The 60,332-nt window shown below is 43.5% G+C and overlaps 2 protein-coding genes across 2 annotated transcripts; both read right to left on the reverse strand.

The window, feature by feature from the left end:
* Positions 1 to 5,306: 5,306 nt before the first annotated feature.
* On the reverse strand, positions 5,307 to 27,959 carry LOC144511833 (acidic mammalian chitinase-like). Its single transcript, XM_078242196.1, has 12 exons — positions 27,935 to 27,959; positions 22,964 to 22,993; positions 22,676 to 22,877; positions 20,732 to 20,788; positions 20,136 to 20,286; positions 19,154 to 19,278; positions 14,847 to 14,973; positions 14,557 to 14,739; positions 12,603 to 12,719; positions 11,004 to 11,142; positions 6,230 to 6,572; positions 5,307 to 5,406 (listed from the first exon to the last, which is right to left on the reverse strand). The coding sequence occupies exons 1-11, from the start codon at positions 27,957 to 27,959 to the stop codon at positions 6,244 to 6,246; spliced, it is 1,485 nt and encodes a 494-aa protein (XP_078098322.1). The 3' UTR covers positions 5,307 to 5,406; positions 6,230 to 6,243.
* Positions 27,960 to 34,712: 6,753 nt separating this feature from the next.
* Positions 34,713 to 58,610, reverse strand: LOC144479244 (acidic mammalian chitinase-like). Its single transcript, XM_078197913.1, has 12 exons — positions 58,586 to 58,610; positions 54,610 to 54,639; positions 54,322 to 54,523; positions 51,591 to 51,647; positions 50,671 to 50,821; positions 48,886 to 49,010; positions 46,905 to 47,031; positions 46,252 to 46,434; positions 40,002 to 40,118; positions 37,447 to 37,585; positions 35,131 to 35,185; positions 34,713 to 34,890 (listed from the first exon to the last, which is right to left on the reverse strand). The coding sequence occupies exons 1-12, from the start codon at positions 58,608 to 58,610 to the stop codon at positions 34,713 to 34,715; spliced, it is 1,389 nt and encodes a 462-aa protein (XP_078054039.1).
* Positions 58,611 to 60,332: the final 1,722 nt, after the last annotated feature.

Genomic DNA, 60,332 nt, shown 5'->3' on the forward strand with positions numbered 1-60,332 from the left:
CCACTACCCACACACATCACTGCCCCCCTTATCCACCCCCCCACTACCCAGACCGATCACCACCCCTGCCCCCCTCCCCCCCACTGGTCGCCCGCAGACTGGCAGCGGACCCCCCTGCCCCCCCCACCATAGATCCATCTGCCCCCCCCCCTCCCCTCCCCTCCCACGAGATACACCCTTGCTCTTGCTTTTCGCTCCAAGGCCGCTATATCCACTTTCTGAGGCTCGGGAGCAATCTGACATGGGCGCACTTTTTCCAATTTATTTCTAACTGCGCATGCGCAGTTCAGAACTTCCATCGTTTCGGCCGTGCTAAGCCCTGCCCACAGCGCGAATGGGACTGGAGATGGCTGAGAGCGTATGGGGGCGCCTGAAGGCAGATTTCTAAATCGGATCTGCATTACGCCCAGATTCGGCACTTAGAGTGAAAATGCTAAAATCAGGCCCCCTATCCCCGTAACCTCACGTATTTACCCTGCTAATCCTTCCTGACACTTAGGGACAAATTAGCATGGCCAATCAACTTAACCCGCACACCTTTGGACTGTGGCTGAAAACTGGAGCATCCGGAGGAAAGCCACGCAGACACGGGGAGAATGTGCAAACTCCACACAGACAGTCATCCCCAAGGCCAGAATTGAACCCGGATCCCTGGAAATGATCAAACTGAAACCTGTAAATTTCTTAAGGGGTTTAATCAGATGCTGAGAAAGCGCTTCCACTGGCTGGGAAATATAGAACAAAGGGTCATGTTCTCAGAATAAACAGTCGGCTATTTAGGACAGAGATGAGAAGAAAATTCTTCACTAAAAGGGCAATGAATCTTTGGAATTTTCTATCCCATAGTCCTGTGGATATTGAGCCACTGAGTATATTCAAGATTAAGATTGAGAGATTTTTGAGTAAGTAAGGTAATTAAGGAAATGGAGGTGGGCTGGGAAAGTGGAGCTGTGGTCGGAGATCACCCATAATCTTGTGCGACAGTGTCATAGGCTCGAAGGGATGAAGGGCCTCCTCTTGTTCCTATTTCTTATAGGATATAAGCGCCCACCTATATATAGGATATATAGGTGGGTGGCATGGTAGCACAGTGCTGCTGCTTCACAGTGCCAGGGACCTGGGTTCGATTCCCGGCTTGGGTCACTGTCTGTCTGGTGTTTGCACGTTCTCTCCGTGTCTGCGTGGGTTTCCTCCGGGTGCTCCAGTTTCCTCCCACATTCTGAAGGACGTGCAGGTTAGGTGCATTGACCCGAACAGGCGCCGGACTGTGGTGACTAGGGGAATTTCACAGTAACTTCATTGCAATGTTAATGTAAGCCTTACTTGTGACTAATAAATAAACTTTAAACTTTATATGTCTTATGTCATGTAAATACAACACAGATAATGGCAATTTCCAGCTCCCAAATATGCCAAGATTTAAAATGACAAATGATGGTTTAAATTATGTTGGCAGAAGGTGTGAGTAAATCAATGCAAAAATCAAAGTTTTCAACCTGGTTTTCATATTCCTTCCAACGCCCGAACCCAATCTTACACAGCGGCCTATGTGCTAGAATACATACTTTCTTCTGCAACCTCTTGTCTCTGTTTTGTCCCTTCCCCTGCTCCATCTACAATGGCAGGGACTTCAACTGTCATGGCCCAACACTCTTGAGCGATGCCCCCAAAACTTTCTTCATCCTGTCTTCCAGCATTGCATCCCCAAATCCTTCCTCGTCCATCATGGCATCAATCATCTCCTCAACTTTTCTCACATAGTTGCTCATTGTCAGCACAGAATCATGGAATTGTTATGCCGCAGAGGAAGGCCATTTGGCCCATCATGTCTGCACCAGCTCTCCAAACGAGCATCATAATTTAGTACCAATCCATGCCTTTTCCCTGTACCCATGCACATTTTTCTATTAAGTTATCGTCTAATGCTTCAACTGAAATTGCCTCCACCATACTTCCACACATAGGAAAACCCCCACCACATGCTCAAGGGGAACCCCCCCCCAATGGACCTCCCCAAAGGGGCCCACTTCACTGCTCCCTGCTATTGCCTGCTGGCACCCCCCCCCCCCCCCCCCCACTGGCACTGCCCTTGGCACGTCCCCAACACCCTGACATTGCTCCCTCGTACTGCCTGCTGGCAGTGCCCACTGGCACTCCCCTTGGGACTTCCCCCGGCACTTCCCCAACATCCTGACACTGCTCCCTGGTACTGCCCCAGCACCCGAGCACTTAGCAACCTTTCTTTTATTCTTTCATGGGATGTGGGCATCACTGACTGGGCCTGCATTTATTGCCCATCCCTGGGAGCATTTAAGAATCAACCACATTGCTGTGTGTTGAAGTCACATGTAGGCTAGACCAGATAAGGATGGCAGATTTCCTTCCTTAAAAGACACTAATGAGCCAGATGGGTTTTTATGACAATCGACAATGGTTTCATGGTCATCACTAGACTTGTAATTCCAGATTTTTATTCAAATCAAATTTCACCATCTGCCATGGCAGGATTTGAACCTCGGACTCCAGAACATTACCCTAGGTCACTGGATTGCTAGTCCAGCAACAATATCCCAGTGACAGTACCACTAGAGTAAAGTTTATTTACTCGAGTCATAAGTAGGCTTACATTAACACTGCAATGAGGTAACTGTGAAAATCCCCTAGTCGCCACACTCCGGTGCCTGTTCGGGTACACTAAGGGGTAATTTACCATTGCCAATGCACCTAACCAGCTTGTCTTTTGGACTGTGGGAGGAAACCAGAGGACCTGGAGGAAATCCACACAGACACAGGGAGAACAGGCAAACTCCGCACAGACAGTGACCCAAGCCAGGAATCGAACCCAGGTCCCTGGTGCTGTGAGGCAGCAGTACTAACCACTGTCCCACTGTGCACTACACCACTGTCTCCCCTAATCCTGACACCCTTACGCCCACCCCCGGGGTCAGTACCGAGAGTAATGCCAAGATTCTGGCTGGATGTGTCCCTCTCCACAGGAAGCTATTCTTACCTGTGTACCCCTTTGGCTGGTTTCTATTTTGTACAAACAGTTGTAACGGCACATTGGCGACGGGGGAATAGTTCCAAATGTGGAGGAATGATACAGCGAGGAAGACCACTGATTGTATTTAAATGTACGTCACCGGTGGAGGTTGGGAAGAATTGGGAAAATTAGAGTCTCTCCTGAGAGACTCTCAATTTCCAAATTTTGTGATAAAAAACTAAAAATTAATAATCCGTGGAGGGAACAGAGTCTGACAAGGAAATGAAAGCCTTCATCAAAAGAATAAAATCCAAATCATTAAAATATTAACTTATATTTTCTGTTACAGAATGTCGGCCATCAAGCACAACATCACCACCCACAAGTTATCCCCCCACTTCAACCACACAAGGCAGCATCACGACTATTATCGCTATAATCCAAGGATTTTGCCAAGGCAAAGCTGATGGGTTATATGCTGATCCAGCTGATATTAGTAAATACTTCCAGTGTCACAGTGGACAAACCCACCATAGGATATGTCCTGAAAGTTTGGTCTTTGATGAAAATTGTAGTTGTTGCAATTGGCCTGAAGGAAGGTAATAAATACTCGCCACACGCACAGCCTCAAAATGTGAATGGACAATGAAAGCGTGCAAAATGAAAATGAATTTGCTAATCTGCTGGTTTGCCATTGTGTTTGCCAGATTTCAGTGTGATAATGTAAGATTGTGTTTTAGGTAACCGCAGCTGTATTTTTACATTATTGAATTGATTGTTGTGATAAATTACTTGTTTGTGAACAAACTGGTTATAGGAGCAATAAATAAATTAGCAGAGAATCACATAAATGAAAATTGATTGACTACTTCTGAATGGAAGCAGGGGCAACGGTGTCAATAAAGCACCCAGCATAAATTGAGTGATTTTAGCATCAGCCCAGAGGTACAGTAAACAATAACACTGTTTGATTTGTTAAAGCTGTCTTATTTTCCCTGGATTTCTTTGTTCTCTCTGTAACATTTATTTCTTTCAATGCCAAAACAAAATAAATTGAAAGCTAAAGCTTAAAAAAACTTGGATTGGGACACTTCTGGCTATTTTATTTTGGATATTTACTTCCCTCTGTCTCATCTTTATTTGCACTCGCACAGAGACATCCAGGTGTGGAGTGATCAATGCACAAGTACACGAAGGTTGGACTGATATCCCACCCACACAAGAGAAAGCAGCATCCAAATAATGTTGAAGCCCAATAACACTCAAGTAGCTCAACATGATCCAGGACAAAGCAGTGCCCAGTCACTATCTTAAATATTCCCTTCCTCCATTGACAGTTTCAAGTTTCTAGGTGTCCAGATCACCAACAACCTGTCCTGGTCTCGCCACGCTGATGCTGTAGCTAAGAAAGCCCAACAGTGCCTCCACTTTCTCAGGGGGCTAAGAAAATTCGACATGTCAGCTACGATTCTCACTAATTTTTACAGATGCACATTAGGAAGCATCCTTTCCAGATGTATCACAGCTTGGTATGATTCCTGCTCTGTCCAAGCCCGCAAGAAACTACAAAGGGTTGTGAACGTAGCCCAGTCCATCACTCAAACCAGCCTCCCACCTATTGACTCCATCTACACTTCCCGCTGCCTTAGAAAAGCAGCCAGCATTATCAAGGATCCCAGGCACCCCGGGTATACTCTCTTCCACCTTCTACCATTGGGAAAAAGATACAAAAGTTTGAAAACATGCACCAACTAACTCAGGAAGAGCTTCTTTCCTGCTGCCATTAGACTTTGAATGGACCTACCATATATGAAGCTGATCTTTTTCTTCACCCTAGCTGTGACAGTAGCTGCACTCCCTTCCTTCTCCCCTTTGTACTCCATGAATGGTATGTTTTGTCTGTCTAGCGTACAAGAAACAATATTTTTCACCGTATCCCAATACATGTGACAGTAATAAATCAAATCAAATCCACCATTGGTGCAGAGAGGCAGCCACATGTACTATCTGTAAGATGCACTATAGCAACTTGTGAGGCTTCCTTCAACAGCATCTTCCAAACCCGTGACCTACAAGCACAAAGGACAAAGGCAACAGATGCATGGGGACACCATCACCGCCATCTTCCTCTAATTCACACTGCTTCTGCCTTGAACTGTTAAGTTGGTGATGAATTCATGCTGGTGAAATCCTTTCAACCGATATTGTTGCATTTCATCCATTAAAAACAAAACACGAATAGACTATTTTCTTAATGATTCAATGATTTTATTTTGTTGTTTAAACTGCAATTTACATCTTCAATTGAGATAAATTAGATGTAGTACATTAATGGTCTTCATCCCACAAAGTAGTGTCACTTCAGTAATTAAACTGAAGACCAGTTACAGCTTCACTGGTGCCCAACGAAGATTAATGGCAAGCTGTAAAAATAAAGAGTATTTTAGTGTTCTCTTCTTAAACAGATTCTCATGTTTTGCCCACCATGGGAATCGGAGCGGGTGAGACAAAAAATTTGGCGGACTGTTCAAAGGTCCGTTGAGTTTGGGCGGGAATTTCCGGTCTTCAGGCATGCAAGGCCAGAGAATCCCACTCATATCACTTCAATTGCATTAAAAAACAATTCCTATATTAGGTCTAATTTTTAATTATAATTCTTTTCTTGTTTCCTTGCCTTTCTTCTGCCCCAACAGCACATCTTCACCCAACAGAACTGACCAGGACCACACACACACACACACAGAATTCCCCAATTCCACAACAAGGTTCTAGAACATATATGGAAAAGTAGTTTGGGCTAAAATAAAACCCAGCAACCTTGTTTTATGAAAATGTCATTGCAGATGTTTGTGATGTCAGAGCATTGCCGTGGGGACTGCAGTAGTTCAAGACGGTGGCTAATTGAGGGTAATTTAGGATGGGTAATAAAAGATGGTCATGACAGGGATTCACACATCCCATGAACCAATGTGAATCGCCCCAAAGCAAGAACACACCATCCATTTCAACCCTATCGACACTCGAAAAATGAACCTACATTCATTTGACACACACATTGTCAGGATTTGTTGGAATTCTATACCCAGTGAACTGCATTTTGTTAACTTTACCCACATATTTCAATCTCCTGATGCATTTCATTAGGGCTTCTAATAAAACCTAGATTGTCATTTCACAAAACCTTAACATTATGGTTTCTGCAGAATGCCTTCTTTCAATTATTATTGAAGTTCTAAGCAAGTATACCTTCTGATTTCTCATTATGCCCAGTTGCAACAGCTGCAGGCGGAGTCAAAGACTAATCCAGGAGCGCAACTCTCCTTGTAGGTCCTTCCATTGACACATTGATAAAACTTGTTCTTGTCTTTTGGATCAGCGTAGGTACCATTAGTTTTGCCAACGCAGAACGCATGTCCACTGCTACTGCCACCACCGCCACCACTGCTACTTCCACCACCACCACCACTGCTACTGCCACCACCACCACCACTGCTACTGCCACCACCACCACCACTGTTACCGCCACCACCACTAGGGGCTTGAGTAGGAGGAACAGCTGGCCGCAGTGTTGTTTTAGATGGAACACAAGCTGGAAGGAAATAAAATTCACAAATTCATTTCTTCCTTCCAAATTAGCAGCAAGCGCAGATAAACATTGCAAAGTCAAGGGCTGTTGCTGCTTCAAAAATCATCCGCTGGAACTAAATTTCTAACAATATCAGGAATGAAATTCAGTTCACTAAAGGCGACTGGCAAATTCTTATGACATATCCAATTGTGTCTGGAGTTTATTTGACGAAGAACATATTTTGACATGTGATTTCATTACAGTTATATTTTAAGTCAAGTTACACAAAATTTGTGGCAGATGTTATTGAACCCCATCTGAAAAGTATCTTGCTAAATTTGTATCACAATACGCTTTCCTTTTAAATCACAGAATAATACAAAGCCTCCCATATATAAACCAGCCTCCTATCCATTGACCCTGTCTACACTTCCCGTTGCCTCAGCAAAGCAGCCAGCATAATTAAGGACCCCACGCAGCTTGGACATTCTCTCTTCCACCTTCTTCCGTTGGGAAAAAAATACAAAAGTCTGAGGTCACAAAACAACCGACTCAAGAACATCATCTTCTCTGCAGCCATCAGACTTTTGAATGGACCTATCTTGCATTAAGTTGATCTTTCTCTACACCCTAGCTATGACTGTAACACTATATTCTGCACTCTCTCATTTCCTTCTCTATGAATGGTATGCTTTGTCCCTATAGCGCACAAGGAACAATACTTTTCACTGTATACTAATACATTTGAAAATAATAAATCAAATCAAATCAAAAACATCTCTTCGATTTATTTAATTAATTTTTTGAAAAGCTCACATTTCCATGCAAATAATGCTGGCTTATCACAGTTGCTGTGTTGCATTTGCGAAGGATACAATTTTCTTTTCATGAAGACCTAGAGATCTCAGAGAGAGGTCACATAATCCAGATTTTGGGTGAAAAAATATTGGATTTTGAATAGTTAATGAGAGATTGTGGCAGGGCCAACAGCTATACCCCATCTCTCTTTCTTCTGAAGAAGCTCTCATCAAAGCTGAGTTGTTTGTGATTTGAAAACCCCACCAGAGGACATTATTGCAGCAAACCAGGAGTATTAGAAGGAGAAGTCTAAATCAAAACCACAGTCTTTAAGGAAAAAATATGAAGAACCAGCAGCTACTGTGGACCAGGACCCTTCACCTACAAACCAGCATCTGGTCACCCCATGATTTTTATTTTCTCTGGCTATACTTTTGCTTGGACAAGCTTTTAATATGTAATAATCTTGCTTTTTGCCTGAGTGTTGGGTGGGGCAGACTTGTTGGATTATGTGTGTTGGGTAACAGTGGACTGATTGAGGAATGATTGTTGAGACATTAGCATGTCAAAACAATAATTGGTATATTAGATTTAACCGAACTACATGCAGATATACCTATCTAGGTGCTACTCCCTTGAAACTAGATACATTCTCACTCTCAATTCTTGGTCATGTGCCTCTTGCTTCATCATTATTAGTGCGAGGAGATGGGTGACTACGCAGCGCGAGACGGAGATTGAGTAAGTAGCAAATTAGAATCACACGGTAAATTCTATTTACCTGAAAATTCATTTTCAGGCTTAACTGGAGAGTAAGGGGCAATTATACCAAAAGAATTCTAAGTCCAGAAAGAGCATGGAAACGGGAGAGTTTGAAATCTGTTTTTTCGGTAAGGACACCAGCCAAATCTTATGCACTCTGAGCAATAAAAAGACCCTCAATCTGATTTCTTCCAGTAGGGAGAGTGGGCCGGCTAATAGCAGCACAGAGCACCATTGCGCATGCGCAGATTCTGTGCTGAGAGCCGTAGAGACCTGTCACTGCCTCTGCTGCTATCAGCCGGCTTCTGTGGCCCAGCACCCGCACCTCACATGCTACTGTGGAGCTCAGCGGCCGTCCGTGACCCCCCCCCCACCCAGAACACTTGCCAACCCCTCCCCCCATTGATCACTGTGCAGAGCAGCAGCGGTCCCCCTCTCCCACTCCCAACTGATCGCTGTGCAGAGTACGCAGCGGCCCCCCTCCCTCACCCCACTGATTGCTGTGCAGCGTGGCAGTGTTTCCCCCTCCCCCCACCAATCACTGTGCAGGGTGCTGAGCAGTTCTTCCTCCCTTCCTCCCCCACCATTCACTGTGCAGAGAGTGCCGTGGTCACCCCTCCACCTCCAATAACTTTGCGGAGTGCTCAGTGGTCCTCCCATCCCTCTGGGAAATGATCACTATGCAGAGTGCACAGTGCCCCCCCCCCCTCCCACCAACCTGCCCACCCTGATCTGGTCCTGCCTCAGTAGGCCCTTCGCCCCCTGGCCTCATCCCCTTGGCACTGCCCAGTGCCTGTTGGGCGCTGCCAAGTTGTCTAGCTGCCAGTGCCAGAGTGACTGGTGGGATGTGCCAGGGTATTGAGCTGGCAGTGCCAAACTGGCACTCCCCAAGAGACAACCCACCCCCCTTGCCCCTGACCTCCCAGGGGGGCTTTTTACGGCATTTTCCCACCACAAAATCTGCATAAAGTGGCGGTAAAATTCCACCCTCTGGGTGAGATTTTGCATTCTTGTTCACCCCGGAACCAGAAACTCTTGCCCAAGGACAACAGACCTTTCGGTGGTCTGTCAAATTATCCATCCCACCCGCGATGATTTCCACGGTGGGCGGGACTGTAAGATTTACGCGTTTGCCTCAGAAGGCAGTGGAGGTGGGGATCATTGAATATTTTTAAGGTGGAGGTACATACATACTTATTAGGTTCTCAAGGAGTGTAGGACTAGAGGTGCAAACAGTTCAGATATGAACTTATCAAATGGTGGAGCAGACTTGAGGGGTTGAATGGACTAATTCTGCTTCTATTTCATATGTTCACATGATGTAATATGGACAGTACTATTTATTCGGATCCACATATTAAACCTAATACTCCAGCATACCTTTGTATTTGTGAGCATTTGGACTTAAAATTCATAGGATCGCTACAGTGCAGAAGGAGGCCATTCAACCCATCAAGTCTGTACGGACACTCTGAATGAGCATCTTACCCAGGCCCACCCTGCCACCCCATTCCTGTAATCCCGTGCATTTACAATGGCTAATCCACCTAACTACATATCTTTGACAAAAAAGGGACAATTTAGCATGGCCAATCCACCTAATCTGCACATCTTTGGACTGTGGGAGGAAACCGGAGCACCCGGAGGAAACCCACGCAGACACCGGGTGAAGATGCAAGCTCCACACAGACTGTCACCCAGGGTCGGAATCAAACCCATATCCTTGGTACTGTGAGGCAGCAGTGCTAACCACTGTGCCACAGTGCTGCCCATGAACATATTTGTTCATTGTAAACCTTTTCAAAGTGAGAGGGGGAAAGTTTAAAGGAGATATGCAGGGGGAGGTTTTTGATGCAGAAAGTAGTGGTAGCCTGGAATGTGCTGCTGCCAGAAGAGGTGATGGAAGTAACAACATTTAAGAGGTATCTGGATGGGTATATGAATAGGGAGGGAATAGAGGGATATGGACCGTGTAAGGGCAGATGGGTTTTTTTTTCAGTTTAGTTCAGGCATCATGATTGGCACGGACTTGGACGGCCAAAGGGCCTCTTCCTGTGCTGTACTTTTCTTTGCTTTTATTAATAATTTCTTCACCTTTACCCAAGTGGGTTTCAGCAATAACTCTTGTTAACTTAAATCCGGTTGGCTTACTTCTTGCACCAAGTTATACACAATTAAATATATATTAAATGGGCAATAGTACCTCCTTTAAAATTCTAACTGTTATAACCAACACAGGCGTGAGACAAAGAGAGGAATCAGCTCACCCCTGCAACTGTATCGTAACAGCATATAAACATGTTTCAGTATCTTACTGTGCGCCTCATTCTGTTTTAGGAATTTAATGCATGTAGATGCTTGGCAATATTCTCCTTGTCAGATTTCTCTGACTAAAGAGAGAAAAAGCTCCAAAAATGCTGCAACTGAAAAACGTTTAGATGCAACAAATAATTGCTCTGTTATATTATATAATTGCTCTGATTCTATATTATTAGTTGCTGCCCATGTTGAATCATAGAATCATAGAATCCTTACAGTACAGAAGGAGACCATTCGGCCCATCGAGTCAGTACCGACTGCAATCCCACCCAAGCCCTATTCCCATAACCCTACACATTTACCATTTACCCTGCTAATCCCCTGACACTCAGATCAATTTAGCATGGCCAATCCACCAAACCTGCACATCTTTGGACTGTGGGAGGAAACGGAGCACACGGAGGAAACCCACGTAGACACAGGAGAATGTGCAAACTCCGCACATACAGTGACCCAAGTCGGGAATTGGGCCCTTGGCGCTGTGAGGTAGTAGTGCTAACCACTGTGCCGCCCATTTGATTTATTGGCACAATCAAATAATCAAATCCAAATATAAAGAACTCTGGTATTTACCTGTAGAAATTCCAAGCCCAGTGTGCAGCGCATTAATGAGAGGATAAGGCCCTTGGTTGCAGAAAGTACCAGAGAAATCATCCATAGCGAGATCCCACACCATGGCTCCTCCAAAGTTGTTCTTTTTCAGCCATTCAGCCTGAAAGACATTGTTCACAACTTTAATTCACAAATTCTTGTTTGCAAGTAACTTTTACCTAAATATAACTTAGGCTCCCTGGGGTCAGTGTTGGGACCCTTGCTTTTTCCCATATACATTAATGACCTAGACCTTGATGTACTGGGCACAATACCAATGTTTGTGGATGATGCAAAACTTGAAAGCATTGTGTTCTGTAAGGAGATAGTGTAGGTCTTCAAAAGGCCATTGGCAAATTGAGGGAATGGGCAGAGAGGTGGCAAGTAAGGTTCAAAGCAGAGAAATGTGAAGTAATTCATTCTAATAGGAAGACATTGAGAGTTAATTTAACTAAAGGATACATCTTTAATAGGGGTAGAGGAGAGATGGATGGGGTGCAAATGTGCATAAGTCATTGAAATGTGGCAGGATTAAGAATAAGTGGGTACAGATGAAAGTAAAAGAAGCAAAAGTGATTGTTCATGCAGCGAGTAGTTAGGCTCTGGAATGCACTGTCTGCGATTATGGTGGAGGCAGGTTCATTCGGAACACTCGAAAGACTGTTATCCCAAAAGGATGAATTTACAGGATTACAGCAAGAAGGTGGAGGAATGACACTAAGTGAATTAATTGTTTATTCAGAAAGCCGGTGCAGGTACAATGGGCTGAATGGCGTCCTTCTGCACCGTGAAAATTCTGTGATTGGGTGAAAATTTACCACGTAACGGAATATCAAAAGTGACTTCTAAAATTGTAGAAATGCCCAAATGTCCTCTGCTACTTTTGCATGAATACTGTCTCAGTTGACATTTTTCACAGACCAACAGACATGGAAATACTTAAAGAATATTCTAATGACTTAAAAATAGATATTCCGAATACTATTGCGATTGTTGTGTATCCATCTGTGACATTTCAGAAAATGGAGGGAATTTTACTGCCCCGCCCGCCACAGGAATCGGAGCAGGCGAGGGACAGACAATGGGAATGTCTATTGACCTCGGATGGGATTTTACAGTTTCGGGATGAGCAAGGCCATAAAATCCTGCCCAATGTCTCTCCTTCTGTCATTGACTCTATGTTGGCTACAAAGAGGTGAGTTGACAGAAATGTGAGCTTCTTCCGACACTCATACGTAAGAGGTTAAATCAGAAATGAAAATGGTGATTGTAACACATCAAACAAGATACCGGATTTTACTGGAAATTCCCACCCGAGGTAAATGGAGATTTCCGTTGTCGAACCCTCGTCCACCTCGACCGATTCTGTGGCGGTCGAGGTGGAAGAGTCCTGGCCGATATCTCATCCACAATGCATTCTCCAACAATCGTATATGTTATTGTGTAATGTTCTAGTTATTCAACTGATTGATATGACATTACGCTTCAAATGCTTAGTGTGACAACCCAATTGGATATCACCACAAATATCGCACCAAAGCATCAAAGAAAGGGTTTAGGACATTGGTTTATCAAAGATACCTTGTCTGTAAAGCTTTTCATGTTGTCATATCCAACCCATGTGTGGGCATTGTAAGCATATGGAACCACCTGTGGAGCATCCCATCCTGAACCGCCAGTTTTCAAAAAGTCGCAGATCTGTGAGAAGAGTGAGACATTTAGCTTTCAAATCATCACGGGTCACAACTGATCAGTGGTTCGCAACACTTTCAATATACACTGACAACTTTTCTCACCACTTTTTTTTTAAATGTGCTATTGAGCTACCAGTTTCACTCCATTGCATTTGCTAGTGAAATAGTTTAAAGTTTATTTATTAGTGTCACAAACAGGCTTACATTAACACTGCAATGAAGTTACTGTTAAAATCCCCTAGTCGCCACTTTCTGGCGCCTGCTCAGGTACACTGAGGGAAAATTTTAGCAAGGCCAATGCACCTAACCAGAACGTCTTTCAGGCTCTGGGAGGAAACCGGAGCACCCGGAGGAAACCCACACAGACATGGGGAGAATGTGCAGACTGCACAGACAGGGACCCAGCTCGTGAATCGAACCTGGGTCCCAGGCGGCAGCAGTGCTAATCACTCTGCCACCATGCCACCTGTTTCATATTTATGTTCAGGAATAGCAAATACTGACTAATATTATCCTTTATTAAATGATATTCAATGATTCCTCGTGCTGCATGTTTCCATTCTGAGACACTAGATGGGCCAAAGTGGCATTTGGACTTCACTCAGGAACATGCTAATGAAATTAATTTGAGTATTAACGTCAACACCAGCTTCCTTACTCTTTGTGCGAATCAGGCATAGGCTGGTACATGCACTGCTAAGGAGTGACTCTAATCTTTGTACAAACTGCCTGGAATTTTCTGTAAGGAGGATTGGAGGATGTAAAATGTTATGTTCTCCATTTTGCGCATTTTAAAACAACATTCAAACATGTTACTTAATCTGCCTGAGGACATTCTTATGTTTGAGGTAACCTCTTACAGTAAAGATTTAGGGAGTGATCTTACTGGCTCATCATGCCAGTTGATGGGCAGGGAGAGCTAATCAGATCATGTGAGAGATAAAAAATCGGGTTTGCGCCCAGTTTCTCGGCTCTCGCGATCTTACCGGCCCCGGATTTCAAGCATGATCAGCTTTGCACCAGGGATCACGTATGGTCCCCATCAACGGGGACTTGACATGGTAACCTTGTCAGTTGAACCAGAGGCCATGGAAGCCCCATGTGGTTGGGGATGGGGGGGCAGTTCCCCTTGGGCAGTGCCAGTCTGGCACCCTGGCACTGCCAACCAGGCACCAGGCAGTGCCAAGAAGTGAGGCCATGATAGGGGCAGGGCCTGAAGGGAGGGGCGGGACCAGAGTGCGGTCAGGATCTTGGGACAGTGGACATATGGGAGAATAGTGCACTCTGCAATTTTCAATTGGCCGGGGTGGCAACCGACCGGACCGGGGGGTTGGGGGGATGGTGGTGATTGACTGGCCTGTGGGTTTTGGGGGAATGATCGACCAGGCCGGGAGGCGGGGTGGTTTGAGGGGATGTTCGCCAGGGGGTGAGGGAGATATCGGGGTGATATCCAGAGGTTTGGTGAAGGGGCGATCAATCAGGGAGGCGAGCGATCGTGGGGGTTGGCATGACATACAGGGGGACATGACTGACAGATCTCTCTGTATTTGCACCATCTATTGTGAGCAGCCAGCTTGCGGACAGGTTTCGGCCCTGCCCCCTCCCCCTGTTGGCGGGAATCAGACCTTGCATCATTTTATTTGGAGGCGTAAGATTTCATTTGTGGCCTAGCTGAAAAAACAGATCTGAAACTCTCCCGCTTTTACGCTTGCTCGGCACCCAGAATATTTTTGGTAAGATTGCTCCCTCAGTTTTTTGGAAAGTAGAATTCAGTACTTGGTTGGTTAGCATTTACAAAGATAAGATCTTATGGAATAAGGAAGCTGCGTCAGTATCAATACCTCATAATAGGACAAGATTCCAGCCTGTTTGGTGTACTTCCCAGCTGTTCCAGCACCTCCTGCTGATGCTCCAACTCCATGGGCGGATGAGGTCAGTTTAAAGGTATGGCCATATGTAGCGAATCCAACATTCAGTTTCTCTGTGGGGGCTCCCTGTGTTCTCCAGTATTTCATTACATAATCCTACAGAATAAAAACCATGAAAGTATCTGTTGGAAACTCTCAGTTTGTAGACCGATATGCATTGGAAGTAATTACATTGATTGGATTCAATTTTCATGAACACTTACCACATTAAAGTAAAGATTGGTGTAGCCTCTGTTATTTGGGAGAGGATAAAGAGGACTATTTTCTCCCGTGTTGATATTCCAGGGTCCAAAGAAATCGTATGTCATCACATTGAAAAAGTCCAAGATTCTGGGTGAAAAGAGATCTGAGTTACACTGATACATTGTTCACTAAAATAAATGGTAATTATTTAATTTATGAATCAAATGACAATTTAAACTATCGATAATAAACAAAGGTCTTGCATTTATATTCAACCCTTCATGGCTCAGGATATCGCAAATCAGTTCACAGATGATGAATGTTATTTTCAACTCACAGGGCCCGATTTTACCAAAACCTCGCGCCCGTTTTCGGGGGCGAACTCGCGGTAAAGTTGGATGTCGGCCCTATACCGCATCGGACCACAAGACGGTCAAGTGGGATTTGGCGGTAGAGTTGGGCGCGCGGTTCATTAAGTCGATTTAAATGCATGCAAATGCATTTAAATCGTCTGACCCAGCTCCTCCTCTGGGAGGGGGCGGGGGGGTGGGGGGGAGGAGGAGAGGGGGTGTGACGAATCATCCTCTGGGGGGGGGGCAGTGGGAGGGGGTGTGACCGATCACTCCCGGGGGGGGGGGGGGGGGGGAGAGGGGCTGTGACCGATCATCCCCTGGGTGAGGTGGGGGGGGGGGGTTGGGAGGAGAAGGGGTGTGACGTATCATCCTCTGAGGGGGGGGGGGGGGGGGGGGGGTCCGCTGCCACTCTGCGGCCGATCCCTCCTCCCCACCGGAGGAACAAATCCCTCCTCTCCGGAGTGGCCGCATACTTCAAACACCACGACTGTCATTGTTCACCTTAGCGGAACCCCCTGCCCCCTCCCTCCCCACCGATCAGCCGCAGAGTGGCAGCGGAACCCCCTGCCCCTCCCTCCCCACCGATCGGCTGCAGAGTGGCACCGTCCACTCCCCCCAGAGGATGATACATCACACCCTCTCTCCTCCCCCCCCCCCCACCCCGGGGATGATCGGTCACAACCCCTTCCCTCCTACCCCCCCCCAGAGGATGATACGTCTCACCCCCTCTCCTCCCACCATCTCCACCCCTCCTCCCACCCCCCCCCCCCCCGCCCCCCCCCGCCCCAGATGGTCTGTGTCAGAAAGCCACTCTCTCTGTTTTGTTCTTTTGCGCCCGGACGCGCTGCTTCAGATTTTTTTCGAACTGCGCATGCGCAGTTCAGAGCTCCGATTGTTCCGGCAGCGCTAAGCACCACCCACAGCGCGAATCGGACTGGAGCCGGCAAAACGCGTATAGGCGCACTGGAAAGAGGATTCCAGGCTCGGATCTATTTGACGCCCAGATTCGGCACTTAGACTCAAAATGTCACATGGGGATACATGACCAATGAGAGTGATTTGATGCTATTGGCTGTGGAATAAATGTTAGCCTGAACACAAGGCAAACCCATCCTTGAATAAAGCCATGGGCCTCTTAAATCTATTTAAGAGATCAGATTGAACTTTCGTTTAACATCGCATTGTGATAATACTGTGCTATTTTGATGTTTTTTATATTTCTGTAGATGGCTGTGAGAGGCAGTGTTTTCTTACAAGAGTCAATTTGCCTGCAGCAGATACTAAGAATGCAGGATGATAACTGATTTTAACTGGCAATGTGTTACTTGGTGGAGTTAATGGACCTTTTGCTTATTTGGACTCTCCTGGGATTTTAGACTAGGTGTGCAGAGTCCTGTGAGTCTTTGATTTGGTTGATTGACAGGGACAGAATCATGTGATTAATGGGAGGAGCTTAGCTTGCAGGAAAGACCATTTTCATTTTTTCACTTTAAAGTACAAGCAGCTGCTGCCTGGATCTGCTAGAAGAAACACATGTCTCTCTGTCTTTCTCTCTCTCTCCAGAGGCTTTTTGAAAGCTCCAGGACTGTTAACCTAAGTCACAAGCAACCATGTCTGTGTTTTGCTAACTAAATATAAAGAGGGATTAAGTCTATAAGGGAAATTTTGCTTGATTGGAACCCATAGTGATAAACTAGCAGATAAGAATTTTATCTTGTCATGTTTAAGTATTGTTCAATTGTTAAAAGTTAAGCTAATTCATTTGTTATAGTTAAACTGTGTTATTATATAAAATTTGTTTTGACAAAAAACTCCCTATTTTGTCAGCAGAATATCCTATCCTCACATTAATGCCAAAATAGAAGAATTATTGGAGTCTGGTGCGGCTTCATAATATACCTTGGAGTTTCTGGTCTGGTACTTTAACAACATCCATTATGTATTGGAGCATCAGCTAAGACACTCCAATTGAGTTGTGGCTTGAATCCACAATAGTCTGACCCGAAACCAAGAGTGCAACCACTGATCCAGAGCTAAGACTTTCGTGTCTTTCTAGAGTATACTTCTCAGCTGTTTGGCTAAGATCAAGCAGAGGACCAGGCCTGAGATAAGGCTTAATGAGTGTTCTTTAAAGCTTGGATCAAGCATAGATCTCTTGTAGGGACAATGAATTGGATTCAGTTGGAATTTGAATTGGTTTTCGGAGCAAACAAGCAGATGGATTTAGGACTTGCCCTGTACATTCTGCACATTGGCTTTGTAACTTTGAGAAAGGAATACTTAAAAAAAAATGAAAACATTTGAGGCTTTTGTAAAACCTATCCCCCTGGTTTATGTTGGACAGCCAGGAGCCTGCCCAAGCCAATGTTCAAGCAAGCTTTAAAGCACATGGCAAGTGATCATCTGATACAAACAATAGCTTCATTTATATTCCAAAATAGGCTCATTCACCCATTGTCGAACCCAAAAGGAATCATTCTGGATCAATGGCTGGAACCATTAACAATCAAATTCAATGACAAGTCTCTACTGCACTGTCCTCATTGCTTGAATTCTTTAGATTGCAGCGCTGATATGGAGCACAATGCAGCAGAATTACATCACAACCCAACTGAGGAGAAGAAGCTGTATATTCAGTGATCTAATGGAGTAAATAAAGTCAAAGAGTAAAAGGCCTCATGATGATTGAAGAGTGGGGACTTTATTGGGTGGGCATGAATTTTTAATCTGAAATATCCTTTTTACAAAAAGAATAAAGTAAAATGTTCTTCTTGTTTCCAGAACCACATTCATCTCTCAATCAAAATCAGCAAAAAAGATTTCATGATATCTGGTCATGAATATCTGGATTTGGAGTGAGTTTGCTGCATTTTCAGACAATGCAGCCATATCTACAGTATTCATCCAAAATACTTCACTGAATATGAATATATTTAGGGTACACTGAAGCTGTGAAAGGTGAAAAATTGTTCAACTTCTTTCTTCTATTATTTACTATTCATTTGTACAACTTTCTGAACATTACCCAAGCAATGAAGATAGCATAATTGGGATCACAGAATCATAGAATCATACAGTGCAGAGGAAGACCATTTGGTTCATCGAGTCTGCACCAACCACAATCCCACCCAGACCCTATCCCCATGTATTTACCTTAGCTAGTCCTCCTACCACTAAAGGCAATTTTGCATGGCCAATCCACCTAACCCACACATCTTTGGAGAGTGGGAGGAAACCGGAGCACCCAGAGGAAACCCACGCAGACACAGGGAGAACGTGCAAACTCCACACAGACAGTGACCCGAGGCTAGAATTGAACCCAGGTCCCTGACACTGTGAGGCAGCAGTGCTAACCAGGATGCTGCCCCAGCCAATGGCCAAACTATCAAACCCAAAACACCACAAGAAGCTAAGCTTGTATTCGAGTACGTAAATTCAACCTCTCTCTCTCTCTCTTCAATTCTCCTGAACTCAGTCTCTCCCTTCTTCACTCTGCCACCCTCTATCCCTCTCTCCTCTCTCCCAACATTCACCCTCCTCTCAGACATCTTGCTTTAAGAACTGGCACAGCTAGATAAGTTTTCTTTTTTGGACGGTTTTCTATTTTTTAAAATCAAAATACAGCTCTACAGACCCTGCCTGACAAACCAATCAGTATTGATGTCTAACTTTGACACTGAACACTGCTAGACAGTTAACTGTGTAGAGATTAAAAGCAGAGCCCAATTCTATCCTCACATGATGACCGGATGCATTCAGTGTGAGCTTGGGCCACAGGACAGAATGGAAATACCAACAACTTCTAACATTGCCTCAATTGCATACAGCCAACTCAACACCAACTGGCGGTTGAAGGGAGGACTTTCCAGGTCTGGATGTCTGAGTTGCTAACTGGGCAAACTTTCTGAACTAGCACGGAAAAACAAAGCAATGCTCTGCATAGAGAATCTTGTGCAACTAAACATGTTACTTACTTTCCAATCTGAGGAACCTCATATCTGTAATTAACGTAACCCGGTGATGCAGAAACTGCAGCTGAGATCAGCAGTCTGGATTTTCCAGAGCTTTTCGCCTCAGCTTGGAAAGCTGCCAACATTTCCTAGAAGTTAAAAATGAAAACAGTTTCTCTTCATAACAGATTGTCATCAAATGGAGGGTTTCAAACACAGACTAAAGAATTGCCCAACTTCATAATATATATTGGCGGCATGGTGGCACAGTGGTTCGCACTGCAGCCTCACAGAGCCAGGGACCCGGGTTCAATTCCAGCCAGGTCACTGTCTGTGGGGAGTTTGTGCTTTCTCCCCGTGTCTGTGTGGATTTCCTCCGGGTGCTCCGGTTTCCTCCCACTCTCCGAAGATGTGCAGGTTAGGTTGACTGGCCATACTAAATTGTCCCTTAGTGTCAGGGGGACTAACAGGGTAAATACATGGGGTTACAAGTATAGGAGCTGAGTGAGATTGGTGTTGATGCAGGATCAATGGGTTGAATGGCCTCCTTCTGCACTGTAGGGATTCTATGATTCCATGTGTCCATGACCAAGCGTCTTACAATAATTTATCTAAACTAAGGGTAGTCAGAGGTATGAACAAGTTTAAATGGAGCCTAGATCAATAGCTGAAATTGCACAGTAGCCAGGACAGTGCTGAGTAAGTATGCCATTAAATTATTTTGCTGTGTCATTTCATGTTTCCAATTTCATGTGGCACAAATTCTGTGAAACTGTCTTTTAAAACTGTTTCTCTATGTTTGTTAGATTGCAGTTCAGTCAATGAATTGCAAAACAGGCTATTGGCCTGTGCCTGTTCTGCTGTTCTGTGTCCTTGGCGAGGACCTTGATAAAAAATTTAAATTTATAAACAGATGAAAGATGTCATAATTCCTAAGTAATAATTAGATACTTTAATTACTAAGATCTAAGAGACTAAGCATCCTGTTGAAAAAAATTGCTCCTACCTGTGCCAACAGAGTGAAGAGATGTTTGTTTACTCCCATGGGATATTCCCAGTCAATATCCAAACCATCAAACCCGTAACCACGCAGGAAGCTAATCACAGAGTTGATGAAAGTTTGGCGGTTTTCTGCTGTGGAAACCATAACTGAGAACCTAGAGGAGAGTGGGATGTTAAACAAGGTCAGAACTGGAGTATTTTGATCTCAGTAATTACGATCTGAATCTGTAAGAGTTTTGTCTCTTTTACAATTTCAAAATATACTGGGAAAACAATTTTAATTTGTAAAACTATCACTATGAAATGGCATTGCACTGTTGCTGCACTTGGTAATCAGTTGAATCAATCTTCACTGGGTATTTAATGTGAATGAAGCCATTGTAGAAATGATTAAATATTTCCTTTTGGATATCATCTCATAAATATTTCTTGAATAATATGTTACAGACAGCTGAAAATAGTCATAGTACTCTCAGTAATAGATACATTTATCAAAAGCTACACCAAATCTATCTTTTTGGCCCAGATTATTTTATATTTTGAGCAATAGGAAAAGAAGCACTTTTCACCCAATACTAAAATAAAATATTTTCATCTTACTTGTGACTTCCAAAGTTCCAGCCTCCAATAGACAGAAGCGTCTTAAGGTTTCCATTTCTGTTGTAAGAATGAAGAAAGTGTTCTTTCAGAATAAGGAACATAGACAAATGCATTTATTAACACAACAGCACTGCTGAAACTGCTTATTGTCCTAATCATTCTCCTTTAGTTGCTAAATTTTAATTGAACAGAAATCCCTCAGTGTGCAAACATCTCATGACATGATGTACCACACAAAGAGGATAAGGTTCATTCAGGGATGTCCCACAAACAATTAAACTATCCCTTTATTTTATGCTTTCATATGATGTGGGCATCGTTGGCAAAGTCAGCATTTGTTGGTCACCCCTAATTGCGTTTGAGAAGCTGGGAGTAGGAGGTCTTGTGGTGTAGTGGGCAGTGTCCCTGCCTTCGAGCCAAAAGAATCCGGGTTCAAGTTCTACTCCTGGATCTAATGACCAATGCAGATGCATTCAGTCCAAAGATGTGTGGGTTATGTTGATTGGCCATGGCAAATTAACCCTAGTGTCAGGGAGATTAGTAGGATAAATATGAGGGGTTACAGGAATACGGCCTGGGTGGGATTGTGGTCGGTGCAGGCTCAATGGGCCGAATGGCCTCCTTCTGCACTTTCGAGATTCTTGATTCAATGACTCCATGATTCATACTGCAGCCAAGCAGTTTTGAACCTTGTTTCGACTGGGGTGAATTGTTAACAAAGCCTTCTTGTCCAACCCATGGTAGAGGCCACAGCCTGACTTCAGGCAGAGACCTGAAAAAGAATCTGATAGTGAACAGCCTTCTTAAACTGTTGCAATTCATTTGGTGCAGACAATCTCACAACAATGTCACAAAGAAAATTCACTGGGCGAGATTCTCCGACCTCCCGGCCATGTGTTTCCTGCCTGCGGAAGGTGGTGCATTGTTTGCTAGTGGCAGGATTCTCTGATCCCATCGCTGTCAATGGGAATTCCCATTGATGTCACCCCAGATCGGTGAACGGCCAGAGAATTCCAGCCCAGATCTTTTATGCATTGTCAGTGAAGGAACAATAACATATTTCCAAGTCAGGATGTTGTATGGAACTTGAAAATGAGTGTTGGTAATGCCAATTAAATGTCAGTAATTTTGCCAGGATTCCATGATGCCACAGTTAGTCAATTATTGTGCTGTCTCTCATCTTCATGGATTTTGCTGGCAACATAGATATTGCAGCTTTGATAAACATCAGAAGCAGACCCCTGTAGCAAGTCACCTGGTTGTCCACTAAGGCAGGAAAGTACAAAGGGCAAGGGAGGAGTTTAAAAACAGGGGAACAAAATCACTTCCCATTGGGCTTCAATATTGGGGACCAGTGTAAGTTTTGTGAGAATATTTAACACGCATTAATTGGTGCTTTTAGCTGGCTGGAATAACTAAAATGCAAATACCATCTCACTCACTCTGAGTTGCTGAACAGAGTGGAAATTTCAGCTCTCCCCATAGCCCAGTGTTTCTGCACAAATGCAGGTTTATACACACTGCACTTTGTATGCCACGCATGGCAGCCAATGGACCAGCGTATTCCCAGATTCAGATGCAAGTGCAACATGTGGCAAATATAATCTAGTTGATCATTAATTAAAATAACTCTCAGTTTACAGTCTCAGGGGTTTCAAATTGCAATGTAGAATGATTATAAAGTATTTTCTTGTTTATGTGGCACAACATGATGATACCATGGTTGTGTCAGGCATTGTCAGACTTGTTGGGCATTGACTCATCTCTGTCAATGGGACACAAATCAACATAACCCAATTTCACCCATATATCAGCTATCTGACTGGGTCAGTTATGATATTTACATTAATTCAGCAAATCTTTTCAATGTTGAACACGATATAATAAGGACCAACTATATTTAACATTACAAGAAAGTTCTTGATATTTATAGAATAATTATACTTGTTTTTAAGGCTGTTGAGTGAGTGGTAGAAGGCCACATCGTTCACTTCAATGGTGGTGATTTTATTGTCCTTCATCCCAGCGAAAGCGTAGATCAGATGTGTGCACAAGCAGGGATCCACATTCTTTGGCATGAACTTCCCTGCTCCTGGTCTGTACTGAGCCCAGTTTGTAAAGTAACAAACCAGCCTGTAGGCAGAGCCTGAGCGTGAGGAGAAAGGAAAATTAGCACTGAGCCTCGACTCATTACACATAATTCAAAATAGTTTGGAAAGCACAAAGACTCACCCAGTTCCAGGCACGCCAACAAGACCACCACTGTAATGAAGAATAAAGGAGAAGTGTTCAAAGTATGATCACATTATGCTGAAAGGTTTAAGGTTTCACAACAATGCTGTTACCTGAGTAAATAGGAACCATTAAGAATCAATCCTTGGTCAAACTCCTTTTCTCATCTATTTGCTGCCCTTTGGTGAGATCATCAACAGCCATGGCTCAAGATATACACATCCATTGATAACACCTGTCTCTATAATCCCTGCCTCTGTACTGTCAGATTCACTGCCCAACAATTAGTCTGAGATGAACAATAATTTTTCGAGCTAATCATTGTATGATTGGAATAATTCATCTACAGCCCCCATCCCCATCTGGTTTTGAGTGTTGATGTCAAACAGTTTAAATGACAAAAGCGGCAACATTTTCTTTCAAGTTATCATGCAATTGATTGTTTAATGAATCAGCTATATTAAGCTCTACAAATATTTTTTATTCATTCGTGGGACATGGACATTGCTGGCTGGCCAGCATTTATTGCCCATTCCTAGTTGCCTTTGAGAAGGTGGTGATGAACTGCCTTCTTGAATCGCGGCAGTCCATGTTCTATGGGTTGACTCATAATGCCATTAGGGAGGGAACAGATGAATCAATTTTTAAATGCTTCAGAAAATATTAAAATGCTACTAAGATTTCCATAAAATGGAACAAGCAGAAATTCTGAGAACAAAATAACAGTTACATTTACAATGTAGAAAGAAAGAATCTGTACAAATAGTTGATGCTATTTGATTATTCATGGAAATATTTCAGTCAAATGAACAGAAATTGAAATGCCAAACAACTTTCTAACTGCACCCTTGCAAAGGAGACTTTCTGGGGCAAATCATGCATTACCAATGTGGCTGGATGGCATTCCTTTGCTAATTTAAGCTTTAATGATAAATAGTTTAAATGCGGGAAATACCAGGCAAAGTATTGTCTTGTAATTCTACTGATTTTACTCAGTTTGATCTAACTCTGTTTTCACTAATTAGAAATAGAAAGAAGAAAACCTGAACAATAATTTCTCATTTGTACTTTGATATTATTTTGCTTCGCAACATAAATGCACAGATGCATGTTACTGTCAAAGAGTGTTTAGCGGAGGAACAGCAACAGGGTAATCCAATAGCTAATATGGAATGTTGTTGGCCGGTGTGTTATGGCTATTCACGTTGGGGGGATTTTCTCATCCCGCCGGCTGCCAAGTTCTCCAACCTCGCTGCAGTGGGAGCATGGCATAAGTGTCCGGTAGGACCGCACCCGTTGAGCTTGATCAACACATGCACTTGACAGCAGACTATCCAACAACAAAGTGACCTCAGGTAACACAAATATTGTCCATTCCTTTATAATTAGGCTTGAAATTGAGAAGGCAATCACCTCTTTGATATATTCCTCAATTAAATACGAAGGTTTCATTTACAAAAAGAACATTTCAATGTTCTTGAGATTGGGTGAAAGGTGGCAGAGTGATTCCATCCTCTGTCTATACTTCAACTGATCACAACAGGTCTTTTAAAGACACAAAAACAGATGTAAAAACAGGCCCTTCGAAGGGTCATCCAGACTCAAAACATTGGCTGTATTCTCTCTCCACATATGCTGAGATATTCCAGCAATTTCTATTTTTGTTTCAGATTCCAGCATCCACAGTATTTTGCTTAGGCCTTTTAAAGAATTTGTTTGCTAACTGTTTAAATGTACTGGCTGTAAAAGGCACATTCAGATAGGTTTTCTTGTAAATTTGAAAAGAAAGATGAATTTTGTTATACTGTACAAACTTTTAAAATGTATTGTACTTCAATCTACATAAAGTAATACACACTCTCCAACTATCACTCATGCATGGGCCAAAATTTTTCAGCCCCGCCAGTGGTGCGAATTGTTGCAGGCCAGATGGAAAATACGGCAAAGCAGTCAAAATTCCATTAGCTTTTGCCAGGAATTTTCCAGCCATGCATGCACGCACTCACCCATGCACACAACACAACAATACAGGGACAGACACACACACTCAGCATGCAAGCACAGGAGCAGGGACAGATAAACACACCAACACACAAAAACAGGGACGGACAGACATACAACACACACAAACACAGGGACATAGACACACAACACACAACACAGGGACAGGGGTATTAGCAGGGTAAATGTGTGGGGTTACGGGCCTGGGTGGGATTGTGGTCGGTACAGACTCGATGGGCCGAATGGCCTCTTTCTGTACTGTAGGGGTTCTATGAATCTATGATTCTATGACACATACACACACATACACATGCACACACGTGCACATGCGCATGCACGCACACACGCATGCACACATACACACACATCACATTGCAGAAGGGTAGGTTAAATTGATTAAGAGTCTGGAAAAAATCAGTTGTATATCGTTGCTGCAGATTGATGGTTAGATGGTTTCAGACTGAGCTCGAAGGTCTTTCTGGATTCTGTGTCAAGAAAACTTAAAGATGTGGAAGGAGGTTTTCTGTCTTTTCTTGTGCAGCTTCCAAGGTCAGCAGCTGTGGTGTTGATATTTAAGATGCTTCCTGAGGTATGGGTAATCAAAAAACATGACGTGGAGATGCCGGCGTTGGACTGGGGTAAACACAGAAAGAGTTTTAACAACACCAGGTTAAAGTCCGACAGGTTTATTTGGTAGCAAATGCCATTAGCTTTCAGAGCGCTGCTCCTTCGTCAGATGGAGTGGAAATCGGTTTCTACTCCATCTGACGAAGGAGCAGCGCTCCGAAAGCTAATGGCATTTGCTACCAAATAAACCTGTTGGACTTTAACCTGATGTTGTTAAAACTCTTACTGAATCAAAAAACAGGCAGGGAACGAGCTTGCAGAGAGGGCAAGAGAAAGGGTGCAAACTGACTATCCGGCTAGTCTGACTCTGGCTGGCCTGGTACAATGCAGTTTCTTAAAATACAAAAGGGTTTAGCTTGATTATCACTTGGCATCACTTGGCATCCTCTCATAAACTGGCCAGTTATCCAAACATGGGGCTGGATGTCCCACACCCCACGGGACATGTTTTATGGTGGTTGAGTCAATCTGCCATTGGCCAGCGATGGGGCCTTCCAATCCTGCCGCTGCCAATGGGATTTCCCATTGTTTGCATCAGGGGAGGGGTGGGGGGAGGTGGCAGTTGGGAAGACTGGAAGATCCTGCCGACGGAAATGACCAGAAAATCCTGTCCATGGACATGCTAAACTGGTTTCAACCTCACTGTTTAATGGTTATTAGATTATTTGGCTGATGGAGTTTCTTTCTCTGTTGGGGTCAATTGATTTAAAGACTTAGTCCACACTCAGCTGAATTCACAGGTAAAATCTGGAGGTGTTGCGAATGATTCAGGTGATGGGCCATCCATGTACATTAATTGCCTCCCATAGGCTGCTCCTAGACAGCCCAGCTCCTTACTGTTGGCTTTGCAATTTGTAAGATACAGCTCTGTGAATGTTCAGCTATTTTAGGTGCTACTGTTTAAGTCACTTTTCAAATGCTTTTTAAACTAACATACTGAATGAAGTCATTTTCAATATAAACCATGGGTTAATCAGAATATCAATGATAATAGAGTCATAGAGCGATAGAGGTTTACAGCATGGAAACAGGTCCTTCGGCCCAACTTGTCCATGCCGCCCTTTTTTTTTAAACCCCTAAGCTAATCCCAATTGCCTGCATTTGGCCCATATCCCATCGTACCCATGTAACTGTCTAAACGCTTTTTAAAAGAAAAAATTGTACTTTACTACTACCTCTGGCAGCTTGTTCCAGACACTCACCACCCTCTGCATGAAAAAATTGCCCCTCTGGACAATAAAATATACTTTTGTATCTCTCCCCTCTCACCTTAAACCTATGCCCTCTAGTTTTAGACTCCTATATTATTTTATAGACCTCTATAAAATCACCCCTCAGCCTTCTACGCTCCAGAGAAAGAAGTCCCAGTCTATCCAGCCTCTCCTTATAACTCAAACCATCAAGTCCCGGTAGCATCCTAGTAAATCTTTTCTGCACTCTTTCTAGTTTAATAATATCCTTTCTATAATAGGGAGACCAGAACTGTACACAGTACTCCAAATATGGCCTTACCAATGTCTTGTACAACTTCAACACGATGTCCCAACTCCTGTATTCAATGTTCTGACCAATGAAACCAAGCATGCTGAATGCCTTCTTCACCAGTCTGTCCACCTGGACTCCACTTTCAAGGAGCTATAAACATGTGCCCCTGGATCTCTTTGTTCTGTAACTCTCCCCAACGTCCTACCATTAACTGAGTAAGTCCTGCCCTGATTCAATCTACCAAAATGCATCACCTCGCATTTATCTAAATTAAACTTCATCTGCCATTCGTCAGCCCACTGGCCCAATTGACCAAGATCCCGTTGCAATCGGAGATAACTTTCTTCATTATCCACTACACCACCAATCTTGGTGTCATCTGCTAAATTACTAACCATGCGTCCTATATCCTCATCCAAATCATTAATATAAATGACAAATAACAGTGGACCCAGGACTGATCCCTGAGGCACACCACTGGTCACAGGCCCCCAGTTTGAAAAACAAAGCTCTACAACCACCCTCTGGCTTCTGTCAAGAAGCCAATTTTGTATCCATTTAGATACCTCACCCTGGATCCTGTGAGATTTAACCTTATGCAACAACCTACCATACGGTACCTTGTCAAAGGCCTTACTAAAGTCCATGTAGACAACATCAACTGCACTGCCCTCATCTACCTTCTTGGTTACCCCTTCAAAAAACTCAATCAAATTTGTGAAACATGATTTTCCACTCACAAAGCCATGCTGACTGTTCCTAATCAGTCCTCCTTGCGTCTCTAAATGCCTGTAGATCCTGTTTCTCAAAATACTTTCCAACAACTTACCCAATAATGAAATGATAAAACAGGCTTACCTGTTCCAAGTAGCAGCTTCGCCATCTTGCAACTGGGCTGTTGTGGGCATCAACTCTCTCTTTTATACACTGAGTTTATCATTAGTGGTCAATAATTCCAAACATCATTAACTTTATCACTGGGAAAAGATTAGTCACAATGGAAAAATAATAGTTCTTATCTTATCTTCCTAACATTATTTTCACCTTCTCATAAATAACAACCTTTCTCCTCCACAATGTCATTCAGGCTGTTGACCTTCATTGTAACCCCAAACGTGTTCCTGTACTTTAACAGAGGCAAGAAAATTGGTGGAAGCATTGAGGGTCCCATGTTCTTTTACTGTAGGACCAGGAAGAACGGTAATCCTCAGTGCTTCAGCTCTAGGTAGGTATGGAGCTTCTGTTGGTCAGCGTCATGGTGGGCTGTATGGGTTCAACACAGGATGAGTGAACTGAGCGATTTGAAAATGAAAAACTGATCAAGCAAGACAAGCCAGACCCTCATTCAGATCAATTACTTCTACCTATGAATGTTCGTGACATGTGGCTAGCACTGCTGCTTCACAATGCCAGGGACCCGGGTGCAATTCCAAACTTGGGTCACTGTCTGTGTGGAGTTTGCACATTCTCCCTGTGACTATGTGGGTTTACTCCGGGTGCTCTGGTTGTTTGGAGGTTAGGTTGATTGGTCATACTAAATTGTCCCTTAGTATCCAAGGGGTGCCATTTAGGTGGATTGGCCATTATCAATGCACGGGGTTACAGGGTTAGGGAGGGGGATTGGGCTTGGGTGGGGTGCTCTTTCGGAGGGTTGGTGCTGACTCGATGGGCTGAATGGCCTGTTCTGTACTGTAGGGATTCTATGATTCTGTGAATTTCTGACATCAGTGCAAGATTTTAAGCAAGAGGGTGCACTTTTAATCAGAAAATCAACGTGCTGGAGAGACAGTCACATTGTGGTAATGTCACTGAACTAGCACACTAAGACTTCGAGGCAGGATTCGAACAGCATCATGGTCTCTGGTCATATTTAAATCCAATTAATAAACTTGTCACTATTTCTGAAACTATTGTCATGATTACATGCATTTTTTGTTAAGCAACCATTGGAAGCTGCATGCAGGGTAGCTGCTAAGAATAGGAGTTGAGTACCTCGCTTCTGCAAATCAGTCTCAACATTGGCCGTTGGATCACAAAGGAAATGGATCTGCACCTACATGGAATACGATCCTCCCAGTTATTCTGTGGAACCCAGAAGAGGAAATGTTGCTCCCAGTACCAGGAAAACACTCTCACTCCAGCCCTGAATCTGCCTGCTTCACTCCTCTGCCACTTGTAGGCAGGCATGGCATCAAAATCACCCAGTGTTGGTTAGGGCAGCATTGAAATTCGTGATTGGTGTGAGTAGCTCCACCATTCAATGCAAATAAGAGTGAAGTCTCCATTTCAATGGGGCACAGCATTTATCGATGTTTATTCCATTGGGCTCCTTTTACTGAAATAACTGATTGTTAAAATTTCACATTATAGCCTGAAGAATAATAAAGATCTGTGGTTCAGAGGATACAATCATTTCTCAAATCTATGAGGGAAATCTAAATTTAATCCAATAAACCTGATGTTGGATGTGGATAACCCCCCTAATCTACACATTTTTGGAAATTAAGGGGCAATTTAGCATGGCCAATCCACCTAACCTGCACATCTTTGGACTATGGGAGGAAACTGGAGCACCCAGAGGACACCCATGCAGACATGGGGAGAACATGCAAACTCCATACAGTCAGCCAAGGCCAAAATCAAATGCGGGTCTCTGGTGCCAACCTATGTACCATCATGCCACATGATTTTTAATCCAAGTCATAAAAATGTGAATTGTAATTTTTTTACAGAATTTGAGCCAACATCAATGACGACATCATCAACTACAACTATGGGGTGGAAATTTCTGTCTGGGACTAAGTCCAATGGCAGAAGCGATTAGACAGAGGGATTTCTGCCAGAAAACATGATGGGTAAGTGTGCTAAATGGTGCAATGATAAGCGCATTAATTTTGCAGCCGTTCCTTCAGGATCACTGGTCAAAGCCCTGGAACTCCCTCCCTATCAGCATTGCATGTGCACCTCCATAACACCGTTTGCATCAAGTCTCGTGGTGTGGCAGGCAGGAAATTGGCTGCCCTGTCATCATATCCAGGCGCCATATTTAAAAGGCACATGGATCCCCCTTTGTTAATCATGCCAGGACACTTGCAGAAAGATGTGCAGCAGAAGGCAGCAACTCAAGCTCACCAATTCAGCGATGCCTTCCCAGAGGACTTCCTCCAGACCATCGAGAAAAGGAAGGATTATCCTCTTTCCAAAGAGTGGCAGCAACTGGCCTTCCCACCTGAGCACAGCTGCTTGGGAGAAGGTCACCGAGGTGGTCGGTGACTATAGGGTGGCCTGCAGTGCAGGAAATGTGCCAATGTCTAATCCACTCTGCTAGGGTATGTGAACCTGTTACTCATTCCAAACTCACATCACCACTCATTTTGTAATTCAGTCCAGGGATGTGGGACATCACTGTCCAGGCAGCTTTCCTATTGCCCATCTTTAACTGTCTTGCAAAGGTGGTGGTGTGCATCTTTGTGAACTTCTGCCGTCCATATGCTGTGCTGTTAGGGAGGCAACAGTAGGATTTTGACCCAGCCACAGTGAAGGTTCAGCCATGGGGTGTGAAGTGCAGGAGCTGTTAATCTCATTTACCTGCTGTCATTGCCCATTTAGAGGCAGCACTCGTGGATTTGGATGCTGATATCAAAGGAGCCTTGCTGAGTTGCCGCAATGCATCTTGTGCATGGTGCAGACTGCAGAGTCTGAATATTGAAGATGGTGAATGGGGTGCTGATCAAGCGAGTAGAATCACCATGGGGACTGTCGAGCTTATTACATCTTTATTGAGGTGCACTCATGCAGCCTACTGGAGAGTAATCCATCACAGTCCTGACCTGTGACCTCTACATAGTGGTAAAGTTTTAGTGAGATGGGCACCAGAATTAGCAGCCTATGACCTGGCCTTTCATCACACTTACTCACAATGAATCCATCAGTCTTCATTCAGGAAAAGACAACAGGAAGGAGAGAGAAAGATGGGAGGTGCGTTGCCAGGGCTACTCACAGAATCATTGAATCCTACAGTGCAGAAGGAGGCCATTTGGCCCATTGAGTCTGCACCAACCACAATCCCACCCAGGCCCTATCCCCGTAACCCCACACATTTACCCTAGCTAGTCCCCCGACACTAAGGGGCAAATTAGCATGGCCAATCTACCTAACCCACACATCTTTGGACTGTGGGAGGAAACCAGAGCACCCAGAGGAAACCCACACAGACACACGGGGAGAATGTGCAAACTCCACACAGACAGTGACCCAAGGCTGGAATTGAACCCGGATCCCTGGTGCTGTGAGGCAGCAGTGCTAACCACTGTGCCACCATGCTGCCCACAACCACCGTCACCTGTCACTGCATTTGAGCAGCAGGCCGCAAAGGTGGCAGGGGAGGATAGGGACCATATCTGTGCCAAGGGTAATGCCGGCCTCTCCCAACAATCCAATGAGGAAGCATGCATTATCCTGAGACCTTCAGAAACTCGAGGTGATTTCTGTGAGAATGTTTGAGCCAGCCCAGACAGTCACATTCTTGAGTTTCTCCATTCCAGGATCCAGGAGTGACAATCTCTTCCAGTACAGTTACAAAACTATCATCTATCCGACAATATGGAAAATTGCTCAGGTATGCCCTGCACACAAGAAACAGGACAAATCCAACTCAGCCAATTACTGCCTAATCAATCTACTCTCGATCATCAGTAAAGTGATGGAAGAGGTCTAAAACAATGCTATCAAGCAGCTCCTGCTCAGAATAACCTGCTCAGTACTGCCCAGTTTGGGTTTTGCCAGGGTCACTCAGCTCTTGGTTCAAACTTGGACGAAAGAGCCGAATTCCAGAGGTGAGGTGAGAGTGACAGTCCTGGATATCAAGCCTCATTCAACTGAATGTGGCATCAAGAAGCCTGAGCAAAATAAGCCTGTGCGCCATCTAAAAGACACAAGTTAGCAGTGTGATGGAATACTCCCCACTTGCCTGGATGGGTGCAGCTCCAACAACACTCAAGAAGCTTGACACCGTCCAGGACAAAGCAACCACATCTACATACATCCACTCCCTCCACCACCGACAGTCAGGAGCAGCAGTGTGTACTATCTACAAGATGCACTGCAGCAATTCACCAAAGATCCTTAGACAGCCTCTTCCAAATCCAAATCCACGATCACTTCCATCTAGAAGGACAAGAGCAGCAAATACACGGCAACACCACCATCTGCAAGTTCCCCTCCAAGCCACTCACCATTCTAACTTGGAAATATATTTCCATTCCTTAGCAGTCGCTGGAATTCCCTCCCTAATGGCATTGAGGGACAATCCACAGCACATGGAGTACAGCGATTTAAGAAGGCAGCTCATCACCACCTTCTCAAGGGCAACTAGGGATGGGCAACAAATGCTGGCTAGCCAGTGACGCCCATGTCCCACGAATGAATAAAAAAAGAATAAGTGGAGACCAGTCCCCTCCAGTGAAGAAAGCACAAGACCCCAGGCCTCAATGAAGAAAGATGTCTTCTCACCTGTAGACCAGTCACAGCAGTCACCTGCACCCTCCACCAGACCAGAGAGACACACACCTCGGTGGGGGGGTCAAAGATTTAGGACAGAATTTTTCGGCTGCGCTTACCTCAAAACTGGAAAATCCCACCCAAGGTCAACAGACCTTTGCATGGTCCGCCCCCCAGCCCGCTATGATTCCCATGGTGGATGGGACAGGAAAATTCGTCCCCCTCCCAGCATAGGCTTGGGTTCACTTCATTGACAGGGGTCCACAGCAGGCAGAGGCAGCAACAGCCAAGATTCCTGGTAAATCTTACAAAATGAAGATGAATTTGCGAATGCACTGGTTTGCCATTGTATTCAGTGTGATAATGTAAGATTGTATCTTAAGTAACCACAGTTATATTTTAACATCATTTAATTGATTTGTCATGATAATTACTTGTTTATGAGCAAATTGGTTTTATGATTAGTAAATATATTAGCAGAGAAGCTCACAGCATCAGCCACATGTGCCATCTACAATATGCACCGCAGCAACACGTCAGGGTTCCGATGGCAGCATCCTCCAAACCCTACCAGCTAGAAAGACAAGGGCAGCAGATGTACCACCCACAGGTTTCTCTCTAACTGATACAGCAATATCCCATAGAATCAAATTGCCGTTCCTTCACTATCATTTGTCAAAGCCCTGGAAGTCCCTCCCTAACAGCACCTCCATAACACTGGCTACAACAGTTCAAGAAGGCTGCACACCGTCACCGTCTCAAGGGCAATTGAGGATGGGCAAAAAGTAGTAGTTTTGCCAATGACACACACATCCAAAAAAAAGAATAAGTGACAAAAATATCCACATAGGAAGATGGGACTTCAACTGGAAGCAGTGTTTTCACAATATAATTAACTGCCAATTCAAATTTTTCCCCACTACATATCTGCCATAAAGATCATTAATTAATCTGCTACATAAATTCTAAGTTTCATTTTCTCATTGGAAAAACATTGGTTTGATGTGGGCTACAAAATCTCAATTATTTCACTTTCTTTCCTGTATTGAACACAGAAATGCTTTCCCTGAGATGTGCTGGAATGAGTGTAGATATCGGAGAGCTGTGCTTTGAGTTTGTGTCAAAGTTTCAAATGTCTGTTTCTGCCTTAAACTGTTACGTTGGAAATGAGTTCATGCTGGTGAAATCCTTTCAACCGATATTGTTGCATTTCATTCATTAAAAACAAAATACCAATAGACCGTTTTCTTAATGAATCAATGATTTTATTTTGCTGTTTAAACTGCAATTTACATCTTCAGTTGAGACAAAGTAGATGTGGTACATTAATGGTCTTCATCCACAAAGTAGTGTCACTTCAGTAATTAAACTGAAGACTGGTAACAGCTTCACTGGTGCCCAACGAAGATTGATGGCAGGCTGGAAAAATAAAGAGTAGTTCAGTGTTCTCTTCTTAAACAATAATGTTTCACTATCACATCAGTTACATTAAAAACAGTTTCTATATTAGGTCTATTTTTAAAATTATAATTCTTTTCTTGTTTCCTTGCCTTTCTTCTTCCCCAACAACATATCTTCACCCAACAGAACTGACCAGGACCACACACACACATACACAGAAATACCCAATTCCACAACCAGGTTCTGGAACATATATTGAAAAGCAGCTTGGGCTGAAATAAAACTCAGTAACCTTGTTTTATGAAGATGCCATTGCAGATATTTATGATGTCAGAGCTCTGCCACAGGGATTGCAGTAGTTCAAGATGGTGGCTAATTGAGGATAATTTAGGATGGGCAATAAACAGTGGTTATGACAGGGACTCCCACATCCCATGAACCAATGAGAATCGCCCCAAAGCAAGAGCACACCATCCATTTCAACCCGATCAACACTCGAAAAATGAACCTACATTCATTTGACACACACACTGTCAGGATTTGTTGGAATTCTATACCCAGTGAACTGCGTTTTGTTAACTTTACCCACGTATTTTAATCTCCTGATGCATTTCATCAGGCTTTTAGTCGGGTCTACATTGGAATTTCACACAACCTCAACATTATTGTTTTCTACAGTTTGTCTTCTCTGAATTGTTACTTACGTTATTAAGCAAGCCTACCTTCTGATTTCTCATTACGCCCAGTTGCAACAGCTGCAGGCGGTGTCATAGACCAATCCAGAACCGCAATGTTCCTCGTAGGTCCTTCCATTGACACATTCGTAAAACTTGTTCTTGTCTTTGCGATCAGGGTAGGTACCATTGGCTTTGCCAACGCAGAACCCACTTCCGCCACCGCCACTTCCACCACCACCACTGCTGCTGCCACCACCACTGCTGCTGCTGCCACCACCACCACCGCTGCTGCTGCCACCACCACCACCGCTGCTGCTGCCACCACCACCGCTGCTGCTGCCACCACCACCGCTGCCACCACCACCGCTGCTGCTGCCACCACCACCACCGCTGCTGCTGCCACCACCGCTGCTGCTGCCACCACCACCGCTGCTGCTGCCACCACCACCGCTGCTGCTGCCACCACCGCCACCACTAGGAGCCTGAGTAGGAGGAACAGCTGGCGGCAGTGTTGTTTTGGATGGAGCACAAGCTAGAAGGAAATAAAATTCACAAGTTCATTGCTTGCTGCAAAATTAATAGTAAACAAAGTCAAACGTTGTAATGTCAGGGCTGTTGCTGCTTAGAAAATCTCAGGGTAGAACTCAATTCACAAATGTCTTGGTAATTCAGTTCAGTAAGAGCTACTGGCGAATTCTGATGACAGATCTAATGCTGCCTGAGTCTATTTGTTGGGGTGAAAATTTTGACATGCGATTTAATTATCACTTTATTTTTAATCAAATTGCACAGTTCTTGAACTCCATCTGATTTTTAAAAAAAGATAAATCTGTATCACAATACTGCTGCCTCACAGTGCCAGGGACACGCGTTCGATTCCCGGCTTGTGTCAGAGTCTGTGTGGAGTTTGCATGTTCTCCTCGTGTCTGAGTGGGTTTCCTCCGGGTCTTCCGGTTTCCTCCCACAGTCCGAAAGACATGCTGGTTAGGTGCATTGGCCATGGTAAATTCTCCCTCAGTGCACTCGATCAGATGCCAGAGTGTGGCGACTAGAGGATTTTCACAGTAACTTCATTACAGTGTTAATCTAAGCCTACTTGTGACTAATAAATAAATAAAACTAAATAAATAAACATCCACTTAAATGACAAAATAATACATTCAGTTTATTTAATTATCAATGAGTACTGGATGTAACAACCAGTACAGATTCATGACTTAGCATATTAATATTTTTATGAAAATGTGTTATACAAAATTGACTTTATTACATCCTCAGCTGGATATATATTAATTTATGATGCCATCATCTGGATATTCACTTTTTTTGAAAAGGACATTTTTCCTTAGCAAAGGATACTGGCTTACAGCAGCTGCTGCATTGCATTTGTAAAGGGCACAGTTTGCTTTTTATGGAGACCTGGGGATTTCAAAGAGAAGTCACATAATCCAGCTCTTGGGTAAAAAGATACTGGATTTTCAACAGTCAAGGAGAGACTGCATCAGAGCCAACAGCCAACCCCATCTCTCTTTCTTCATCAAAGCTGAGCTATTTGTGATTTGAAAATCCCAACAGAAGAACTTATTGCTGCAAACTGAGAGTGCAAAAAGGAGAATTCCTAATTAAAAACCACAACATCTAGTGAAAACACCAAGATCCAGCAGCTACTGTGGACCAGGACCAATCAGCTGCAAAGACACATCTGGTCACCATGTGATTTTTTACTTCAGTGAATCTACTTGTTACACTGTCGAGTTTTTTAATAGCTGATACTTGAAGAGTTTTATTTCCTTTTTGCATTCTTGTCGAGTGGGGCATGGGGTTTCCTGAATCGTGTGCATTGTAGATTGGTTGGACTAGCTAAGAAATGATTGCTGAGTCATTAGCACATCTAAACAATAACTGGATTATTAGATATAATGACTTACAGGTGCACATATCTAATGCAAGCAACATTATCACTCTTTACTCTTGGCCATGTGTCCCTTGCATCATCTTTATGGGCAGTGCTCTTTATACCGTCCCACACATTGGACTGGATTATACGGCCTCGCTTGTCCCAAAACAGTAAAATCGTGCCCGAGGTTAACGGACCTTCCCATTGTCTGCCCCTCACCCACTCCGATTCCCATGGTGGGCGGGCCAGTAAAATTCCGGCCATTACATCTTACTGATCCAATACTACAATGTGTGTGTTGCCTGTGCATTAGTAAATTTTGTTTTTCATTAGTGAGTATCATAGAATCTCTACAGTGCAGAAAGAGGCCATTTGACCCATCGAGTCTGCACTGACCACAATCCCAACTGTACCCTATCCCCGTAACCCATGCATTTACCCAAGCTAATCCCCCTGACACTAAGGGGTAATATAGCATAGCCAATCCACCTAATGCACACATCTTTGGACTGTGGGAGGAAACCGGAGCACCTGGAGGAAACCCACGCAGACATGGGAAGAATGTGCAAACTCCACACAGACCCAAGCCCGGGAATTGAACCCGGGTCCCTGGCACTGTGAGGCAGCAGTGCTAACCACTGTGCCACCATGCCGTCCTATTTGGACATAGTTGAGCATTTTAATATTTTGGTAGTAATTTCTGCATCTTTACCTGAATGAGTTTTAGGAATAAAGATGACACTTTACTTGTTAACTGAAGGAGCCTGGTTGGATTTTTCCTTGCACCAGGTTATATACAGTTAAACATATTCGAAATTAGCAATTATTAGTTGCTGCCCATACTGACTTTCTGATAGAAACTAGTAATCAGTTCCAAGTATAAAGAATGCTGATACCTGCAGAAATTCCAAGCTCAGTGTGCAGCGCATTAATGAGAGGATAAGGCCCTTCGTTGCAGAAAGAACCAGAGAAATCATCCATAGCAAGTGTCCACACCATGGCTCCTCCAAAGTTGTTCTTTTTCAACCACTTAGCCTGAAAGACATTGTTCACAACTTTAATTCACAAATTCTTGTTTGAAAGCAACTTCTATCTCAAATTTAACTTATACTCCCTAGGGTCAGTGTTGGGACCTTTGCTTTCCCTCATATATGTTAAGGACCTAGACCTTGGTATACTGGGCACAATTTCAAAGTCTGCAGATGACACAAAACCTGACAACATTAGGATCCGGGAGGGGGGAGGATAGTGCAGGATCTCGAAAGTCCAGAGGCAAGTTGGTGGAAAGGGCATACAGATGGCAGATGAGACTCAATGCAGAGAAAGGTGAAGTAATTCATCTGAGGGGAAGAACATGAAAAGGCAATATAAAACAAAAGATACTTATTTGAAGGACCTGGGTATATATGCACCTAGGTAATTTCATTTTGCAGGACAGGTTGAGAGAGCACCCAATAATGGATGGAGTACCCAGGGCACAGTATACAAGTACAAAGAGGTTGGGCAGGATTTTACAGTCTCGCTCAGGTGAGATCATAAAATCCCGCCTGAAGCCAACGGGGATTTCTATTCTGGGAACCCGGGGTGGGCAATGTGGTAGGTTTTCACTGCTTATGTTTAACAAGGAGAAGTCAGTAGTTTGGCCTGAGCTGGAGTATTGCGCTCAGTCCTGGATACCACCCTTTAGGAAGGACATGAAGGCATTAGAGGATGCGGTAAAGATTCATGAAAGTTGTTCCAAGAAAGAGTAACTTCAGTTATGAAGATTATGGAAATGGATTGGAGATGATGGGTCTGTTTCCATTCGAGAAAACAATGCAGAGAAGAGATTTGATAGAGGTGTTCAAAATTATGAGTACAGGACCAAGTAGATAGGGAGACACTCCCCACTCGGGAAAGGATTAATCATGAGAGGACACAGATGTAATGTAATCAGTAAGAGAAGCAACAGTCGTATGGGGGAAATCTCTGTCATGCAGCGAGGGGTTAGGCTCTGGAATGCATTGTCAAGGAGTAAGGGTGGGCAGATGGTACCAGGTGAGTTGCTATTTCAGAGAGCCGGTGTAGATACAATGGGCTAAATGGCCTCTTTCTGAGCTGTAACGATTTTATGACTCGGTGAAGAATCACGAGTGCCGGGACTTCCAGCTCCTGTTTTCAGGCGGCAGGAATGCCTATGCGAGCGGAAAATTGAGCAAGAGTCCCAAAACGGCTTTCTCACTGGTGGGATTTCCCTATTTGATTGTCTCCCCCACCCCTCACCCCTCCCCCCCCTACCCCTCCCCCCTCCAATAACTTAACGGGAATTATGTCTGATTGTCTGCCTGTCTGTTCATGCTGACATGAATCATGACAGGTCTGCCACCTCCCCCTCCACCGCACCCACTATGGTGTGCATCTGGTGACCAGAACCCACCGGAGGCAGACAGCCCCCACCCGGGAGAGTGTCATGCCTGGGCAATGCCCTGACACTGACCAGGCACGGCCCCTTGGCCCTGCCCCTTGGCACGAAACAGACACTTCCCCTGTTCCTGCACCCTGGCACACTCGTCAGGCACTTCCCCTTGCAATGCTCCCCAGCACTATTAAGAGGGGTGTTCCATGAGGGGAGGGGTTGCATGCAGGGGTGGGCTCCATGTCCCTGGATGGGTGGAGGGGGTGTTCCATGTGGGAGGTGCCAGGATGGTGCTTGTTTTCTTGATTTTTATTTTTTAAATTAGTATGGCCTTCAAAAAAGGTGTCTCATCTCTCAGAAACCTAAGTTATTGGTGGTTCAAGCTCAGTGAAGAGCCCACCCAGCAGCATGACATCATGGGAAGTGTCCCTTCCACTTTTTTTGGTGTTTGAAAATTCAGCGGGAAAACCCAGCAAGGCAGCCAGCGGGCAGGTTGCTCTCCACTTTTACTTCCCGAGACAATACTTTGTCAACAAATCGGAAAACTCCAACCTACATAACTGAATACAAAAGGTGACTTGGTGAAAATGGCCAAAGGTCCTCTGCTAGCTTTGCATGAATAGTGTTTCATTTGACTTTTGTCATAGACCAGGGGCACATGAAATATTTAATGAGTATTGTAATGACTTTAAAATAGATATTCCGAATATCATTCCAATTGCTGTGTAAGTATCTGGGAAGTGAGTCATTTCAGAAAATGCCTCTATTTCTGTGATGGACCATAATTTGGCTACAAAGAGGTGAGTTAACAGAAATATGAACATCTCCCAACACTCTTACATAAGAGACTAACTCAGAAATAAAAATGTTGGTTAAAGAGCATTAAATTATCCATGACACATGCTCCACCAAAGCTTTGTGTAATGGTATACTATTCGTTATTCAACTGATCAATATACCAGCATGATTCCAATGCTGATTGCAACAAACTAGTTGTATGTTAAAACAAATTTTGCACAAAGCCACCAAATAAAAAGTGTAGAACATCAGCGATACCTTGTCTGTAAAGCTTCTCACATTGTCGTATCCAACCCATTCCTTCCCTTTATAAGCATACGGAACCACCTGTGGAGCATCCCATTTCTCAGTGCCCCCTTTCAAAAATGAGCAGATCTGTGAGAAGAGTGAGACATTAGCTTTCAAATCATCCGTTGTCACAAATCATCAGTGGCTTGCAGTGCTTTCAATTTACACTGACAACATTTCTCACTTAATTTTTCTTTAATAACTTATTCAGCTACCATTTTCTCTCAGAGTGGAGGCACTGTCCTGTTTTGCTGTTATAAGCATAGTTTTATTCATAAATAGCAAATGCTGACCAATATTATCCTTTATTAAAAGGTATTCATTGATTCCTCACACCGCATGTTTCCAATCTGGAAGAGACAAATAAGCGTCCAGACTTTATTCAATAACATGAAAGAGATTGATTTCAGGAATAGCATCAACACCAGTTTCCTTACCTTTCAAAAAATGTGGAAATCAGTCATCAGTTGGCACACAAACTGCTAAAGATTGGCTGCAATATTTGTACAAAACCCCTGAATTTTTCTGTAGGGAGCAAGGTTAAGGAGATAAACTGTTATATCCTTCACTTTACATCCTTGTGTATTTTCTAAGACTGACAACAATGGCCAGATGATGAAGGGTGTGACATTTGACAATGGTAGAAATGTCGGTTTCTTTAACAGTAAACCAGATCTTGCTTCAGAGTGAATTGCGCAGGTAATACGCATTGAAGATTATACTTAAGAGCTGGTTTCTCCCTAATAGCAGAGCTTCTTCTGGACAGGGAAGAGAAAATCCAGAAGGGAAGAGTGGAAACCAGTGCTTGTACTATGCTGTAGTTTCACAATAAAACAGTTGTGAATCATCAGAGTGCCTTCTCTGTCTGATTTGATAAATGAATATTCACCTGTAAAACATGGTAGAAGAGGATTGTCCTCAATCTTCTAAAGTGGGAAGATAAAGAAAACAGAAAACAATCTCGGTTTCTGACAAAAGAAAAGATCTCGGTGGGTTTTAAGGTGAAGTAACTGAGTCACGTTGTAAGATCAGAAACTATGATTACCCACCAGTCCTTTCAGCATTAGATTCATAGGAACAAAATGGAGATGTGGATTCGCATCAGTTCTCTAGCTGAAAGGAAGCAAAATATTACACTGAAGAAGTCATAGTCAAAACGTTAACTCTGTTTCTCTCTTTACAGATGCTGCTAGATCTGCTGAGTTTTTCAGCACTTTCTGTTTCATTTCAGAGTCCCAGAGTTTGGACATCCTTAAAGAGGGTGGTCCTCCCAAATGGAATTGCAGGAATGCATCATTTCATCAGCAATGACATAGTTCAGAATGACATACTGTTATTGCTGAGTAAGTCTTCAATGATAAAAGCAAAAATGCGTTTGGACATGAAGAATGACAAAGTATTTGTGTTCTGTAAACGATGGATTTACAGTTCACGAGATGCAGACATTATTATATTCCGCTGAGAAAACCAGGAGGTTCCCGTCAAGAAGTTCAAGAGGTATTGTTGACCTCTGGAGATAAGAGTCTGGCTAACAAGAAAAGAATCATCTGGAAATTGCATAAAAGATTTGTCCATCCTTCATCACAAGTTAAAGCTACCATTAAAGGAGTGCGGAGTTGTGGATAAAGACTGTGTTCGCAACTGTAGTAGGCACAGTGGTTAGTATTGCTGCCTCACAGCACCAAGGACCCGGGTTTAATTCCATCCTCGAGTGATTGTCCATGTGGAGTTTGCACATTCTCCCCGTGTCTGCATGAACTTCCTTCGGGTGCTCTGGTTTCCTCCCCCATTCCAAAGATGTGCAGGTTAGGTGGATTGGCCAAGCTGCATTGCCCCTTAGTGTCCCAAGATATATCGCTTCGGGGGAATGAGCGGGGTAAATATGTAGGGTTACGGAGTAAGCCTGGGCTAGTAGTCAGTGTAGACTCAATGGGCTGAATGGGCATCTTCTATGTTTTTTTGTCATTATAAGGGAAAACTTGTTTTTAAGTTTATTTATTAGTGTCACAAATAGGCTTACATTAACACTGCAATGAAGTTACTGTGAAAATCCCCTAGTCGCCACACTTCGCCACCTGCTTGGGTACACTGAGGGAGAATTTAGCATGGCCAATGCATCTAACCAGCATATCTTTCGGACTGTGGGAGGAAACCGGAGCACCTGGAGGAAACCCACACAGACATGGGAAGAACGTGCAGACTCCGCGTAGACAGTGATCCAAGACGGGAATTGAACCCAGGTCCCTGGCACTGTGAGGCAGCAGTGCTAACCACTGTACTACCAGGCATCTTCTTGATGCATATGGATGATTTTTTATGGAGGGGCATTAATGACTTTGTAGAAAATGTTATTAGTCAAATTAGGAAGGAATTTCAAATTGGCAGTCAAGCTTCTGGGTGGGTCTTTCAGGTATATGGGTTTGGAGATTAAGCAGGGTGAATCAGGCGGAATCTTACATCAACAATATTACTTCTTCAATGTCAATCAAAGAACAAAGAACAATACAGCACAGGAACAGGCCCTTCGGCCCTCCAAGCCCGCGCCGCTCCCCGGTCCAGGATTGAATCCTGAATCCAGGATCCCCGCCCAATTTTCCAGCCTATCTACATACTAATATCCTATCCACCGAGCTGTCCCTCACAGCTACGATGCTTTGTTCATCACAACCTATTAACTCACCCCCACCCCCCCATTTCAGACCATGTGATCTCCAGGGAGAGGCGAAAACCCAGAGTGAAAACCCCAGGGCCAATATGGGGAAAAAAAATCTGGGAAATTCCTCTCCGACCCCCTGAGGCGATCGAAACGAGCAGGAGATCACACTGGCCCTGATCGGAAAATGCTTCCCAACCCTAGTCATTTCCACTTCCACGAACACCATATGAATTCCCTGCCCCCAAGACAGGTTCCCAACTATCCGCAGTCTCGCTCTGTACTGGCACCAGCAAGATGATCATAGAATGAAGCCTTGAAACGAGAAACAAAGAACAATTAGCCCGCGCCGCTCCCTGGTCCAAACTAGACCACTCTTTTGTATCCCTCCATTCCCACTCCGTTCATATAGCTGTCTAGATAAGTCTTAAACGTTCCCAGTGTGTCCGCCTCCACCACCTTGCCCGGCAACACATTCCAGGCCCTCACGACCCTCTGTGTAAAATATGTCCTTCTGATATCTGTGTTAAACCTCCCCCCCTTCACCTTGAACCTATGACCCCTCGTGAACGTCACCACCGACCCGGGGAAAAGCTTCCCACCGTTCACCCTATCTATGCCTTTCATAATTTTATACACCTCTATTAAGTCTCCCCTCATCCTCCGTCTTTCCAAGGAGAACAACCCCAGTTTCCCCAATCTCTCCTCATAACCAAGCCCCTCCATACCAGGCAACATCCTGGTAAACCTCCTCTGTACTCTCTCCAAAGCCTCCACGTCCTTCTGGTAGTGTGGCGACCAGAACCGGACGCAGTATTCCAAATGCGGCCGAACCAACGTTCTATACATCTGCAACATCAGACCCCAACTCTTATACTCTATGCCCCGTCCTATAAAGACAAGCATGCCATATGCCTTCTTCACCACCTTCTCCACCTGTGACGTCACCTTCAAAGATCTGTGGACTTGCACACCCAGGTCCCTCTGCGTCTCTACACCCTTTATGGTTCTTCCATTTATCGTGTAGCTCCTCCCTACATTATTCCCACCAAAATGCATCACTTCGCATTTATCAGGATTGAACTCCATCTGCCATTTCCTTGCCCAAATTTCCAGCCTATCTATATCCTTCTGTAGCCTCTCACAATGTTCCTCACTATCTGCAAGTCCTGCCAGTTTTGTGTCGTCCGCAAACTTACTGATCACCCCAGTTACTCCTTCTTCCAGATCATTTATATAAATCACAAACAGCAGAGGTCCCAATACAGAGCCCTGCGGTACACCACTAGTCACAGGCCTCCAGCCGGAAAAAGACCCTTCCACTACCACCCTCTGTCTTCTATGACCAAGCCAGTTCTCCACCCATCTAGCCACCTCCCCCTTTATCACATGAGATCCAACCTTTTTCACTAGCCTACCATGAGGGACTTTGTCAAACACTTTACTAAAGTCCATATAGACAACATCCACGGCCCTTCCTTCGTCAACCATTTTGGTCACTTCTTCAAAAAACACCACCAGGTTAGTAAGGCATGACCTCCCTCTCACAAAACCATGCTGACTATCGTTAATGAGTTTATTCCTTTCTAAATGCGCATACATCCTATCTCTAAGAATCTTCTCCAACAACTTCCCCACCACGGATCCCATCACAAGTCGTCCCAGATCAGCTGCTGCCAAGGATGAGATGGAAATAGCTGAGGTGTCTGGTCGGACTGATCAATTGGTTAGGCACACAGAGAAAACCAGATGCAAGTTTTGATGTACTCGGATTTAGCCTCGTCATGAAAAATCACTCACCTGATGAAGGAGCAGTGCTCAAAAGCTCATGCTACCAAATAAATCTGTCAGGCTTTAACCTGGTGTTGAGACTTCTTACTGTGACTATCCCAGTCCAACGCCGACATCTCCACATCATGAAAAATCGGAAAGTGAAGGACATCTTGAGAGCGGATAAAAGTTTTAGAACATTGAAACTGGGGAAGTGTATGCCAAAGTTCCCAGCTTTGGGTGATCCCAATGATGTGAAATTAATTGTTTTTATTGATGCCTCACATGCAAACATTGAGGATGGATTTTCCAGGGCAGCAGGATTCGGGATACTTCTTATGTGAGAGAAAGGGAAGTTAGCCCTTCGCACGGAAGGCAAAGAAAATAAGAAGAGTGGTGAAGAGCACACTAGCCGCTGAAACTCTTGAATTTATTGATCTGTTCATATGGTGTTCAAGATCTTGGAAGAAATGCTGTATGAAAAATAGACTGGAAGAACAGTAACAATAGAATGTTGCACTGGCAACCGAACTTTGTGGGATAATGTGCATTCTATAAAGTGTGTAAATGAATAGAGGCTTCGGAGAAACATAGCCAGCTTAAAGCAGATGTTGGAAAGGACAGAAATCTCTAAGGTAGGGTATGTATGTATCAATCATCAATTATCGGATTGTTTCACTGAGAGGAATGTCTCTACAGAGAAAAATGTTGAAGGTGCTAGAAGAGGAATGTTTCACTGTGTAACAGCGGGGAAACAGAATTAACATCAGAATCATTGAAGGAGGCTATTCAGCCCATCGAGCCTGCACCGACAACAATCACACCTAGGTACTATCCCCGTAACCCCACTTATTTACCCTGCTAGTCCCCCTGACACCAAGGGGCAATTCAGTGTAGTCAATCAACCTAACCCACACGTCCTTGGAGTGTGGGAGGAAGAAACACACACAGGCACAGGGAGAAAGTGCAAACTCCACACAGTCACCTGAGGCTGGAATCGAACCTGGGTCCCTGGGCGCTGTGAGGCAGCAGTGTTAACCACTGTGCCACCGTGCTGCCCAGGATTGATTTATTTTTCTATATTTGTACCTGTATACCTTTGCCTAAGTAGAATTGTTTCCGTTTCTTTAAAGAGAGCCAACCTGAAAATGTTAGCAGTGCAGGTCCCTTTAAGAGTAATCCAAGACAAGTTTAAGAGTGAATCGAGTGAAGCTCATTGAAGCTTCGACATAAGGGTCGGGTATGTCTCTGGACAGGGAGACAATCCAGAAGCCAAGAGTGGAAACCAAGATGTGAACTGAACAGTAGTATCACAATAAAATAGTTGCGAATCATTGGAATATCTTCTGCTACTTAATTCAATATCTGGATATTCACCTGTAAAACAGCATTATATCTCTGTTCATCAGGATATAATGATGCATGTTTCAGCTCCTGTTCTGTTGGTACCTAAGCTGAGTGATGCCATGTGTTGTGATTATAGCAGAGTCACAGGATCTTCATACATGGGACAGATGATCAGCTGGGTGCCTTTGGCAAGGATTTCAGAATGCACTGCCTGTTTTAACATTTGGCCATTCTGGAAACTTCCATCACTGCAATTGCAGGGAATAGTGAGCACATGCTTTTAACATACATTTCCCTGTTATTTATTCTGTCCAAGGAAGTTCATCTGATCAATGTAATTCCTCACAACACACCTTTAATGTTTTTGGAGCATTAAATTCAGTACTTGGTTGGTTAGTATTTTCAAATATACTATCTTATGGAATAGAGAAGCTGCCTCAATATCAATACCTCATAATAGGCCAAGATTCCAGCCTGATTGGTGTACTTCCCAGCTGCTCCACGACCAGCTGTATAGGCTCCAACCCCAGTTTTGGATGAGGCCAGTATGAAGGTATGGCCATATGCAGCAAATCCAACATTCAGTTTCTCTGCAGGAGCTCCCTGTTTTCTCAGGAAATTCATTACATAGTCCTACAGGGAAAAAAAAATCGTAAGTGTATGCTCGAAGGGCTTTGCAAACCATATGGCTGAAAACAATAAGACTATTAGAGAAAGGAGCAGAATTAAGCCATTCAGCCCATCGAGTTTGCTCTGCCATTCAGTCATGGCTGATATGTTTTTCAACACCATTCTCCCACCTTTAGCTTGAAACCTTTGATCCCCTTACCAATCAAGAACCCATCTATCTCTGTCTTAAATACACTCAATGACCTAACCCCCGCAGCCTTTTGTGGCAATGAATTCCACAGATTCACCACCCTGTGGCTGAAGAAATTCCTCCTCATCTCAGTTCTAAAGAGTCGTCCCTTTACTCTGAGGCTGTGCCTTTGGATCCTCATCTCTCCTACTAATGGAAACATCTTACCCACGTCCACTCTGAAACAGATAGCCTATATTGAAAGTAATAAATATGATTGGATTCTATTTCCAAGAACACTTACCACATTAAAGTAAAGGTTGGTATAATGATGATCATTTGGGAGAGGAAAAAGAGGGCTATTTTCTCCAGTGGCAATATTCCAGGATCCAAAGAAATCGTATGTCATCACATTGAAAAAGTCCAAGATTCTGGAGGAGAAAGGAATTGAATTAGACTAGAATGAATGGTAATTATCTGACTCATTAAAGGATTGAGGGGTGACAATTGAAATCCTGTCCACAGTCACAGCTGCATTATGATAAATGACAAATGAGAATGAGTTGATGCGTTTGGCTGAGGAAAAAATGTTAGCCAGATTCTTCCTTGAACAATGCCATGGGATCTTTAACATCTACTTAAGAGATCAGACAGAACTTCAGTTTAGCATCACATCCAAAAGACAAGAGTGCAGCACTAACTGAGCATTGCATAATGATTGAAGAGGGGGAATCTTAATGCATGGGAACTTTCTTCTTTAACTTAGAGATATCCTCATCTTATAAAAGAGAAAAGAGAAAAGAGGAAGATGTTCTCCTTGTTTCCAAAACGACATTCAGCTCTCAATCAAAACTGGTAGAAATATTTCAGAACATGATCATGATCGCATTGCCGTTTTTGGGGATTTGGTGTGAGATTGTTGTTTGCTACATTTGCAGACAATGCAGCCGTGTCTATTGTATCCAAAATACTTGATTGACTATGAACATATTTGGGATGCACTGAAGCTATGAAAGGTGGCACATCATTCAAATCCTTTCTACTATTCACCTTCTGCTTTTCAAATTTTACTACTGAAAGAAAGACACATTTGTGCAATTTTCTCAATATTATCCAAGTTGTGAATTCATCATAACAGGGATATTCCCAGCCAATAACCAAACTATCAAACCCAAATCACTGCAAGAAGCTAAATTTAACTCAAGCTCTCTCTCCTCATCTCCCTGCCACCCCTGTCCCTCCCTCCACTCTCCCTGTATTTACCCTCCTTTCCATCACCTTGCTTTAAGAACAGGTAGAGTTAGATAAGGTTTTTTATAAGATTCTCTATCTCCTTGGCAAAATCCAGTGCTACAGTCACTGCATGACAAATTAGTCATTATTAATGTCTAACTTTGACCCTCAACACTGATAGAAAGTTAACTGTGTAGAGATTGAAAGCAGGGCCCAATTCTATCCTCACATGGTGACAAGATGCATGCATTTTACATCTGAAATTACAGGACAAAATAGAAATACCAAGAACATAGCATGACAGTGGTTAGCACTGCTGCCTCACAGCACTAGGGATTGCGTGGGTTTCCTCTGGTGCTCCAGTTTTATCCCACATTCCAAAGATGTGCAGGTTAGGTTGATTGACAATGCTCAAATTGCCCCTTAGTATCCCAAGATACATAGGTTCAGGGATTAGCAGGGTAAATACATGGGGTTATAGGGTAAACCTGGGCAAGAGTCGGTGCAGATTCAATGGGCCAAATGGCCTCCTTCTGCACTGTAGTGATTCTATGATCGAACATTGCCTCAGCTGGATTCAGCAAACTCAATACCAACTGGAGATTGAATGGAGGACTTTCCAGATCTGGATGGTTCAGCTTTTTAAAAGTTTATTTATTAGTCTTACATTATCCGTACAACGATAAGGCTTACATTAACACTGCAATGAAGTTACTGTGTAATTCCCCTAGTCGCCACAGTCCAGCACCTGTTCGGGTCAATGTACCTAACCAGCACGTCTTTCAGAATGTGGGAGGAAACCGGAGCACCCGCAGGAAACCCACGCAGACACAGGGAGAATGTGCAAACTCCACACAGACAGTGACCCAAGCCGGGAATCGAACCCGGGTCCCTGGTGCTGTGAGGCAGTAGTGCTAACTACCGTGCCCCATGGTGCTACTAACTAGTTAAACTTGCTGAACTAGCAAAGAAGCACAACAAATTATCCCCATAGACAGTCCAGTCTAAACAAGTTATCCCCATAGACAGTCCAGTCTAAACAAGTTACTTACTGTCCAAGGTTAGCAACCTCATATCGCATATTGATGTAACCCGGTGCAGCACCAATTGCAGCTGAAATCAGCATCCTGGGTTTTCCAGAGCTTTTCGCCTCAGCTTCAAAAGCTGCCAACATTTCCTAGAGGTTGAAAATGAGCAAAGTTTCAGAACCTCACCAAATGGAGGGTTTCAGACACAGGCTAAAGAATTGTCCAGCTTCATAATATATATCCATGACCAAGTGTCTTACAACAATTTATCTAATCTAACGGTAAAGCCAGAGGTACGATCAGGCTTAAATGCAGCCCAGATCAATTGTTGTTACGATGTGGAGATGCCGGCGTTGGACTGGGGTAAGCACAGTAAGAAGTCTCGCAACACCAGGTTAAAGTCCAACAGGTTTATTTGGAATCATGAGCTTTCGGAACGCTGCTCCTTCATCCAAAAGCTAGCGATTCCAAATAAACCTGTTGGACTTTAACCTGATAGCTCTTACTGCACAGTAGCCAGAACCATGATTAATGAGAATTCAATTAAATTATTTTCATTGAGTAATTTCATGTGCTTCACATTTAAACATTCCATTTTCATGTTTCGCAAATCCTGCAAACCTGTCTTTTAAAACTGTTTGGGGGTAATCTTACCAAAAAAATTGCTGAACGAGAGTGAAAACAGGAGAGAAACGTGCCGATTTTTTGGGGCGAGCTCCCAGACGCAATCGGACAGCACGCAGAAAAGAAAGAGCCCAAATGTGATTCTCAGCAGCAAGGAGGGTGGGCGGAGCTATTCTTGCTGGAATGCCAGCTGATGAGCACTAGGGGCACCATTGCGCAGGTTCCCTGATCTCCCAGATCTGTCACTCACCCCCACCACTCCCCTGGATAGATCGCCCCTTCCCTAATTGCTGTCCTGGTCATTGCTCCCTCCCTCACCACCCTCCCCCCAACCCCCAATCACAGGCCCAGACATTGGAAATCCCACACCCCTTAATCGCTGCCCCGGATGATGCCGATTGCCACCCGCCACCTGCCCCAGCCAGTCACCACCACCCCGATGCAGAGTGCCCCCAATACTGAGTACCCCCTGCCCTCCCCCCTTCAGAGCTCCCCTTCCAGCCTACCCCCATCATGGCCCCACCCCTGTTATGGGCCCAATTTGTCAGGCCCCAACCACTACAGGCCCCGCCCCCAAGCCCCATCCGCCACTTAGCACTTCCCAGTGCCCGGTGGCAATCTGGTAGTGCCAGGGTGCCAGACTGACACTGCCTCATGGGCACTGCCCACCCCTGCCCCTGACTATCCAGGGCTTCAATAGCCTGTGGTCCCATCGGTGAGGCCATCACATCTGGTCCCCATTGGTGGGGACCATCTGTGATCCTCGGTGATGAGGACTTCGACTGGGGAGCAGCTAAGGGCAAATGAGCCCGGAAGATAATGTATTTAAATTGTGTTCTGCACATAGACATCGGAAAGGACGTGAAGCTGATTTCACCAGCAGAATGAGGCTGGTAACATCGCAACAGGAGTAAAACAGGGCACGAACACAGTGACCCGATCCTACCGGCTTGCCACACCGGTCAACCGGCAGAACGAGCTGATAAGATCGCCCTCTTTAAGTTGATCAGCTTGCAGATCAGCCATGATCCCACTGAATGGCCAAACAGACTGGAAGTGCTCAATGGCCCATGCCTGTTCTGGCATTCCATGTCCTTGGTGAGGACCTTGGAAAAATATTCAATTTTACAAACACGATAGAAAGATGTTTTATTTCAGCAATGAGACTAAGCTTCCTGATCTTACCTTCACCAACACAGTGAAGAGACGTTTGCCTACTGTCCCAGGATATTCCCAGTCAATGTCCAAACCATCAAACCCATAACCACGCAGGAAGCTAATCACAGACTTGATGAAAATCTGGCGAGTTCCTGCCGAGGAAGCCATGGCAGTGAATCTAGAGGTGAGTAGAATGTTAAACAAGGTCAGAACTGAAATATTTTGGTTTCATTAATTACAAGTTGAACATTTAAAAGCTTTGACTCTTATTGTTTTATAATATGGGTAGGGAAGACTATTAATCCAGAAACTCAGCTAATGTTCTGGGAATCCCGCCATGGCAGGTGGTGGAATTTGTATTCAATAAAATATATCTGGAATTAAGAATTTACTGATGACCATGAAACCACTGTCGTAAAAACCCTTTAGGGAAGGAAATCTGCCATCCTTACCTGATCTGGCCTACATATGATTCCAGAGCCACAGCAAGTGGTTGACTCTCAACTGCCCTCCAAGGGCAACTAGGGATGGGCAATAAATGCTGGCCAGCCAGCGACGCCCACATCCCACGAATGAATAAAAACATATATACAAGGAAACAAATTAGAATTTACTAAAAGAAAATTATGAAATGGCCTTGCTCTCTTGCTGCTCTGGATAATCAGTTGAATCAATTTTCACTGAGTGTATTAATGTAAATAAAGCCTTTATAAAAATAATGCAATATTTCCTTTTAGATATAATCTCATAAATATTGTTTGAATTATATTTTACACACAGTTGAACATAGTCACAGTAAGCTCATTAATGAAAATCTATTACTTGTCAAAAAATACAATTATACTTTCCAAATCTTTGACCCCAGCTTATTTTATATTATGAGCAATCGGAAAATAAGCACTTTTCACCCAATATTGAAATAATATATAAAAGTATTTTCATCTTACTTCTGACCGCCAAACTTCCAGCCTCCAATGGACAGGAGCGTCTTAAGGTTTCCATTTCTGTTATAAGAATGAAGAAATTGTTCTTTCAGAATAAGGAACATAAGCAAATGTATTTATTAAACAACAGCACTGCTGAAAATGATTATTGTCTTAATCTTTTTACTGCTTTCTCTTTTTGGGGCTAAATTTTAGTTGAACAGAAATACCTCAGAGCAGAACATAATGTGACACTGGGGGAGTGAAGGTAAGGTTCAAGCCTTATCCCACAGACTATCTCTCTATCACTGTTATGACATGGAAGGAGGCCATTTGGCCCATTGTGTTTGCACCAGCTCTCCAAATGAGCACCATGACATTGAACCATTCTCCTGCCTTTTCCCCGTACCTCTGTACATTGTTTCTATTCAGATGATCACCTAACCCCCTCTTGAATGCTTCAATTGAACCTGTCTCCACTACATTTCCAGGCAGTGCATTCCAGATTCGAACCACTCGCTGTGTGAAAAGGTTTTTCTCAAATTGCATTTGCTTTAATTGCAAATCACTCTAAATCTGAGGCCTCTCATTCTCAATCCTTTTACACGAGGGAACAACTTCTCCCTATCTATTCTGTCCTGCCCTTGCATGATTTTGAATATGGGATGTGGATGTCGCTGGTACTGCCAGCATTTAGTGGTCATCCGTAATTGCGTTTGAGAAGTTGACAGTAGGAGGTCTTGTGGTGCAATGGGAAGTGTCCCTGCCTCTGAGCCAGAAAATCTGGGTTCAAGTCCCACTGCTGTATTTTATGCCCAAGCTGGGTTCAGTTGGGTGGAATGTGGCAATGCCTCCCTGACCTACTCATGGTGGGGGACACAGTTCTGTTGTCTGGACCTGGCTTCGAGCAGAAACTTCAAAATAAGGCTTTTTGTGATCCACTTTCTTGAACTGCTGCCATCTATCTGGTGCTGTTAGGAAGGGAATTCCTAAATATTTGTCCAGCAACAGTAGAAGAACAATGATGTTGTTCCAAAACAGGATGTTGTATGGCTTGGAGGGGAACTTGTAAATGGTTCCCTGGTATGTGCTACCCTTGACCTTCCAGGTGGTAGAAGTCCTGGGTTAGGAAGGTGCAGTCCAAGGAACCTTCATTGGTTGTTGTAGTGTTCCTTGTTTCTAGCATCCAGTGCTGCCAGTCTGAGTTGGTGTTTGAGGGAGTGAACACAAATTGATGCATTGGGTGCAGACCAAGCAGATTCCCTTGTACTCGCTGGTGTCAAGTTCTTTCAATGTTGTGTGTTCGAGCTGCACTCTTCCAGACAAGTGGAAAGCATTCCACTACACTCCTGAATTGTGCCTTATTGATGGTGGACAGGATTTGAGATGGCAGGAAGTGAGTTACTCACTTCACAATTGCTAGTCTCTGACTGCTCTTGTATCCGCGGTGTTTATACGATTGGTCCAATTCAGTCTGTGGTCAACAATAACTCCCAATATGTCAATACTGGAGAAAGGGTGGGTGCAGAGGTGCGTATAGAATTGTAATACTATTTGAATGTCTTCAATTTTGCCAGGGTTCCTTGATATCACAGTCAGACAAATGTTGCATTGATTACACAGGGGGTCACTCTCACCTTCATGGATTTTGCTGGCAACATGGATATTGCAGCTTTGAGTAAACATCAGAAACAAAGCCCTGTAGCAAGTCACCTGGTTGTCCTCTAAGGCAGGAAAGTACAAAGGGCAAGGCAGGAGTTTAAAAACAAAACCGCTTCACATTGGGCTACAATAATGGGGACCAGTGTCAATTTTGTGAGAATATTTAACACACATTGATTGGATCTTTTTAGCTGGCTGGAATAACGAAAATGCAAATGCCATCTCAGTCATTCTGAGTTGCTGAACAGAGTGGAAATTCCAGCTCTCTCCATAGCCCAGTGTTTCTGCACAGATGCGGGTTTGTACACACTGCATTTTGTACGACACACATGGCAGCCTGTGCACCAGCGTATTCCAGGATTCAGGTGCAAGTGCAACATTTAGTATATGTGGCAAATATAATCTAGTTGCACACTAATTAAAATAACTCTCAGTTTACCATCTCAGGGGTTTCAAATTGCAATGTGGAATGAATATAAAGTATTTCCTTGTTTATGTGGCACAACATGGTGATACTATGATTGCGCCAGGCATTGTCAGACCCGCTGGGCATTGACTCATCTCTGTCAATGGGACACAAATCAATATAACCCAATTTCACCCTTATATCAACATTAGATTAGTTAGATAGTCAACATCTTTTCCCAAAGAGAGGGGATTCTAAAATTAGAGGACACAGGTTTAAGGTGAGAGGGAAGAGATACAAGAGGATCCAGAGGGGCAATTGTTTCACACAGAGGGTGGTTAGTGTCTGGAACAAGCTGCCAGAGGTAGTAGTAGAGGCGGGTACAATTTTGTCTTTTAAAAAACATTTAGACAGTTACATGGGTAAGATGGGTAGAGAGGGATATGGGTCAAACGCGAGCAATTGGGACTAACATAGCAGGTAAAAAAAAGGGCGGCATGGACATGTTGGGCCGATGGGCCTGTTTCCATGCTGTAAACCTCTATGACTCTATCTATATAACTGGGTCAATCATGTTATATTTCCATATATTGGGGTAATTTTTCAATGGTATACAGAATACAATAAAGACATTAAACTATATTTAGCATTGCAGGAATGTTCTCAATATTTATGGAAAAAATATACTTGTTTTTAAGGCTGTTGAATGAGTGGTAGAGTTTCACATCGTTCACTTCAGTGGTAGTGATTTGATTGTGCTTCATTCCAGCGAAAGAGTAGATCACATGTGTGCACAAGCAGGGATCCACATTCTCTGGCAAGAACTTCCCCGCTCCTGGTCTGTACTGGGACCAGTTTGTAAAGTAACAAACCAGTCTGTAGGCAGAGCCTGAGAGTGAGGAGAAAGGAAAATCAGCACTGAGCCTCTACTCATTACATAAAATTCAAAATAGCTCAAAAAGCACAAAAGCTCACCCAGTTCCAGGCACGCCAACAAGACCACTGCTGTAATAAAGAATATAGGAGAAGTGTTAAAATGATGATCAAAATATTCTGAAAGGTTTAAGGTTCACTGCAAAAGCTGCAAAATTTTCCTTCAAGTCATCGTCAAATTGATTATGTTTAAGAAAGTAGCTGAATTAAACTCTACAGACGGATCAATTTTCAAATGCATCTGAAAATATTCAAATGCTATTAAGATTTCCATCAATTTGAAATATCCTGCACTGAAATTGAGGTGAATGATAACACCCAAACTGGAATAAACAGAAATTCTGAGAACGAAAGAACAGGTAGATTTACAAGGTAGAAAAAAAAGAATCTGTACAAAAAGCTGATGCTGTTTGATTCTTCATGGAGATATTTCAGTCAAATGAACAGAAACTGAAATGCCAAACAACTTTATGACTACACCCTTGCAAATGAAATTTTCTGGCAAATCACCAATTATCAATGTGGTTGCACAGCATTCCTTTGCTAATTTAAACAATGAACAGTAGATAGTTAGCTTGCTAGCTTGGATGGCTAGTTAGTGATGCCAACAGCCGCGGGTTCAATTCCCATACTGGCTCAGGTTATTCGTGAAGGCCCTGCCTTCTCAACCTTGCCCCTCACCTGAGACATGGTGATCCTCAGGTTAAATCACCACCAGTCAGCATATGGTCATCTGGGACGGTAGCAAATTTAGTTTTTAACCTAACAATAAGGCATCTTCAAATGATCCATTCCTTTACATTGAGACCTGAACCTGAGAAGGGATTGTCCTCTTTGTTATATTCCCCATTTAAATAGCCTTACAATATTCTGAAGGTTGGGTAAAAGGTTGCAGGATGGCTCCATTCTCTTTCTATGCCTCAGTTGATCATAACAGGTCTCTTTAAAGAATCTTCTCACCAATTTAATGAGTGTTTAACTGGAGAACGATATATTTTGTGAGAAGTGTTTGTGGACATGCTCATAGTTAGCCATAATCGCTGCTTGTTTGGCTTTGGAGACGCTTTGCTCTTCAACATGTCTTTCTGGAAAGTGGGAGTGAACTTTTGAGTTCCTCAGGGACAATTGCATCTCTGAGGATTTTGTGCGTGGGATCTAACTTTAGCACGCGTATCTATCGATTGAAAACAAGTTGCTTAAGTCTTTCAAACCCAATATAGTTTTGCTCGGGTGACTTGCAGGAAGTTTGGAATTTTTCCCAGTACACCTCTGGTACCAGCCCATACACACTCTGAAAGCCATCATTGCTCATCTCGTAGTTTGTCGATTCTCATTAAACAATAGGGAATAAACCTCATGGGTTTTCCCTGTTAATCTGATTTGCAATATTAGGGTCCAAACCTCCACTCGCAACTTCAATCTCATTGTAAATTTTCTGAATGACACAAAAATTGCTTTCATGTCCTTCTCATTAAGCCTTGGTATCTTAAGAGCTCAATGATCAACCCTAGGTTAGTCATTTACCATACTTGTCTCCAATGGGTACAGCCGATACTTCCCCCCTCAGTTCCATCTAGCTTAGCTTCTGCTCTGTTTTTGCCTTTAACTTGCTTTCATAATTTTCCCCTGGAAAGCTCTTTCTCTATTATTAAACTAGAAAGAGTGCAGAAAAGATTTATTAGGATGCTACCGAGACTTGATTGTTTGAGTTATAAGGAGAGGTTGGATAGACACTGGGACTTTTTTCCCTGGAGCATAGGAGGCTTAGGGGTGATCTTATAGAGGTCTATAACATAATGAGGGGCATAGATAAAGTAGGTAGTCAACATCTTTATCCAAAGGTAGGGGAGTCTAAAACTAGAGGGCATAGGTTTAAGGTGAAAGGGGAGAGATACAAAAGGGTCCAGAGGGGCAATTTTTTCACACAGAGGGTGGTGGCTGTCTCAAACAAGGTACCAGAGATGGTAGTAGAGGCGGGAACAATTTTGTCTTTTAAAAAGCATTTAGACAGTTATATGGTTAAAATGGGTATAGAGGGATATGGGCCAAACGTGGACAATTGGGACTAGCTCAGTGGTAAAAAATGAGCAGCATGGACAAGTTGGGCCAAATGGCCTGTTTCCATGCTGTAAGACCTCAATGACTCTCTCTTTTCTGAAATTCTCCCTCCTGCTTTCTTTTCTGTCCCTTTTTTTGTTTTCCTGGAAATCTCATTCCTCCTTTTTCCATTCTCTCCTGTCTTTTTCTTTCTTCTTTGTTCCTTGAAATATTGCTTTTACTTTCCAAGGCTCCAGCTGTATCTTTGCTCATTTCAGATTCTATGCCTATCTCATGTTCTTCAGCTTCAACTGAAAAGTGGCCAGAAGTTCAAGGCTTTTCCTAGCTTTTGAGCAGAATCTCACTCCTAACTGTTCAGCGAAACTCCGTAACTCTTGAATGCAGAAGTGTTCCAAGTTACTTCATTCTGCTCCATGAATGGAGACAGTGGTGCAGTGGCATTGTCACTAGACTAGCTTCCAGAATTACTGGTTGGCCCTGGCTTCAAGTCCTGCCATGACAACAGGTGAAATGTAAATTCCATAAAAACCTGGAATTAAAAGTCTAATGATAACCATAAAACCATTATTGGAAAATCCTATCTGGTTCATCAAATAGGGAAGGAAATCTGCCATCCTTATCTGGTCTGGCCAATTGGTGACTCCAGATGTGGTTGAATCTTAAATGCCCTCTAAAATGGCCCAGCAAGCCATTCAGTTCAAGGGCATCCACACCCAATGAATTTAAAAAAAACTATCCTCAAACATGGACTTGTTAAATATTCTAGTTCTGTGGCCTGTTTGGAAGGTTAAAAGTATGCCTAAGAACCAATTTGATTTCCCACTTCCTATCCCTCATTGTCCATGAATCCAACCACAGACACAGCCCCCAGATTTCCATTAAGTCAGGTGGGAAGAGGGACATCAGTTGCCCCCTCTTTCCACCACTCCTCAGTTGACCACAACAGGTGTTTTTAAAGTATTTGTTTGCCACTCTCATTGAGTGTTTAAATGCTTAAATGCTGTGATTATAAAATACACACACAGACATTCCTGTAAATTATAAAAGAAAAGCAAATAGTATTTCTCCAAATCTCACTCACATGAGCATTTAAAATCTCTTGCGCGCACACACACATGCATACTCACACACATATGTGTACAAACACTCACACAAACATGCACACACACACACATGTCAATTGCATACAGATCTTGTGGATTAATAGATTAAATGGTTTCAGATTGGACCCAATGCTACTTCCTGATTCTGCATCAAAATAACTTAAAAATATTTTAATGGACACTTTCCATCTTTTCCTCAGGAGTCAGCAGCTGCCATGTTAATACTGCCTGCATTGTGTAACTGGATAAAAGACAGACAGGGCACAAGCTTGCAGGACAGTTAAAGAGAGCACGCATGCCATCTGAGGGTCTTTCTGATCTCATTCTGACTGGCCTGGGAATTAGCAGCTTTTTAAAAACAAAGAGAGTTAGCTTGCTCATCACATGATCTCCTCTCACTGATTGGCCAGTTATCCAAATATGGCTATGCTAAATTCATTTCAATCCCACCGTTTAAAAGTTAGTAAATGATATGGCTGGTGGAGTTCCTTTCTCAATGGGCATCCATTGTCCAAAGTGGATTGATTCAATTGCTTAGTCCACACACAGCTGGATACACATATCTGGATATGTTGTGAATGACTCAGGAGATGGTCTATATTAATTGTCTGTTAAGGGATACTTCTAGACAGCCCAGCTCCTAGTTGATGACTTAGTAATTTGTAAGGTACAGCTTTGTGAAGGTTCAGCCATCTTAGGTGCTGCCATTTAAGTCACATTTCAAATGCTGTTGTTCAGCCTTTTCAAACTTATCTGCTGGGTTCAACCCATCAATAAATGATGTCATTTTCGACAGAAAACATGGTTTCATTTTCACGGACAGTATCAGAGGTAATGAAATGGTAAAACAAGCTTACCTGTTCCAAGTAGAAGCTTTGCCATCTTGCAGCTGGTGTGTTGTGGTCATCAACTCTCTCTTTTATATACTGAGTTTATCATTAGTGCTAAATAACTCCAAACACCATTAACCTTATTACTGGTAAAGGGTCAGTCACAATGGAAAAATAACAGGTCTTATCTTATCTTCATAACATTATTTGCATCACCCTGTGAGTAACCATTTTTCTCCTCTACAATGTTATCTGGATTGTTGACCTTCATTGCAACCCCAGACTTGTTCTTACTTTTTTATACTAGAAACAGGCCAGGGGAGAATTGAGAGACCCATGTTCTTTTAACGTGGGATGGTGATTCCCACCTTTTAATGTTCCTGACCTGAACTTCTGACATCAGTGCAACCCTTTTCACCAATAGGGTGCACTTTCAAACAGAAAGCTGTACAGTCACACAGTGGTGATGTTCACTAGACCTGTAATCCAAAGGCCCAAGCTAAGGCTCTGGGTCATGGATTCAAATCCCAGCACAGTTGCTAATTAAATTTAAATTCAGTTAACAACTTTGGAATTGAAAGATAGTTTCAGTGATGGTGATATGTTTAGCATGTGTTTGGGGGCAAATTAGCTCTGATGGCAGATGTGTGGGTTCAATCAGCATGGGGTTCAGTCACTAATTGACTTATTTCAGATTTTAACCTGAATTACAATGGAATGATCTGAGGTTAAGCGGCTACAATCATTTCTCAAATTCATGAGGAAAATCTAAATTTAATCCAATAGAGCTGATGTTGGATGCTTTATTTTTGATGTTTAATGCAAATCATAAAATACTAACTCTAATTTTCTTACAGAATTTGAGCCATCAATCAGTTACAGGATCACCAAGGGCAACCATTACATAAGAACATAAGACCTCGGAGCAGGAGTAGGCCATCTGGTCCCTTGAGCCTGCTCTGCCATTCAATAAGATCATGGCAGATCTTTTTGTGGACTCAGCTCCACTTACCCACCCACTCACCATAACCCTTAATTTCTTTACTGTTCAAAAATTTATCTATCCTTGCCTTAAAAACATTCAATGAGGTAGCCTCAACTGCTTCATTGGGCAGGGAATTCCATAGATTCACAACTTCCACAGATTCCTCCTTGACTCAGTCCTAAATCTGCTCCCCCTTATTTTGAGGCCATGCCTCCTAGTTCTAGTTTCAACTGCCAGTGAAAACAACCTCCCTGCTTCTATCTTATCGATTACCTTCATAATCTTATATGCTTCTATAAGATCTCCCCTCATTCCTCTGAATGTTCCATTCTAGCACTAAGCCCTGTGGTGGAAACAGGAACCCAGAGCATGATGGGTAAGTGCACTTAATTGTGCAATGTTCAAATTATTAATTTTGCTGCTGCACAGTTAACGTGACTCACATCTCAGGATAGGGCGGGCAAGAAACTGGTTGCTCTGCCATCACGTCCGGGCACCATATTTAAAAGGCACATGGACAGCCCTTTGTTAATCATGCCAGGACACCTGCAGAAAGATGCTCAGCAGACAGCAGCAAATTTTGGCCCACTTATTGAGGGATGCCTCCCTGGAAGACATCAAGGAGGGAGTGTCCTTTTTCCCAATAATGGTGGGAGCTGGCTCTCCCAACTGACCACAGTGGCCTGGGAGAAGGTCAGCAAGGTAGTCTGTGCCCATAGGGTGGATAGGAGAACCATCCTCCAGTGCAGGAAATGGGTCAGTGTTGTAGCCCCCTCCACAAGGAACACT

This window comes from Mustelus asterias, chromosome 25 (assembly GCF_964213995.1).
Source record: "Mustelus asterias chromosome 25, sMusAst1.hap1.1, whole genome shotgun sequence".
NCBI classification, from domain to species: Eukaryota; Metazoa; Chordata; class Chondrichthyes; order Carcharhiniformes; family Triakidae; genus Mustelus; species Mustelus asterias.

Coding starts and splice junctions, on each gene's coding strand:
- LOC144511833 (XM_078242196.1), bottom strand. CDS start 27,959: ATGGCGAAGCTGCTACTTGGAACAG. Junction 22,994..27,934: donor GAAGCTGCTACTTGGAACAG/GTAAGCCTGTTT, acceptor TCTTCATTACAG/TGGTGGTCTTGTTGGCGTGC. Junction 6,573..11,003: donor TGGGCTTGGAATTTCTACAG/GTAAATACCAGA, acceptor ATTTCCTTCCAG/CTTGTGTTCCATCTAAAACA.
- LOC144479244 (XM_078197913.1), bottom strand. CDS start 58,610: ATGGCAAAGCTTCTACTTGGAACAG. Junction 51,648..54,321: donor TTCAACAGCCTTAAAAACAA/GTATATTTTTTC, acceptor TTCTTATAACAG/AAATGGAAACCTTAAGACGC. Junction 49,011..50,670: donor TCTTCACTGTGTTGGTGAAG/GTAAGATCAGGA, acceptor TTCAACCTCTAG/GAAATGTTGGCAGCTTTTGA.